Source organism: Tachypleus tridentatus, chromosome 12 (assembly GCF_004210375.1).
Source record: "Tachypleus tridentatus isolate NWPU-2018 chromosome 12, ASM421037v1, whole genome shotgun sequence".
NCBI classification, from domain to species: domain Eukaryota; kingdom Metazoa; phylum Arthropoda; class Merostomata; order Xiphosura; family Limulidae; genus Tachypleus; species Tachypleus tridentatus.
Window position 1 is genome coordinate 89,535,397 of NC_134836.1, and position 72,089 is coordinate 89,607,485.

At 32.4% G+C, this 72,089-nt stretch overlaps 3 protein-coding genes across 5 annotated transcripts; 2 read left to right on the forward strand and 1 right to left on the reverse strand.

Annotated features, from left to right (window-relative positions):
- The first annotated feature begins 4,237 nt into the window (after positions 1-4,237).
- Positions 4,238-40,705, forward strand: LOC143233953 (T-complex protein 1 subunit alpha-like). Its single transcript, XM_076470884.1, has 12 exons — positions 4,238-4,394; positions 9,685-9,770; positions 19,652-19,780; positions 24,778-24,875; positions 25,833-25,943; positions 28,987-29,168; positions 31,252-31,378; positions 34,170-34,345; positions 34,630-34,753; positions 35,424-35,616; positions 37,614-37,777; positions 40,381-40,705. Exons 1-12 carry the CDS (start codon positions 4,322-4,324, stop codon positions 40,559-40,561), a joined length of 1,644 nt encoding a protein of 547 aa, XP_076326999.1. The 5' UTR covers positions 4,238-4,321; the 3' UTR covers positions 40,562-40,705.
- A 4,606-nt stretch (positions 40,706-45,311) lies between these two features.
- Positions 45,312-55,020, forward strand: Lipt1 (Lipoyltransferase 1). Of its 3 annotated transcripts, none has more exons than XM_076470886.1 (5): positions 45,327-46,792; positions 47,321-47,428; positions 50,860-50,988; positions 52,181-52,492; positions 53,689-55,020. In XM_076470886.1, the coding sequence occupies exons 1-5, from the start codon at positions 46,241-46,243 to the stop codon at positions 53,704-53,706; spliced, it is 1,119 nt and encodes a 372-aa protein (XP_076327001.1). In that variant the 5' UTR covers positions 45,327-46,240; the 3' UTR covers positions 53,707-55,020. The 3 variants fall into 3 exon arrangements, with proteins under 3 accessions (XP_076327000.1, XP_076327001.1, XP_076327002.1); XM_076470887.1 differs by having other exon boundaries at positions 45,328-46,792; positions 52,181-52,252; XM_076470885.1 differs by lacking the exon at positions 53,689-55,020 and having other exon boundaries at positions 45,312-46,792; positions 52,181-53,296.
- Positions 55,021-61,115: 6,095 nt separating this feature from the next.
- Positions 61,116-65,240, reverse strand: LOC143233955 (uncharacterized). The gene has a single exon (XM_076470888.1). It carries the CDS (start codon positions 65,057-65,059, stop codon positions 61,823-61,825), a length of 3,237 nt encoding a protein of 1,078 aa, XP_076327003.1. The 5' UTR covers positions 65,060-65,240; the 3' UTR covers positions 61,116-61,822.
- Between the last annotated feature and the right edge of the window lie 6,849 nt (positions 65,241-72,089).

A 72,089-nucleotide genomic window follows, 5' to 3' on the forward strand; every position in this document is an offset into this window, starting at 1 on the left:
AATTGACATCGGGGATGAAACCTATTAACTTTAAGTAAGCAAGCAAAGCCGGGAAAACCAAAGACTGGCAGCACAAAATAAAAATCAATGGCCGATATGGGACTTAGGGTCCTTATGGAGGCAGGGGTATCTGAGGGTCCTACGTCAAGAAGAGGGAAAAGGGATAATTACGGGAAAATACACTTTCAATAACCGGCGTTAATAATGTAAGACTAGACGTGGAGAGGAAGGAAGGGCTATAATGACTGGACTTACTGTTTTAGGAATTTATCGTCGTCTGCAAGAGTATAAGGTGAAGTTTTTTTTTCTTTTAAGTGATTACAGTTTCCTTCAGTATGTCTGCCATTTCTGTTAACTTGACACCCTACACATATTTCCATGATCAATGTTATTTCTATATTATTATTTTACCCTAATTTCTAACTTTTGTGTAATAAGTTTTTGTGTCATTTTACTTTCTAAAATCCAATTTCTATCATTTTAATACTTGTTTCCGTTTTTAAAACTGTTTATAAAACTGCTTCAAGTTTGTTTGTTTTTTTTAATTTCACGCAAAGTTACGTGAGGACTATCTGCGCTAGCCGTCCCTAATTTATTAATGTAAGACTACAGAAAAGGCAGCTAGTTATCACCACCCACAACCAACTCTTTGGCTACTCTTATATTAACGAATAGTGCGATTGACCGTAACATTAGAATGTCTCGCATGGATGAAAGGGTACTCATATTTGGTGGGACAGAGATTCGAACCCACTACTCTCAAATTGCCAATACTCTAGTGGAAAAGATGACAGAAACACGATTATAAGCTATGCGAAATGGGGATATGGTATGTAAACTTACTCCAAAATAGTGATAATTTCAAATTTACGACTATGCAGATTTTCCACGAAAAAATATCTAATTTCTTTTCTCCCAAATAAAGATAATTTTTTCTAGTTAGATAAAGGTTAAAATATATATATTTTAAACTGTTACGTATTTACAAAGAGTATTAATATTAGGTGAGTTGTTTTAGCAATATAAAATAAATTATGTTTGAAACCAATAAAATATAATTAGAAGCCATGTCTCATAGAGCAGGCGTGCACTCTCGAGATATTTTTTGTTATATATGGATTGATGAAGATGTATTTATGTAATTCTTAAGCTTCTGTATTTTGTCATATTTTGACATTAAAATAGGTAGACTCACTGTAACTTAATAGTTTCTTCATCGTAATTTAAACAAACTCGTGTGGTCAAGTTACCATTCTCTTTCGGCTAAGGCACTTGACTCGTAACCCGAGGGTCACGGGTTCAAATTCCCGTTACACCAAACATGCTCGTCCTTTCAGCCGTGGGGATGTTATAAGTTACGGTCAATCCCACTATTCGTTGGTAAAAGAGTAGCCAAAGAGTTGCGGTGGGTAGAAACGACTAGCTGCTTTCCCCCTTGTTTCACACTGTTAAATTAGGGACGGCTAGCGCAGATATCCTTCGTGTAGCTTTAAGCGAAATTCAAAACAAACAAGCAAACCATTCTGTTTTGAGTTTTATTTATCAGTGCAAGGCAATAGCCTATTACGCTTATCCAAGAACTAAGTAGTACGTGAATAAATCAATAATTGTAATTGGGTATTTTTCACTCTGGCTAAAACGCAGAATTGCTTTTTATACGTCAGTGTTTTGATATTATCTTTTACATGTAATCTTATAATATGTTTTAAGCAATAAGTTGGGAGATACTAGTACATTTATTTCTATACATGAAGAGTATTTCAAACTATCAGTACATTTTTATTTTGGATCACTAACACTTCTTGGATTCTCTCCGTTTCCTTAGGAATTGCTATTGTCAGGAGCAGATTAATATGTGGGTCCATGGGGCTCATACTAAGCCCCATAATGTAGAACTTTATGGCTGAAAACAGATAACCAGGTCTTATAATGTGATTTATAACACTAATAGTATGATCAACAAGTGGTTAGTTGAAAACAACATAGCAAGAATAGATAAGTAGCAAAGGTCAGGTTTGGTCACAACAGCTCTCTACCCTATAAAGTCATTCAGGTCTTTAGTGTGAGACTTTAAAAAAAACCAAAAACCCAAACATTCGTGGTCAAGCTCTGTATGTCTACAGACTTATATGTGCCCATGTTTGAGTAGCTTGTTGGGTACGATCTATAATAAGTGCAGACAATGAGTATGTCAAATTTACATTTGCTATTATAAGGCTTTACGTATGGGTCATGTTCTTTACAGCTGGTGTCTGTGACTTGTTGGCGATAAATTTCCACAATACACAACCGGCACACATTCCATTTGTTTTAAAATAATATTAAAATAAGTCTTTGTTCCAAAACGCCACCCATGGATGTTGTTAGACTAAATTACTTACTAGCTTAGAGAATAAGGTTTGCAATACTTTTTTCACTCATTGGTTTCTTATCCAAAAGACCATCCTAGTTGACTTGCTATCTCCACCAAACGAATTGAAGAGCATCTTTGTCTAAGCTGACAATTACAGCCATAATACTACCCTTCCTTGATCATTTAGTGAAGCCAAGTATTAGCATACAGATTCAGCAACATATTTTTTGTCTCTGGACCTGTTAATTTCAGAACAATTCAAGACGTGGTCTAGTCTTCCATTAGCTACTATTGTATACATCTAGAGATAGATCTGCTTTATCTCTACCATGAGCTTGCTTGGTTTTAATGCAGGTTTTTCCCTGGTGGACTTGCAGTACATTCAAGATGCAGTGGCGACGCCAGGATATTTGGGGGTGAGGGTGAAGTAAAAATGTGGAGGCCCGGGCTTCCCAAAATGCCATCAATCTGAAGTATAGATGGTAAATTATAATAATGTAAATACCAAGGTACATTTCAGAAATGTGTGCTATTTTGAACTGAGTTTTCAATGCAGTTTTCATTTGAAACTCATTCTCTGATTAACAATTCATTATTACAAATTAGAAATAATTTGTTTATAAAAATATGCGTGTATGTAAAAGAGGAAGCTTACCTAAATTCCACCCAAGGTAATACATAAGAATAAAGAAAATCAAGATTAGCTTAGACTGAACATTTAATATACCATTAAGAGTAAAGCTACAAATCAAAAGAAATATAACATAAAGACATAGTTTACATAGCAGAAACGAATTATCCCATGTGAAGTTAATACACTCTGAGGAATAGTAAGGTCACTATCAGGCTAACTATCTTTCATCATATTGTGTTTATAGTCAATATTACTTCAAAACAGTGCGCCTGTTCTGGTAATTGGCAGCAAATGTGTCTATAACAGTATCAATATCGAGTTGTTTTGCCCTCCTGAAGTTTACTGATATGACAGCAAGGTTGCTGGTGCGGTTGTTACCACTGCTGTTGCGCAAGTATGTCTTGAGAAGCTTCAGACATGAGAAACTTCTCTCACAGACAGCTGAAGTCACACCCCCCCTTGACGCCGCCACTGTCCATATAGAAAGTTATGCATGATGGAATACCAATGAATGGGTAAGTACTCGGAGTCCAATACTTAGCTAAATGTTATATCCTGATCCTGGGTTCACAGAAAAATGAGGTACAGAGATTCGCTAACGTGTACTGTGAGATTTCACATTGCTTGCGACTGTGCATGCCCTTGCAACTCCCATTTCATCTTAAGGAAAAGCTCTGTTGCTCCATAGATTCTTCATTTTCACTTATGAGTGCTAGTAATAGATTTAATTGATTGGTTCATGTTAAATATTATGCTACACAATGAACTATCTGTGTGTTGCCCGTGATAGGTATTTGAACTTGATTTTTAGCGTCGTAAGCCTGTAAACTTACTGCAAAGTCACTTGTGAGCCGTTTTTTTTGTTTGAGAGTATAGCTATATTCTGTTATGTCCACCATGTTTTCATACCAGGGAACGATATTGCTGTTGATGGAATAAATATATTTTGCAACGATCGTCTCATATAAAAAATAGTAAAAAAAATCATCCTGACAACCGTGTCGTCTAATTCTTATTTTTGTAATTTATAAAAGGTTAGGGTATTAAATTTTTCTACTTATCTACTTACGACGACTTACTCTAATAGACGTATTTAGAATACAGTATTTATAATTTATTGTGAAAAAATGCAAAGACGTAACACAAATCATATCAAATTGCTTTTAGTGTGATTACGTGAGTAAAGAAATGGATGTCTGAGATTTTTACAACTCTGAAGCAATCGAATCGTAATTACTTGTAATAGCGCCATCTCTGAATTGAGAATACCGGCTAATTTTTTAACGTATATAACAGATGTTGAGTTAATTTCCTAGTTGTTTATAGGGTCCAAGATGTCTGTTGTTGAGAGTGTGTTGAGTGTCGGTGGTACGAAAACTTCAGGCGAATCTGTCAGAACTCAAAATGGTGAAATATTTTATTTATCATTATTGTCGAATTTCATATTGTAGTTACGGAAAGATGGCATTACTAATATAACTGAGTTTATTATTAAATTAAACTTTGAGTTTGATTTATCGTGTGAGGTGGGATTTAACTTACAACTTTGATAACGAAGTCGGGAAACCTCTTTCACTTTCAGATTGATAAGTTTAGAGATAGGCGGAATGGGCCATGAAGAAAACTGATGTAATATTGTTTCGATAATGTTTAATTATTATATGATACAAAATTTAGTTTCACATCTAGAAGTAACTGTCTAAATTCAGTCTCGTTCGATGGCAACCAGTATTCTGTGATACTCGTCCTTGGTAGTAACGGAATGATGGCCTTTAAATAAGAAATTATATATAAAAATAGTAAAATTATTCTGGTCTAAAGCTAAAACTGCACAGTTTTATTATTACAAATTAATTTGAGGAAAAAACACCATCCAGTAAATACAGTAAGCTCCTTTGTCTAAAGAAACTTAGTCGTAAAACTAAATAGTGTAATCTATTATGGTAAAGCCTGTAATTGGTATTTTTGAAATATTTTAAACTTGAAAGTTTCTTAAGCCTTAAGGTTTAAGAATAATGCTAATAATAAAAATTTTAATACCCCTATCAGCTGTCTTGAGATACATTTTTACTTCAAGTAGGTTTCTCATCATCATGAAAAGTGCTTATGTAGTATTTAAGTCTTGAGACCTTAAGATTTAGGCATGTTTATCTTGCAAGTTAGTGCAGTTCAGATTTACTGTTTGATAGTCTGCTGAAATTGAGAATATACATCTGTAGTAATAAAAAAATCTTGCTTATTTCTAACTAAATAACACTATTTATTTCACCATTCCTTCTATAATACAAGAAATACTTGTATATAACAAATTTACTATTAGAACAACATCAATTTTAAACAGTAAGTTTCAAGTGATTCATTAGACTGTGAGGTCCAAGGTACATCCTTTTGTTCTCGTAGTTTGACTTGTTGTCTCTCTTTTTTTGTTTTGTTTTTTAAACTGTTGATGTGTAGTATTTTATAAGCCATGAAATATTTTTTTATTGTTTGAATTTATTAAGTATTAAATAGAAGAACAAATCAAAGGATGGTTTTTAGAAATGCATTTTCATATTTCAGAATTTTTATAGTTATTTGAAAAGGTGTTTAATTTTGTTCTTGAAGAGACAAGATATATTTTCTTATATAAAGCTTGCTTTCAAAAACTTGCATGCAACTAGTTGTCTGTTAATTTGGGGAAGAATATAATAATGGACAGAAAATTAGTTGTTTTTTATCATAGGAAGTATGCCATGGTAAATGGTGAAAGGATGTTAGTATTGTGTTTCATCCATGGTAATTTAGAGATAAACTTGACTGATTATAATGCTAAAATATGGGTTTCAATCCTTGCATTGACCACAGTTTGGAGAGCTTACTGTGTAGCTTCACAATTAATCCAAACAGAGTATTATGTTTCTTGAAATACGATTTCGGAAATTTAACAAATGAAAGCAAAATTTTATAAACCTTTGAATAAAATTAAGTAAATATTGAATAAAACTAAAATTGTAATGGGAGGAGAAATGATTAGCTACAAAATTTAATGTGAATACATTTGTGTACACAATAATCAAAGTAAAAGATATTTCAACTTAAACAAAAGCAAGAGAAGTGTTAAAAGTAATAAGTGAAAATTCTGTTTTGACCGAGCATGCAAGTGATACCGATCACATCATTCTGTGGGGTCAAAATGTTGTGTTAGCTCAGCTAAGTGATGTGACAAAAAAAACACAGAATATATATATAAAATATACATTGTCGAAAATACTTGTCTTGAATGAGGGTGAAGGACTGGCAGTTCAGAAAGTATACAGATTATATGACAGTATTTAGGTTTTGCTATTTGTAAGGTTAGTAATATGAGTCACTTGAATAATTGTTCTAGTATAAATGGCTTGTAACCATATTTTGATTTTACACTTATGAGGATGAAGAGATAAACATGTCATGTCTGCTTTGAGACCTTTAATGGTCTTGGAATAAAGTTTTTTTTTAAATTGGGCATTAAAAATGATAATTTTACTAGTAAATGATTAGTTTTTATTACACAAGTGGCTTGAATTATTAACTCTAAATAACAACCTCCCTTGTCATCAGCACGTATAGAAATACACTAAAATTTTGTTTTTATTAATAGCAACAAAGCACTGCTTTAATAGCTTGAGTAACTTGGCCATCTCTGTGCCAAGTATCTTTTCTCAATTATGCTATTAAGTTAGTGCCTGTCTGTATTAAATGTTTGGTCCAAATTGTGAAAACTGAAATGCATTGTTTTGTACTTTTGTTGAAAGTAATTTGTCAAGTATGTATTAATCTTTTCAATTGATTTGAGACATCCTGTTATGTCTTTCAGTACATCTAAATATAATGAAGAGATGTCATTGGCAAACTTTATGAATTTAGTAAGCTTGCCCCTGTGAATATCATTAATGTAAACCTAAAGGTCAGTTACAAAGTACTGACCTTTGTACACAAGTAAAAATGGTCCAGATCAACTGGACATCCCTAATAATAGTGTTTTGTTTTACTCAGCTACCCTACAGTTTAATGAATGACTCCATTTCCTAACCCTGTGATTTTTGTAGCTAATCTTTTGTGCTGTATCTTATGAGAAAGGTTTTGAAAATCTAAGTACACAAAGTTCATAACTTTTTTTCTTTCTCTGAATAGCAATGCTCTCAAAGAAGATAATAGATGAGTAAGAGAGAATTACCTTTTGGTGAACCCGTGTTGGATTTTCATTACAATATATTTCACTAAATGTTTTTGAAAAGTTTATTTTATCAGATCCTAGAATTCTTCCCACTACTGCACTGTATAATTTACAGACCGACATAAGGAACTTTCCAATCATCAGGCATTTATATACTCTTTACTGACCTATCAAAAATAAAAATGCATATGTGATCTTTAAAACATGGGAGAAATGTGTTTGGCCTTGGTGCTTTGTATACTTCTAATTGCAACTTTTCTTCCAACTACCAAGGGATTAATATAGGATAATGTAGGTGTAGGACCCTGACCAGTTGTTAGGTGGTACTATTATAATGCTGATAGTGATAAAACAACTAAAATTTTTACCTACATGTGAGGGTTAGGAACAGTTTTAGTTTTAAAAGCCAAGTAAGTTTGAGTTGGTAATGGGATAAAACATGTTATGGAAGAGAATGTACACATTTAAAACATGCTTTATAGAAAATTGATGTTCATTTATATCACTTAATCAAGATAACTTCTAATTGTTTAGGGAGACATAATTAGGATGTCACTCTTATTATTGAAAGGTTTCATGGAAATACTACTTTAAGGATGACATTTCTTATTGAAACTTCTTTAAGAAAATGAAACTAAATTAAAAAAAAATTAAATTAATTTATTGCATGTCTGAGTATTACCAGTATTAAGCCCCAAATCTGCTTTGCTTGTTAATAAAATTGATCTTTTAAGATTAAATGCTGAGCAGTCTAGCTTATAATAATTAATATCAAAAGAAATGATTATGAGAGTGAATATGTACTGGTCTCATAAGTAAGGATTTATTGTGCCTTTTAAAATCTGTTTCATAGAAATTTAGTTTTTTGTTTACATCATAACCTGGATGCACGTGGAACTCGGGGATTTTATGTAGTATGGTAAATTGATCTCATGTAATCCGTTGAGTTGGTAATAAACCTGAGTAGTTTATTTTTGTGTAACAGCTATTACAATATATGGTACAAAAAGACATGTTTTTATTTTAATGTGATTTTAAAAACATGTTTTAATCAAACAATTAAGACCATTTTATGACTGGATTTGTTTTTGTTTGTTTATGGGTTTGTTTATTTGTAATATGGCTTTGCTGCACATTATGAAAGAACTTAATTGAACAGAAACATAAACTAATTTATGAACATTAAAGTTGTTTAGTCTTAGTATTGATCTTTATCCAAATAAATACAATTTGACATTTGTTTTCTTGTCAGAAAAAGCTACTTTCTTAAAAGAATGTTAAATCTTGTGATAGTAGGCCATTTCTTTTGACTGACGAAAATAATGTGACGATCAGACCTCATTATTGATCATTGGCAAATATAATGTTCTAAAGCCAACTAAAATTAAAAAGTTATGATGAAAACAATGCATTTAATTTGTCTGTCTGCTATGAACTCCAAGATCATTCTAAACCATGACATATTATTTATTTCCCATGTTTATGCTGGCCTTCTCACTTTAAAAAGTTTATTAGTGAAGATATATAAATTTTGCATCATTAAAATAAGTTTACATAAGTTACAGTTTACCATAGACTAACAATAACAGTACATACTATATATATCAAGAAAAAATTTCATTCTGTTTGTTTCAAAACTTCCTTTGAAAAGCTGAAAGTTGGTAAAAATAAAACTTGGTTATTGTATTCAGTTATTTTATTTCTAAAATGAATTAATGAGGACTTTCTTTTTCCAATGCTTTGAAAACTTGTCAAAATCTGGATCTCCTACACTCCAAATATCAAAATACTGAAATTACGTGATGAGAACTAAAGTGGATTACAACAGAAGTATATAACAGTTCATTCAGTTGAACTAATAATGAATTAGAATGCTATTTTGATCCTTCTATAGGAAAATTATCAGAATTAATGAAAAATTGTAGAAACATTTGTACTTTGATTGGAAAACTCAATGCCAGTAGTATGGACTTGAGGGTTCATAGTTTGTATTCTATTGCAGCAAATATTGGGTCTGCAGGAGTGCTCTAACAGTGGCCAAGTAAGAGCTAGCGACAAACATTGGGTCTGCAGGAGTGCACAAATAGTGGCCAATTAAGAGCTAGCGACAAACATTGGGTCTGCAGGAGCGCTCTAACAGTGGCCGAGTAAGAGCTAGCGGCAAGCATTTGGTCTGCAGGAGCGCTCTAACAGTGGCCGAGTAAGAGCTAGCGGCAAGCATTGGGTCTGCAGGAGCGCTCTAACAGTGGCCGAGTAAGAGCTAGCAGTAGGTGCTGGTGGTTTTCTGCATTTTCATTGATTTTTTTTAGTCTTGTACATTTAGTGTGGTAAATATTTTATAAACTGGTGCTTTTTTAAAAATCAATTTATAGCGAATTAAGTTTATCCTAAAATTTATGATTATGGTACTTTACTTATTAGGTAATTTAATCACTTAATGTCTGTAGTTTTAACTGGTATGGATGATTCAATGGTATTACAATATATTTTTGTTTTTTTTAGTGATGGCAGCATGTTCCATATCAAACATAGTAAAGAGCTCACTAGGGCCAGTTGGATTGGACAAAATGCTTGTAGATGATGTAGGGGTAGGATATCTTTCTAATTTAGATTACAACTTTGTTAATTTTATTCATTTAAGGATATTGTTGATCAGTTTAATTTAAGTATCAGTGTATTCCATGTGATTTAAAAATACATATAGTATAAGCTATTCACCTTAAATGAGTTTGTCTGAATTTCTTCTGTTCTTAATTTGTAAAATGAGAAATAGTTATAGAAAAAAAAACATTATTCAAAAGTAGTGGTTAAAAATGTATGAGTTTTCTGAAAAGTAATACAGTGGCAAGGTACCTGGTAGCCAAGGAAACCCTTTCAATTATTAAATACTGGGCAGTTTAACAATTTTAATACTTGGAGAATGAGTAGTAATTAGTTTATGCAATAGATTTGTCTCCAAGCTCAATGAAATGGTTTGAATACTATTGTACTGGAAAAATATTGGTTGTCACTTGTTTGTGTTGATTGTTTGTATAAGGTACTAGGAATGATGCTGAAAACTAAATACTTGGCAGCACGTAATTTCAGGATAATGCACACTGATAAATTTTTAGTCTAATTAATTAATGTATTATATTTGATAATCACTTTTATTGAAATCCTGCTAGTTACTGTTGTTGTTGTAGCCCATAAGTATTAACATTTTTAAACTGTCAAGTGTCTAATCTTTCTGAAAACCTAATCTATAAAACATTTGCAGATTGAAAATAAAGAAAAGTTGGGTATAACAGTTAAGTAATGATAATATAGAATGGGAAAAGTATAACTTAGTTATTATAGTTAATTGTTACAACATTAAATTTGCAGTACATTCAAAGTCTCTTGACAACACACAGTTGTGGGAATAAGATCAGGTTTAGCACAGGTAATAATGATTCATTGTTTAAGACACATTTGTTGAAAAGCAAAATTTCATCATATTCTACAGTTGTTTTTTGCTTAATTTTTAGAACTTTAAAAACAATTAACTTGCTCTTCACTGTTTGCCCCTTAATGTGGATTCATGTACGTGATGAGAGAACCTCCCAGAGAAGGTTCTGTACTTTCAGTTTACCTCCTCTGGTATCTAAACATCCACCTGCATGTTTGCTGTGCATGATGACCTGTGAAGGGGAAGAGAGGATCCTGGTGGTTGAGGGGTCCAACTCCAACACACCACTTTGACCTTGAATTCCTGTAGATGGGCAGTCTTGGGGTGGTTCCTCCAAGATCAATGGGCTAGTCCATTTCGGCCAGATTAAACTGAGTGCCAGCGTAGGATGTCCTCAACAGGTATAGTGGACATTATCTGATACTGGTGTTTGGGTATAGTGCCCACAAAACCCTGGTGTTACTGCAGTGACTTTATATGGCACTGTAGTATGTCCCCTCGTAGGGCTTCATGATGGGTGGGGTCAGTGGGCACCGAAATATTATTTTTTTTATTATTGATAACCATCAAATGGGGGGGGGGAAACATGACAGCATAGAGAAAAATCTGACTACTGGCAAACGACCATGCATTGATGACTCTGTACGATCAAACTGAGAACTTGAATCTGCCCCACAAGTTTTAATTATACATTCTTTAACTGAAAACTCTTAGGGCAGATGTCTCCATTTTTGTTTAGAAGGGCTTGCTGGCTCACCTAAATTGGTAAAATAAATAAATAAAATACACATTTTGGGGACATTTTAGTGCAAACAGCTTCATTACAACATTCCAAACTCCTCTTGGAGTCAAAGGCCATTGGGGATATACCCATTGAGGTTATACCTCATTCTCCTTTGAATTCTTCCAGAGGTGTTATAGTTGAGAAGGATTTAAAGACTATTCCAAAGTCTGAGATCCTTGCAGGTTTCACCAGCCAAGCGCCGAATTTTTACTTGCAGAGACGGGATTATGTAGCTGACAAATGTTCTAATATTTACATTTACAACATCACGTCCTCCTACCACAATCAAGGCAGGATATCTGAATTGTAAGGTACAACCTTATATTCTTAACCATGTTAGATATTTTCGTTGTCAACGATTTGGTTACTTGAGAACATCTTGCCATGGTTCTTTAACATGTGCCCATTGTGCTAGTAAAGACTGATGCTTTTGAATGCCAACTAGAACTGCATTGTGTTAACTGTAATGGTCCACATCCTTCCTATTTTATTTCTTGCCCTAAATGGATGGAAGAGAAAGAAGTACAATGTCTCAAGATAGTTCATAATATTACTTGTCCATAGGCTTGGAAATTACTATTCCCAGTTCCATCTTGGACTTGTGCTGCTGTAATCTATTTCACTACTACAGTAGGAGTTCAGACAGACTTTTCCGTGTTTCCTACAGTATTCTTAACAGTGCGTCTTAATCTAATATCCTCGAAAATCAATGACTTTAATGAATCAGTATCTACTTCTATTTCTGTCCCTACCACATCTTCCAGTCATTGCCCAACTTCACGTTGTTCAAGCCCAGGTGTTTCCATGGGGTCTTTCTCTCTTGACACCCCAAAAATTAAACATCCCATTTGTTCATGTCCTCAATCACTGGAATGTATGTCTACAAACTTTGACCTGCCTACTTGATCCAGAGCAGGTTCACTAGAGAGTGACCGATCCACATCCAGTAAAGAAGAAAAGCGTTGTTGCAAGCAGAAGGTCTCCATACTTTATTCTCCTCCAAAATAAAGAAAAATGGCCATGCTAATCCAATGGAACTGTCGAGGTTTTCAATCAAATGTGAATGACATCAAGGATTTGATTGACTTTTATCATCCCAAATGTCTTTCTTTATTTACAGGAAACATTTTTAAAACCTACTAATACAGTCACAACTCGACAATACTCCTTATACTGAAATGACCAGGTCATGTGTAGGACAAGGACATGAGCGAGTGGAACTGCTGGTTGATCAACATGTGCCTACCTGGTCTTTCTCATTCAGTACGCCCTTGGAGGCTGTAGCCATCTGTATCTCCTAGGGTCGTACCATCACTGTTTGCTCTCTGTACCTTACTCCTGGAAAAAATTATTCCTCAGACCTAGATGCCCTCATTGAGCAGCTGCCAACCCCCTTTTTAATTTTGGGGGATCTTAATGGGCATAATCCACTTGGGGTGGTTCTTGTATTGATGTGAAGGGTCGTGCTATAGAGCACATGTTCCTGAATCACAACCTGTTTCTATTCAATATTGGCTCTCGCACTTATTTTCATGCACCTAGTCAGTCATTTACTGCTATAGATCTTTCTATCTGCTCACCATGGTGTAGTGATAATTTTCCTGTCATTTTAAGAGAGGTTGGTTGTGGTCAGTGCTACCTGACCTGTGTGCCTCAGTGTAAGTTGGACCAGGCCAACTGGCCCTCTTTCACTGCTCTCTCAGAATTTGATTGTGCCATCTTATCTAATTCATCAATAGATGATTGTGTAGCAGCAGTAACTAACTGTATTGTCCAAGCAGCTGCTCAGTGTATCTCCAAAACCTCAACATCTTTGTCATGGCATCCCCACCCTTAGTGGAATTCTGCTTGTTCTATAATACAAAAAGCTCAGAAACGTGCTTGGGATAAATTTCGTAGATATCCCACACTTACAAACTGCATTGCATTTCAGCAAGCCTGTGCACAGGCTTGGCAAGTTAGACATCAAAGCCGGAGGGAATCTTGGATTAAATATACCTCCAGTATTTCTTCAACCACTAGTTCAAAAGTAATATGGGACAAGATCTGGAAGGTGAGTGGATGATATACTTCTGCCCTCTCTCTATCTTAATATTCAATGGCCATGAAGTTGCTGATGCTCAGAGCATTGCCAATACTTTTGGTGAATGTTTCTCTCATGTCTGTAGCTCTTCAAACACATCCCCTTCCTTCTTGCTATTAAAACACAAGTTGAACATCTGCCTCTTTCCTTTTTGACTGATCATCCCTATGACAACAATTGCTCTCTAACACTGGTGGAACTTAAACTTGTGCTTCATTGATCTAGCAATACATCAGTTGGACCTGATGATATACATTATGAGATGCTACACCACCTTTCTCCTGCCTCGCTTACTATTCTCCTGGCTGTCTTCAACTAGATATGGCAGGAGAATGTCTTTCCTGATGCATGATGCCAAGCTATTATACTCCCTGTTCTTAAACCTGGGAAGGATCCAAAGATTCTTTGAATTACCATCCCATTGCTTTGACAAGTTGTCTCAGTTAGACCTAGGAGAGGATGATTAATGCTTGTCTTGTTTGGTTCCTTGAATCAAACAACTTTCTCTCACCCACTCAGTGTGAGTTCCGAAGACAATGCTCCATGATAGACCACTAAATTTGCTTTGAAACATGAGCTTGAGAAGCCTTTTTGAAGCGATAACATCTTGTTTCTGTTTTATTTATTTAGAGAAAGCTTATGCCACAACATGGAGATATGGCATCTTGCGAGACTTTCACTCGTATGGATTGAGTGGCAATTTGCCACTTTTTATTAAGCCTTTTTTTAATGAACTCCCAATTCCAGGTCCATGTGGGTTTTTCCAGGTTTTTCCCACAGGAACTTGAAGTCCCTCAGGACTGTGTTCTGAGTGTCGCACTTTTCATTATAAAGATTAATGCTGTCAGTGAACAGCTACCCCCTACAGTTGCAAATGGTCTTTTCGTTGGTGACTTTCACATTTCATGTCAGTCATCAAATATGAAGTTTATTGAGTGGCAGCTACAAACTGCAATCAGTCATATACTTAAGTGGACCACAGCAAATGGTTTTCACTTTCTCTCACTAAAACTATTTATGCACATTTGTACTGCTAACAGGATATTTATCCAGTTCCAGAACTTCGTATTGGTGATGTTGTACTTCCTGTCATCCCTGAAGTAAAGTTCTTCGGTCTTATATTTGACTGTAAATTAAACTTTTTCCCATATCAAGCAACTTCATGTCAAATGTATAAGGGTCATTCCATGTCAAATCCAAATTTTGGAAAATTTTCCAAGTGACCCCATCAGAATGCCTTGAAAAAATTCACATGTGCTCATATACCCATATAATGAAAAATTGCAAAAAATTAGATATAGTTTCTTATTTACAGCCCTGTAAAATTTAATTAATTTTCCTTTATATTTGGCGATTTCATTTTTGGGCAACTTTGGCTGCTTAAAGCTGCAAGAGTAATGGTGGTAGAAGGCTGGAATTTGCTACACTGACTGAATTAATCTTGCAGAATTCAAAAATGGTCTCAAACCAAGTTTATCTCTCTTAAGATTTTCATAGTGAGGCTGTAAAATCACCTGAAAACCCAAAATTGTTAAAAACATTGGTTTATTTAATAAGCCATAGGTCTAAGACTTAATATGATACAAAGCTGAATTTTGTTTTTAAATTTCCTATAACATATCAGTTGATAAATCAGCAATTGTTATGATTAAAAGTCTATTAGATCTCCTGTAAAAAAATTTAGTTGCATGCAACTTTTTATGATTTTGCTAAAAATAGCCCTACTTCAGGCCACAGTTTGACCATGTCAACAGTTATTCAGCCTTTTCAGATGTTTACCATATATTCATACATCTCTGAATATGATCTACAAAAAAACAGGATGGTGTTCAACCTACTTTTTGAGTTATAATTTTTTTAAAGTATCCTCTGACCATACATTGTTTACTTGAATAAAAAAATCAGTTCAAGTGTGTTGTTGTGTGCAGATATATCCATACAATTTTGAAATAATTTGTGAATTCCATTGAAATATTCTAATTAGCCTTTACCATATATTCTTGCATCTCTGAACATGATCTTCAAAAAATGAAGGTTGTGAAAAATAATAAATTATCAAATGATAAGTGTCTCTGATATGTGCCATTTGGCAAAGGACCACATTCAGGGCATTCAATTCTTTCTTGTCAATCAGGAATCAGTCCTGCAGAATTGTATAAAGTTTGATCTACTTGAGTGCTATGACAAATGCAAAACTGTGGCAGGTATTAGGTCACATCATAGCTTTATTCCCCACTCTACCAACAAATTGTATATGAGAAGGCTATCAGATGATGATGTATACACAGGTAACTGTTGGTAGTAGCAGCTCAAATAGGGTCTAATGATAGCAGTGACAATTATCAGCCAAGGAAATATGTGGCATGTATATACATATGATCATGAATGGTGTGTGGGAAACATAAAAGATAGATCAGATGAACATTCTGATGTGTTGGTGTTGTTTATGAAGAAATCAAGAAACAAACTGTTCTCATGGTATACAACTTCACGTAAAGATGAAAGCTGATTCCTTTCCAACATATTCTTTGTCTAATAAGACATGCAACCATGCAACGCAGTAGTGCTTGCTACTATGTTCTAAGTCAAAGTGAGCTTAACATAATCAAACTTGAATTTCAGAAATTTATTCAAGCTGTCTGAAAAAAGCAATGTTATTTGATGTTGTTAAGGCTAATTTATCACCAAAGCAGTTTTTGAAACATTTCATTGTCATGATTATTGCAGTTTGGTGTGACTAATCTTTCTCAGTTATCCCCTGTTGTAGCACTGTGTTTTTTGTGTCTGATATACCTTTGCATTTATTATATTATGAATCTTAAACTCAGCCATATCTGCATAACTGTAATGCATACACAATATATTTGCATTGCCATGTGATCTAACTAGTCATGCCAATAAACTTGTTCAGAAATGAATTAATTCTTTCTTGTTTCTTACCAACTTCATTATCTAACATTGTGAAAGGCTGGTTAGAATATTTCAGTGGGATTCATAAAATTTTGACAAGTATTTTTCAAAATTGTATAAACATATCTGCACACAGTAAAACACCTAAGTGGAATTTAAAATAAACAATGTATGGTCAGAGGATCCTTTAAAAAAATTATAACTCAAAAAGTAAGTTGAACACCATCCTGATTTTATATGTAGATCATATTCAGAGATGTAAGAATATATGGTAAAAATCTGAAAAGGCTGAATAACTAGTGACACGGTCAAACTGTGGCCTGAAGTAGGGCTATTTTTAGCTTAATCATAAAAAGTTGCATGCAACTAAATTTTTTACAGGAGATCTAATAGACTTTTAATCATAACAATTGCTGATTTATCAACTGATATGTTATAGGAAATTAGAAAAAAAATCAGCTTTGTATGATATTAACTCTTAGAGCTATAGCTTCTTACATAAACCAATGTTTTTTATGATTTTGAATTTTCAGGTGATTTTACAGCTTTACTATGAAAATCCTAAGAGATAAACTTGGTTTGTGACCATTTTTGAATTCTATGGGATTAATTTAGTCAGTGTAGCAAATTTCAGCCTTCTACCACCATTACTCTTGCAGCTTTAAGCAGTCAAAGATGTCCAAAAAATAAGAATAAAAAAAATTATTTGAATTTTACAAGGCTGTAAATCAGAAACTATAAGATATTGATCTAATCTTTGGCAGTTTTTCATTATATGGGTAGATGAGCACATGTGAATTTTTTCAAGGCATTCTGTGGGGGTAACCTGCAGCCCCCTGGATGATTTGACATGGAATGACCTATAAGACCACTGAACATCCTCCATGTCTTCTCTTCCACCTCTTGGGGAGCAGATCAATACTCCCTACTTAAAATTTATTGTGTTTTTATCTGATCCAAACTTGACAATGGGTTTATGGTTCTGCTAGAACCTCAGCTCTAAAAATGTTGGATCCTATCCACCATCAGGGGCTTTAGCTTTGTGCTGGGGCCTTTCGTACTTCTCAAGTCCAACTTCAGGTGACTGACAGTAAGTTTGAACTAAATGCTTCAGTCTTCCTTGGGGGTCTTAATTTTAAACATTTTATGTATTTTTACCTTAATTTCCAAATATCGTTATAGTATACTACATCTTGTTTGGCCTACCTTCACTGTTTGCTTTTATAGGGAAGAAAAATGTTTTGTTAACAAATGGCTTGTGTGAAATTCATTTTGGGTTTGTTTGCTGACAGCAACTTAGGTTTTCACATAAGTTATCGTGTAGACAATATCAAAGGTGTGTAAATGTACTAATGTGTGGATTTAACACTTATCAACTGAAAGAATTGTAAACCAGAATGTTGATGTTCATGTCTTTTCATGCATTCAGCAACTTTTTCCAAATTTGTTTTGTAAATTGGACATTGTCACACAGATTCTTGCAACTGTCTGACCACTTTCTACACCAGTAGCATAATCACTGACCTTACATGATTAAACCTCAATATGGTGTGCTATAAAGACAGGGAAACTTGGATGAAAGTTGTATATGAAGTCCCATATTCAAGTTTGATTTATATCTAAAACCTATAATTTTGGTTCTTGTTTTATCCATCTATCAATATATAGTTGTATTAATATGTAACTTGCATGTTGTTTTTTTTACATATCTTCTAGTATTATATCTTTGAGGAAGAAAATTCAAAATCCTATTAATATTTTCTCAATTTACCAGTTACTACTTCATTTTAACTAATAATTAATATCTGACTACTGCCATCTATTATTACAAGTTAAAATGACATTTTACTGTAAAATTTGAAAACAGTCAAGAAGAAGAATTCTGATTGCTTCAGACTTGAATAAATACAATCAAAACATCAGTTCTTTAACAAATGTTTTCCATATTTGAAAAATATGTCATGATTATTAACTTGTATAGTTACCTAAATCTAATTATTATTATTATATCTGTGTAGTAAATAATTAATTTTTATTTTAAGTTTTGATTGCTAATTTGCTGCCACCTTCAAGAAAGTCCTGAAATAAATTATATCTGATGTAATGGCTGGAAATTAACTTTGGTTTTCTTGCAAGGACTAGGAGGTTTTTTTCACATCAAAAATCTTTCCAATTAGGGCTCCGATCAGTTAATTCATTTGAACTTGCTCAATGGGTATTAAGGTTTGCTGATTTCTAAGTCAGGTTGATTGGTGTTATTAGTTAGAAGAAAGCTTTTATTTTGTGTATGTGTATTGTTCATATTCTATTACTTTACTATTTTTTTCAGTTTGTTTTGTTCTTGAATTATGTGCTAATTCAGAAAGATAATTGTTATAAAGGGTTTTGTATTGATTATGCTCCTGGCTTTTGACTTTTGCTGTTTTTTTGTTTCTCCAGTGTACTGGCAACGACATTGTCAATATATGTTGCAAGTTGGTGAAATATATTGAAGCAACAGAAAGACCCACAAAAGTTAAAATTCTAGAGCATAATAAACAAAAAAAGACTTTAATACCAATCTATTTGTGGATAGGAGGAACAATAACACAATAATGGTTGATACCTGACCATAAGTACAGATATTCAACTATTTAAATTGTGTGCTCGTGTTTAGATTTTACTGAATTTATTTCTTGGATGAAATTTAGTTACCATGTTATTTTATAAGCTGGAAATCTGTTTGCTATATCTATAATCTTCTTTAATTTTAAATCGTATAGTGTCTTCCTGATTTTGTCAGATATGGTTTATAATTGTGCTGTGCTTTCCTTCAAACACTGTATTTGCACTTTCATTTTATTTCTTATTGAATTTTCTTCCTTGTTGCAAACACACTCACTGTGTCTTATTTTGCAGAAACTGAACCCTTGTCGGCTTTAGGTCTAACAAGTTTATTAAGTATTTACGTCTTAATTATAATCTATCATTAAAATAATTTTGAAATTATACCAATGAAATGTTTTCATATATTATATGTATGTAATATTTCACTAAATTAGAAAAAGTAAAAACAAATTGAAAGCAGTACCAGTGTGAAAAATGATTAAAAAGCTCATGTCAAATGAAAGAAAGTTTTTCACTCTCTCATTAAAATTATTAAAAGTATATTTATTTGTGTTTTAAACTGATAATTTTAACCTGGTTGTTATAGAAATTTTTAAGCTAAGTTATTTTTGTGGTGCTAAGTAAGAAAGTGTTTATACGTATATTTAATTACTAGGATGTCACAGTAACAAATGATGGGGCAACTATATTAAAGCTTCTCGAGGTGGAACATCCAGCTGCTAAAGTCCTAGTGGAACTTGCACAACTTCAAGATGAAGAAGTTGGGGATGGAACAACATCTGTGGTGAGCATTTCAAATCAGTTGTGGGCTTGAATTTACTGGAAGTAGTTATTCGTACTTTCTCCTTCTTTAAAGTTAGGTGCTCTCTGGTGATATTGTATGTACAAAACTGGTGAATTTGAATATTAAAATTTATACTACATTGGAATATTTACTTTCTTAAACAGAAGTTGTTGATATTGAGATTTTTGTATGCACCATATTTTTCCTTGAGAGAGGAACTTAATGAGAGAGTAAATCACTGTATTTGTGACTGTAGAAGATATATGAATATTATGCAAAGAAAGTAATATTTAATTTTGATTATAGATGTGCAAATTCACTCATTCAACATGTCTAAATAGCTGGCAGATCAAATAACATTCTTAAATGTTTTTAAAATTATTGTCATGTAAAGATTAAGTACACATCTTTTAGTACGTGGAAATGGTAGGAAAACTGCTAAGTGTCTGTTTTCAACTGAAAGCATAAAATCTTGCCACTGTTTCATTTTAACACAAGGGACAATTTTTGTGGCAACATTCAACAGGAGTTAATACCGTTTAGCTTGGTATTAAACAAAAATTTCGTTGCACTTGTACTTGAGTGTTATTCATTCGTGATACAATTCCATCACACATAAGCCATATTAAACTTCTAATGCAGAATGTGAATATAACCTAAATAATCTAGTCATTAATTTCTATACAAGGCACTGAATTATTTAAGCTAACATTTTTTTTTCTTGACACTATTTGTAATAGTCTGAAAATATCGTATTTGTTTCAAAATTTGCTTTCTACTGTAATTTTGAATAAATATGAAGAAACTAAGTTGTTTTCTTTTTTAATGTATAAATTTATACTTTACAGGTTTACTCATGAATCCATATCGTATTTACCACTTGGCATATTCATTAGAGCTCTAATTCTGACAATTCTATATGTAAAACCATAATATAGATCTTTGTTTATTGGCAAGATGAGATATTTGAAAAGAAATGAAAATTCAAGGTTTCACAAAATTTAGTAATATTACTTGTTATTTATATAACAGCTGTTTCTGACTCATCAAACCTCAGCTGTCCAGGACAAAAACTTTCAAATAGATGGTGTCATCCACACAGAATACATATGAGTAAGGCTTGTGATACAACCCGTATAGTATATAGGTGTCATATGTGTCTTTACATGTTTATTTTCTTAAGTATAAACCTCCATTGCCCTTATTAGAATGAAATGTTTCAAAATTGGCCCTTACCACAACCCTCGATCTGTCTGTCTACCTGTTGTTATAAATCTTAACATACTTGTCATTAGTGGATATAGACAGATACTAACAGCATAAAAGTGTGGGTTTAGTGGGTTTGATTCAAGTATTTTATACACCTATCATTATACTCTCAAGTAAGTGGATACTGCTAAGTTGTTTGCTGTCATTCCTTCTGGGTTTGTTAATACTAACTATCTTTGTAAACAATCCTGCATAAGTACATATTATGTGATCCATACTTAGACATAAGAGGATTGTTTTAATTACACACAAACTAATAGAACAAGTCTGTTTAATTCTGTAAGTATATAATACTAGTTAGCAGGACTGTTAACTGAGTTTTGCAGTATAAATAAAGTAAAATCAACAGTTAGTGAATAACTTCAGAAGGTTTAAATGTAGTTTCTTACTGAATGTTACTGAAGAAAAATAGTGGAGAGAGAAAATTGTTTAAATAACCTGTACTTAGTAAAAGTTTTGTTCTCATAAATTATTTTATTCTAGAACTGGCATCAATAACTAGCTGTTTTTGTTGAAGGAAATAAGCCTGAGGATTCTTATTTGATCTGCTCAAAAGTTTGTGAGGAAAATGGAATAAAATTGTTACTGACATCTGAAGTCAGTGAAAATATATTGTTAGATAAACATACCCTGTTACCTGAGAAACTTATGAGAAACTTATAACAAAGATGTTAATGTATCTCAGAATGGTTGGTATGGGTATTAACACTTACTGAAAAGTAGATAACAATGTTTCAACCTTCCTAGGTCATCAAGTTATTCTCTGCTTTTCAGTAAAACTATTAATATCCATACCAGCTGTTCTGAAATATAATTTTATTTCAAGTGGGTTTCTTGTCATCAAGGAAGGTGTTAATGATATACCTTGTTGTTGTTTTTTCTTCTCACATGAAGAAGGAAAGGTTCCCACCTGTCTGTGTTAAGATTAAGGAAGACTAAATGCCTTTTTTTTTTTTAATGAATCTTAGCAGTACAAGTACTTTAAGACTGAACTGTTCTATAATCTTATATTGTGAAAATATGATGTAAATTTGTTAAAATGGGTTTAACTGCAGTGGTAAAGATTGCAATTGATTGCTGAAAATTTAACTGGACTCTACAGAGAAGACTTCATATGTACCTCAGTATATAGACCAATATTCTACCATTGGATTGTAAATTACATTTTCTAACTTTTTGTTTCCACACTTCACTGGAATTGTTTTTCAGAAAATCATTTAGTTTTATAATCAAACTTGTTTGTTTTACTATAAATTATTTTCTTTGTTTCTCTTTGTATAAATGTATATATTTGGAAATCAAACTGAGACAGTAATGTTTTAAAGTCTTCTACAAGTTTTGGATTTCCTATGACTTTTCCTGAGTGCAAGCTATAGTCACATTAGGTATACACGTGGGATAAAATATATATCGTTTAATCTGTTTGGTGGTGGTTCTTTAAAAGTAACCACCATTTAGTACATTGTAAATGCACAAATTACATTTAAATTTGAAAAATAAACATATGTACAAATTTTTTCAAGTGAATGCTGACGTGCATTTTGAGACATAGAAATAATGTAAAGTATTATAAGTATAAACCATTTTTTGCTTTTATATCTTTAGAGTAAGAATAGGAAGTTTTAATTTGGAAACTGACCATTTCTAAAAACTAACTATTATAGGGACTTGCAAGTTTGAATTTAGGTTTAATATGTACTGAAATGTATGAGTAGCTAATTGAATCAACTTGGAACATATGGTTTGATAAGATTTTGTTAAAATTTGTATTTGTTTTAATACGTGTTATACTAGTCATTTTGCACATTTGTGATGTAATGCAAAAATCCCAATGATTATTCATTTCAGTTTCTTCAAGGACTCAAGAAACAGAACATATTTTTGTTTAGTTAGTTTGTATATTTCAACATAATTATAAAATTGTAACAAGCCTTGTATTACAGCTTTTAAGTTTGTGAAGTTCTTCTGTTTAAGAAAAGAAGAGATCACTTAATTTTTATTTTTTAGTCATGATAAAACTCTACTAGAGTGAATACTTGATTTTTGGTTGTGACATTTGAAATTTTCTGGTAATAGTAAGTGGTATAGCTAGAGAGTACAGTAAACAATAATTAACTTACGTTGGCTATATGTATTGAAACCTGTATGTCTACAAAAGCAAATAGTTTGGTTTTGGAACACTCTAAACTATCAAGAAATGGTAAGAATACTTTTAAACTGATTTGGATTATATTGCATTATATCAGTTTTTGTTGGAGCTTTCATAAGTGACAGTGGTATTTTTAGTTTGTGATAGATACATCACTCTACTTAATTTTGAACTACCACAGGGTAAATGAACAATCAACAGCACCCTATGTGCACCACCCAAAACTGTGGGATTGACTGTAACTTCTAATGCACAAAAAACAACTTAGTGTGGGAAATATTTTGTGAAGTTCAAATTTGAACCTGGCTCCCAAATTCCTTAAATTCAGAGCGTTACCATAGGCTTAATCTGTGGCCTGTTAAAAAAAAAAAAAAAACTTTGTTGAAGTAATATGAGCTTAATAAAATAATTGCAACCTACATAATTTGCTTAGTTATATATCTCTCCAAAGCTGAGAATAGTCTTCATTTTAACAAAAGTCAAATTTTATCAAACTTTTGAACACTCTGGATTTATGATCTTGGTATGTTTGAGAGTTCACGTAATGGAACTTATTTTTGCTTAATAATCCATTACCTTAGAAAACTAGTCATTCAAAAATTCTTAAACAAAAATGGTAATTTCTTAATAGTTCTTTCATGTGATAAGGATCTTGAATATTTTAAACAGATGTTACTACAAGATATAAAAAATGAATTATTCTTATACAGAGTTACTATTTCCTAACAGATAAGCTGTTTACTTGAATTTGTCACTTTGTGACATGCAAGAAAAAAATGAGTAATCAGCAAAACATTAATTTTAAAGAGGAACTGATTTAATATTTTCCTTAGCACCTAATTCCAAGACCTGGTTAAAGCCAACACTAAGTGCTTGTTTATAATATTATGGTGTCTATCAGTAGTGCTTTTAATGTTGCATTACCAGGCTTGGTTAAAAAGAATTTAAACAGGTAACAGTGTTCTGCTGAATTTTCTATATGGAGCATAAAATATTGCTGGATTAACAAGGATATTATCAGAAGGAGAGAATTGTGAATTGAGTCAGAATTGTTGCCACCTGGTACATTTTGCTCCTTGTTTAAGCAGCTCAAGTTTCTGTGAAATAAAGGTTATTAAAGGGGGGTGTTTAACTTGATACTAGGAAATTATTGCAAGACACAGAAATTTTATTGATTGTATTGAGTCATCATTCTTGACTATGTATGAACCTGTTTTTAGAATATTATAAATGTAAGCACTGAGTCTTAGTTTGTTAACTTTATAAATTTTGTACCCTCAGAGGGTACATCTGATAAACTGGAAAATTCATCGAGTTTGACAGTCTCTAGTTTTATTAGTTGTGCTTTAAAGTTAATATAACAAGTGTTTTAAGGTTGCTTAATTTTTAAATTTTTTTGTTTTTTAAGTATTGTAAGAAATGCTTATACAAACTTAACTATTGAAATTGGATCATAAATCTAATGATGTAAATGTGTGGTGTGAAATGTGATTTTAATATTGTGGAAGAAAATTTGTAACACTAAATTATAAAGATTCTTTTTTCTCTTAAAAATACCTTTTTTTTTTTTTTAAATAAGGTTATCATTGCAGCTGAGCTTTTGAAAAATGCTGATGAGTTGGTTAAGTGTAGGATTCATCCTACTTCCATCATTAGTGGCTACCGGCTTGCTTGCAAGTAAGTGGACTGTGCATTATAGGGCTAGGATCATTACCATGCTTAAACTGTTTTATGATGTATTTTATTTGAGTAGCATATTAATCTATGTAGTTATGAGGAGAATGGTAGGAATGTTAATGTTATTATCTACAGATTTTCCCTTGAAATTGGTTTACCCATTGGGAAAATTGTACATAATTTGTCATGAATGTTAAAGAAACTAAACTGTAACTTTTAGGAACCACATTTATCTAAACTTGAAATATTTAGCATCATAAAAATGTGGAATTTTCTTTTAAGTATTTTTATAAACAGTTGAAATTAGAAAAGTTTTCTTTGCTATTAATAAAGCTGCAAAAGAAATATTGAAGTAGTGAATTTTTGTATTGATTTTAGATATCTTCTGTTTATTTTTTATGATACAGCTTTAATCTACTATAAAATTAATTCCACTAAAAAAAAAGGCCTAGAATAAGAGATACTAAAAATGTTTTCTACAAGTGGTAGAAAAATGATTTCCTTATCTAGCCATTACTTTATTATATTTAAAGTACTATTTTTATTATAGAAAAGTCCACTGAGGTCAAAGTTTCAGTTAATGCCTAATAGATGAGTGCAAATTGAGGAGGTAAAGGGCCATGTATGAAGTTTTTAGTTTTTCCTTCTTAGGCTTACTAAGGTTGTAAACATTTCTACAGTGTTATGCAAACAGAAATGGAAGAGAAAAAGAAACTAATTAAGCAGGGGTTTCTATGATGTGATTTGTTCATTTGGAGCTTATACATTTTATTTATTCAATACACAGTTTGCATCATGATATGTGTGGCAAGCCAGTAATTAAGTGTAATGTTTTAAGTGATTGCTAAGTATGTGTAAACTTAGCAGTGAGTTGAGGAACTAAGAAGGATGTAAACATTTTATAGTTGTTACAAAATCAGAACTTTGATAAGAGAATAAGTAAAATGTTTATTTCAGGGAATCTTGTAAATATATACAAGAACATCTTACACTAAATGTGGATGAATTGGGCCAGGAATGTATCGTGAACATAGCCAAAACAGCAATGTCATCAAAACTTATTGGACCGTATCCTCCATATTTTGTTTTGCAACAAAGAAAATAAAACGTACTTATAATATTTAACTTGAGTTAAATACGTATTGATTTAAAGATGGGGTTGATTGTCATTTAATAGGCATGTGATATCTTGGTTAGTAAATTAGAAGACTAAAGCTCAGAACAAAGTTAAAAGTTACAAAAGATTAGCAGGTTGTGGATGGTAAAAAAGCATTTATGGAAATAAAGTCTGAGCTACATAACTAGATGTTTCTCAGCAGGATCCCCAAAAGTGTTTTAAAAGTAAATATCAAAATTTTCAGATATTTCTACTTCTTGCTTTTGAAGCCATGCTGTATTGTTGCCCACATTGCATTTTTTTTTTTTTTTGTGATTAATTGCATGAACACATTTTACTAGTGTTTTCAACAGTAAAATTGCAACATTAAGCATTTCTTATGAAATGTTATCTTCTATTGACTGACAGACAGACTACAATATAGTGGTGCAAGTAGTTAGAATAGATGGCCTTTGGTCTGCCCCACTTTTGGGTAAACTAGTAGTAATTGGGAGGTATTACAGTTCTGGAAAGGCTATAGAGTCACCTTTTGATCTGAGGAAAAAGATGTTTTAATAAAATGAATAATAACAGTATATAACTGCTTAATATACAAAACTGTCATTAAATTGGTGTAGAACTCTAATATTGAGCATGGAAGTACATAGGTGTCGTTATTGACTGGACGGTGGTAAAATATTGTGAAAAAAAAACCTTTTTCACAAGCTTTGTTTAAGTAGCTGGTTGTAAAGTACAGTAATTAAAACAATTAATAATTGACTGTCCTTGTTTAGTAACTGTGAATATAAGTTATACAAAAACATGTTTTCTGTAAATTTGACAATAATCAACACTAGTTTTTCAACACATTAAGTTGTATATAGCTTATAAATGATTTCTTTTTAGTATTAACTTGTTTTTGGTTACCCATTTAATCCATAACAAAATTATCTAAGTTATTTTTAATTTATTTTCATCAAAAGGTATTCATGTTTTTAACTAATTCCTCATTTTCTCTGGACTGACAGAGAACAGGATTAAACATTCTGTAGAATCTGTTTATGTTGGTAATGGTGATTGTGATCAAAATGTTTAAGTATTGTAGCTAATTAATAGTCCTTGTAGACAGGGTGATGCTACTTATTGAAACTCTAGGAAGTTATCAATAAAATAGTTGCTTAGGTTGCACTTTGTATTTCTTGTTAAATAGAAAAAAATTGAGATTAACTATTAAGAACTATTGTGTATTTTACAGTTGTATTAGGGTATATCTAGTTGCAGTGGATTTGATTGTATATGTAATAAATTCATGTATTTTCTGTTATTGTTGATACTGTTGCCTAAGAATTAACTTGTTTTTAATAGCACACGTTTTTTATGTCAAGAGCCAACCCATTTACTAAAGTTTTAATACCCCTAATCTGGAACTTCTTTTTACTTTCTTGTGAAATTTCTATTCCAAAACACCATTTCAGAACAAACAATGGTTTTGTGACATATTGAGAGGTGATAGCATGAAAGTAAGTTTGTTTTTAAGTGAAGTCATAACAAGTTTATTCAGATATTAAGTATTTTGTTGCAGTGCTGTACATTTTTATTTGTATTTTTACTATGTATAAAAATCAAAGTAGGAAACCAAAGCCTTTACAAATACATTAATATTTATACACATTTTTAAGATAGCTCATCTCTTATGTTCTAGTACATTAGCATTCTTATCAAACCAGAGCTAAAAACTGTATGAACATGCAGATGTCCAGTGTATAAAAGTTAATGCAAATAATGAAACATTAAGATACAACCAAGTATAAAGACTTAATGAATACAGTTTCTGTTGTATTTGTTTTTCACATTAACTAACCACCCGGCATAGCCAGGTGGTTAAGGTACTTGACTCGTAATATGAGGGTGGAGGGTTTTAATTCCCGTCATACCAAACATGCTCGCCCTTTCAGCCATGAGGGCATTATAATGTGATGGTCAATCCCACTATTTGGTGGTAAAAGAGTAGCCAAAGAGTTGGCAGTGGGTGGTGATGACTAGCTGCTTTCCCTCTAGTCTTACACTCCTAAATTAGGGACGGCTAGTGCAGATAGCCCTCATGTAGCTTTGTGCAAAATTCAAACCAAACCACATTAACTACTACTATGTCTTATTTGATATTAATATTTTAATTTACCATTAATTATATTAGTATGTGTAAAGTAGATTTTACACACTCATCTAACACTTGTTAGTTTCAAGTGGTGAGGTGGTTTTCCATGTAGGTTCTTCTCTACAACTATTTTTATTTGGCTTAAAATATAATGTTTTTGAGGTTTACTATGTAAGTTGAAAAAAGTTGAAATTTTTTAAAGTGTGAAAAGTAGATTTTTTTTTTTTCACATAAATTTGGTGATTGTAAAATAGTGCTTTACATATACCCTCTAATGGTAATGACGTATGGAAGGACTTCTGATCATACTTTAATTAATTTTGGTAATTCTTTTAGGCATAAGTTTAATTTCTGAGAAATAAAATTAAAATGTGAGACAAGTTGAAAGTTTAATAAAATATGAACTTATCAGTTGAATCAAATGTTAAATTAGAAAACCTTTCCTGTATTGATAAAATTATGTTGACTAAAATGAGTTATTACATTTGGATGCTACAGATGTACAAACGTTTTTATTTCTTTAATAAATTTATCATCCACTGTAAGAATCTAGCCAGTTATAAATACATTTAAGTGGGAAGATTTTTAATTTTTTTTACAATATATATTCTGTATAATCTTATGATAGTTTCATTAATAAGTATTTTGATATCTTATTGTTAAAAAAATTATTATAGTCAATGTAATTTGTCTTTCACTATGGAAACGGAATGGTTTATAAATATTAGTTGACAAAATGTCGTTACTCTGTTAATGAATAATGTAAGATGGGAGGGACATTGTTTAAATTAATATATGCACTTATGATGTTAAGTGTTTTATTTTTGCAGTATTGTCTATCATTCTTAATGTTCACTCAGAGATGCAGACTTTTTTGCTAACATGGTTGTTGATGCAGTATCAGCCATTAAAATCTCAGATGGTAAAGGTGGTTTCAGATATCCAATTAAAGCTGTGAACATTTTGAAAGCTCATGGACGGTGTACAAGAGAAAGCATTTTAGTTCATGGCTATGCTTTAAATTGTACTGTGGCTTCTCAAGGTACTCATGATTTTTACATCGTTTAAGCTTTTATTACTTAAGTAATAGCAATAAACCAGGTTTACTACTTGTTCATTTGGGATAGTGTTAAGAGAATTTTGAGCTTTACATATCTTGGAGGTGACATTGCAAGGTACTAGTCTACCACTAATTAATATTAATGGTTTTCTTGGATCAAAAACAATTATTTTGGTTAAAATGAGGAGCCAGCTGTAAAGTGAATAAGGTCTAAGTACTGAAAAATTCACTTAACCATCTTTAGGGATATGTTCTCTTTAGTGTTGTGTTAGATATTGAATGTTTATAAAACTAAAATTTTAAATGTATGTTTCTAAATGTCTTATTTTTTGTAACATTTTAAATGTTTTTGTGTTAAAAGTCATAATAATATAGCCAGTACTAGTTTCTTTAATGTTTGAATAAACTTGCATTGCATGGGATATGTAACATTCAATGCTGTTCTTTAGTATCCCACTGTTTTGATTTGCAATAAATTATTCAACTGCTGGCCTTAATAATTAAAAGAAACAGATTTTTGTTTTGTTTGCTTCATATAAAGCAATCTTTTTAATTTCTATTTTATTGTTGAATTTATTCTTCAATAGTTTTCACTAGCTTTTTTGCTTTTGTTATAGGGTCTGAGTATTTCTAGTGTTGTAAGCTGTATTTTAATGATCTAATTTGTTTTCTGGCTAGCAAGCATATAACAATATAGGCCTAGAACACCTGATCTGCACAGGTCAGTATATAATAGAAATATCATCCTTAAACTATAAATCAGCTCCAGAGCTAGATTACACCAAATAATGTGGTAAATATTTCCTTCAAAGGAATTTTAGACATTGGTAAGTCTCAAGCTAAATAATATCTGACCTGACTGTAGCTGTTGTAGTAGAAAAGTGGGAAAGTGTGTAGTCTTCAGAATTGTTTATTATGGGCATTCAGAACCAGGATGTAATAAGTCTAAAGTTACTGATAAAAACTGATTCCTTTTTCTGAAAATTGTGAATAAGTTGTTGTTACATAATTTTGAATGCATCTTAAAAATGATTCAATCAAAACGAGTGCTTCAATTAAAATTCTTTCATTAGATACAAAAAAAAAATCCTGTGTAAAGATTTAGCTAACAATTGTTGATTAGGAGGATTTTTAAGACCATTAGTTCATAACTGTATCTGTGATGCTCAGAATAATTAACAGAAGTAAAAGTTACTGTATTATACTTGGTTTTAGACTTATGGTGGACTTTGTTACTGGCTAATTATTCATGAATTTTATTATATACTGAAGAAAAAATAAGTTTTATTTTGACCTAAAGTTTATATTTATGCAAAAAAATGCAGTTTTTTGAGATGTAAGTTTTGTTTTTATTTTTAACCTTGGTAGTTATTTGCTTTTCAGTTAGTGAAATGTTGCTTTATGAAACCTTAAAGGGCATTTTCTTGCATTTTAAGTTTCCAGTTTTATACATCTACTGAAAAACATCACTTTAATTTATATGTGTCTATGGAAATTGTTGTTATTGTATTAAATCTGTAGTCTGATTTTTTTCAATGGGTGTTTTTTTTACAATTATCAAGTGGATTTCAGTTTACAATCTTATGTGAACCATTCGAAACAGAACCTGTTGAGACATACTGAACATTTAATGTAACTGTATTTTTATTAAAACCTTTTTCCATGTTTTTGTTAACAGATATAGCTGTCTACTTGTAAGATAGTCCAATCATGTGTAGGTTTTGAATATTCATGGTTGTATCTTAATTGAATATTGGTTTTGTTGTAGTAAAGAAGCATAATTTATATCAGTTGAGTATAGTTATTAATAAAGATAAATTTTGTTTGACAAATATTTCTTAAAAACAGTGTAACATTCATAAAAATACCCTAAGTGTAGGATCCATATGGGTGCTTGAAAAGCTATACAGTTTATGAATTCTGAAAGTTATGCCTTAAACCTCTTTCTCTCTGCTCAATGAACAAACCTTTCAAGTAGATGAAGGTTCTTACCTTTGTTTCTCAGGTTTAAAATTATTTTTGTTGCTATCAATGTTCTTTATTATAATTTTTTTTTTCATCTTAGCTATGCTTAAGAAGATTACTGGAGCTAAAGTAGCTTGTTTAGATTTTAGCCTTCAGAAGGTGAAGTTGCACCTTGGCATTCAGGTGTTAATAACAGACCCAGAAAAATTAGAAGCTATCAGAAAAAGGTCTGTAGAGCTTAGGTTGTGATTTCATTTTCATTTGTTTTATATCAAAAAATTGAAGAGTTAGTAAAAAAGATTACAAAAGTGTTAATGAAACAAAATATTTTCTTCAAGGCCCTAATTCATCCAAACATTTTCTAACCACTACCTGTAGCCATTGTTTTTTTTTGTTTTATTTTATATCCAGTTTTATTTATGCTGCCTCCAACATCAGAATAAATGCAAGGAAATTACTGCATAGTTGTTTGATTCAGAAAGCAAAAATGTGTATTAAAAGTGAGTGAACAAACACAAGTTTGAATATATGTATATATGTGGCTTTGAAGTCATAAAGTTGCTTGTTTATGGAATATTTACCATGCCATTGGTAATTAAGATATTTTTAACATTTTGACATACCTATAACAAAGGATCATTTGATTCTTCAATATTGTCTGTGCAAATCCACTTTTGAGAAAAAAAAACTTAAAACCTATATTTAATTTTTTGGGGGAATTATGAATCCCCTTATCAAGACCATGTGTGTTGCTAGTCTCCACTACTGCTGCTGAAGCTTTTTTTAAATTCTTGAGTTTGTTTCATTTTGTTGTGTTCAGAGAAATTAGAGGTGTTTAACTTATCACCCCTCTCTCTTCAAGGTAATCTTGTGAATCTAAATAAAATCCTCTTACCTTTCTTTTCTCAAGAAAAAACAAGATAGACATCTTGACTTGTCTTGATGTGATAAACCTGTCATCCCTGGAGTTGTCTCTGAACCTCTTCTAGGTATTCTAAATAGGTATCCTCTTGTAGATCTGTAAGTTAAACTATATGCAGTAGTTCAAATGTTGCATTAAAACAGAAATTTTTATTTAGAAATAATTCTCTGACTTGTAATTAACGTGTCAGTAAGTATACCCTTCAATTCAGTTAGCATTAGCTTTCCTACTTGGAACAAAAGGCTGATTTAATGATTTGATTTGTTTATCCATCATTTGTGATAAGATCCTTATCTTCTATCATGCAAGGCCTAGCACAGCTAGATAGTTTGGCTGCTTGACTCACAATCTGTGGGTTGCAGGTTTGGATTCCCTTCTCACTAAACGTGCTTGCTTTTTCAGCTGTGAGGCTGTTATTATGTGATGTTCAATCCCACTAACGTTGGTAAGAGTATCTTGAGTTTGTGGTAGGTGGTAATGACTAGTTACCTTCCCTCTAATCTTTCATTGCTAAAGTTGATATGGCTAAAGTAGATAGCCCTCATGTAGCTTTGCACAAATTCTAAACAAACCAAAATAGTTGTTCTATTGAGTGGCTTCCCAAGTATATACAAAACAATCGCACTGTTGAGTGCCTTCCCAACTAAATTATAAACCATACCAAAACAATATTGCTTCTAGGATGCATATTTTGTGTATTTATGTTGTCTTGATTGCCACTAGCACAAAATGATTTGTTTATTATTTGTGCCTGCCTTTTGAAATGTATTATAAATTACTTTGTAGTAATAGATTGTGTTTGTAACTAAAACTTTGAACAATAATTATTTCATTTTGATATGCAAAGGAATAATGTAATTGGCTACATTTGATACCATTTGGTTTTGCAGTAATTTCTTTGTTATGGGATATTGATGTTTGAAAGTGGTGTCAAAATAAATGGTATAAAGATATTCAAACAGTTTAGTTTCAAAAAATGACTACATTTTTCATAAAAATGATGCAAAAATAGAAATAAAGGGAAGCTTGAGAGGACAATTCCAATTTAAGTGTTGTCAGTGAATGCATAGATGCTTTCAATACATACACAGATTGCAATGATTCAATTTACTGTTTCTTCAAGTAAACCTGACTTGATCATGCAGTGCTTTTGTGACTTGTAAAGTTAATACCTATTTCATTACATAGATGGCTAACTTTCTGGAAATCAGTATGAGACTGGGCCCACTTGAGAATATTTCTAGAAGCAACACCCACAAATACACCAATTCCATATGTTTCTACTTTCCAAATAACATTCTTAAAAAAAAATTAATAGATCAGTGAGAGAATTTTCTTGTAGAGACTCATGCTGGTTTTGTTATGACATCATATTTTACTAAGATTTTGGAAAGTTTCTTTTGTTAAACTATCTAGAATTATTTTTTTTCTGCAGCACAGGTAAGACTTAACTGGTGTATAATTTGCATGGCAACTGTTATCACCTTCTTTGAAAATAGGTGTAGCACTAGCAGTTCTTCAATCCTTGGATGTCTGCTCACTATCTATTAGTAAATAACAGAATATTAACCTTAGGTTTATTTTGAGGGAGGAAATTTTTAGTGGGTGAGATGAAAACATTCATTCATGAGTATCTTCTTAAACATAGTAAGACTAAGACTTAAGAAATTTATGTATTATGCTTTAATAATTATACTTTTTCTATCCATACACTATAATTCAAGTCCAAATATGACTTGCTTATCACATATTGAAATACGAGTTAAGGGCAAAAGAAGTTTTTTAGCACACATTTGGTTTACTGTAATGTTCAATCATGTAAAATATTATAATTACATGGCATAATATAATGGGTATTAAAAATGATGCATAGAATAAATTTAAATTTTGGAAACATTTTGTATTGATTTGGCAAGATGTTGAGGCATTATAAGAATAGATTGTTATCTCTAAGAGCAGGATTTTGGGTGGGTTTAGGTTTCTCTTTTAAAACTGATTTGTCGTAAGTAAGAGTACCTATTATTTAAGTACAATTGTTTTATATGATTTTACAATAAAGATTACTGCTGATGAAATAATGTTTTGTCATATTTCAGGGAGAGTGATATTACTAAGGAAAGAATAGAAAAGATTTTGGCTGCAGGAGCTAATGTCATTTTAACCTCAGGAGGAATTGATGACTTGTGTTTAAAGTATTTTGTTGAATGTGGAGCCATGGCGGTTCGGAGGGTTAAAAAGATTGATCTGAAGAGAATAGCCAAAGCTACTGGAGGTTTGTTTATATTTTAAGGAATGATGCAGGTCACATAAGAGTAAATACCATTTTATTAACGAGTCAACAGTAAGTTATGCTATAAAAAGGTTGTTCTGAAAACTACAAAGATTGTGTGTGAAGAATTGGTCCTATGCAAGCCATGTTCATTCTTTGTGATTCATAACTTGAAAATAGTGGACCACCCAGAACTTAGAAATATTTTGATTAGGAGAGTAACATTGCTTGAGGTGTATGTAAAATTTTAGAACACTGCAAGCCTGATAGTTTGGTTCTTTTTCTAGCTCAACTGATGCAGTCTCTAGTAAACACAGATAGCGAGGAGAGTTTTGATGCTTCCATGTTGGGAGAAGCTGATGAGGTTGTGCAAGAGAGAATCTGTGATGATGAACTAATTCTGTTGAAAGGGCAAGTTATTTGAGTATAAAAATACTAAGATATTTGATTTTTTTTTTAATGGGCATTCTTGTAATTTAATGAAAATTGCACATATGCAGAAAATGAGAGATATAACCACCAATTGCATAGATAAAGATAAGTGAATAGGATGAGCATGTACTGTTTCATGTCTGAATCGGTGAAATATATCTGATTTAAGAAACAACAAAAAATATGAATATTCTTTAGTTGAAATGAATGTGTGGAATTTCCTTATTTACACTAATTAAGACATGACACTGAATTCAGATTTTAAGTCCACAAACGTCACTTGTAATGACACTAAACACTGTGCATGTGTGTGTGTGTGTGTGGTAAATTAACATTTGGTGAGTGGCAATAAAGTTTCAAGCTTTGGGTAAGTAAATAAAACTGGTTTACTTTAATGCTGTGATGTAAATTTAACGGTCTTTCTATAAAGTCTCAGTTCTGTACTTCTGGAGTGCAATAAATGTTTCTATTCATGTGTGAAAGAAATTTATCTGGCTTAAAGAGTTGTGTATAGTTTCAGGATGTACAATTTATTTTTAAACTATTGCATATAAGAATATTTGTTATCAAATTATCTTTTTTTTGTGAAGTTTACTATTTTATTATATATTTAAATAATTTTTTAGGATGTAATATTTTCTTTCTTTAGCCCAAAAGCTCACACTGCTAGCTCTATTATTTTAAGAGGAGCAAATGATACTTTTGTGGATGAGATGGAGAGATCCATCCATGATTCTTTGTGTGTTGTGAAGCGTGTGATGGAATCAAAGAGCGTTGTTCCCGGTGGTGGAGCTGTTGAGACAGCTTTGTCAATTTTTCTAGAAAATTTTGCTACGTCATTAGTAAGTGAATCATTTCACATATAGTTTATGTAAGTGTAGTAACACCAGTTTTCAAATAATCTGTTAAATCTTGTTAAAACCTTTGTCATTTGAGTAAATGTTGAGGGCTGAAAATTCACTGTTTCAAGTGAATTTATGTAAGAAGTGTTACAGTTAGTTTTCTGCAACAGAATATTTGTAGTTAAATGTGTTATTTTGAATGTTCTATGTAGGTACATTTATATTAAATCTTTGGAAGCAAGTTATTTTATCTTTGTATTATTGCAACTGTTAAATATTTCACCTTGCTTATTTAAAGAATGTTAATAGATTTTTATCAGAATACAACACAAATTACCTTTTTTCTTTTTACAATATTATATTAAGCTTGTATCTTGTAAATTTGTGTGCAAACAAGTATTCTGGATTATGTAAACAACATAGACATGATAAATAGTGTCTTGTGGGCTGCTTCTGTCTGATTTTTGGAGACTATTTTTCACTATACGTAGTTCTTGACACAATTTGGAGCAGTCCATATAAAACTGACTATTCAGCAAGCAAAGCTTTTAATAGTGTACTAACACACATATCATTGGGCTTTTGCTTTACAATCAGTTCCAAAATTAAAGCAACTAATGCCTCAAAGTTAATAGTTATAGTAATATTTTACAAATCGTCTATGTATAGAAGTTCTTCCAGTTAATTAATTTTCTAAGTGTTGTATGGTGCTGCATGACGTAGTTCCCAGTAATTCATAAATTTCAGTCATACAATGAATACTATATGTATTTATACATTTATCATTTGAGTTCCCAAAATATCTTGGAACACTGTTTTTCTTTCTAGATTTCAAAAAGGGGGTAGCTTACCTTCCAGAAGTGTTTGTGCTGCTAGATGTCACAGATTTTGATTAATATTTTCACATTTTAAATGTTCTATATTTTGCAGGTTTTTTAGAAAGCAGGGTTTCAAACAAATATAAATGGATATGGGTGTCAGTGAAGTACATTTAATGAATTGTTCTGATAATCAGAAGGACAGAACCCAAAAATCGGTATTTGTAACTACAAAATATAAAATATCAGTTTCTTTGTGAGAATATGTAGGATAGTTAGGTGGAGTTTATATTCAGTTTTGTTAGAAACTCCCGTGTGTTTCAAGGTACATACTTGTAAGTGGTGAGAAGTCTGGGTTATGTGGATGGCTTTACAACTACCATATGTATAGTTACTTACAATCTTTAAATGTAAGTGAAGGTAAAATGTCTTTTGTTAAAAAAACAATGCCACTGATACAAAGTGATGACATGAATATAATCCAGAGTTTAATCTAGAGATAGAATGACTCAAGCAGTCTGGGTTGATTTTAATAATAGACTCGACAAGCTACCCGGGGACTTCTAACATTAGAGTAAGTTCTGTATTGCCTTCATGTCATCACTTTGTATTGATATATAATTTTTGTAACAAAAGTTTTTTATCTTTACTCTTACATTCAAAAGTCAAATGTGCATGTGATAGCTGTAAAACCACCTTCATAGGCAAGGCTTCTTGCTACTTGTAGATGCACACCTTTGAAACACATGGGAGTTTGTAATAGAACTGTGCTTAAACTTCAAATTACAGCCTCTGAAATAAGAATGCTGGGCCTAGCCTAATCTGTAATCTTCTGATAACAGTTGTTTAATATTGATTTGCCAGTATTAACTTGGTGGTAAGTTGAACAGGTAAAATGAAAAAAACAACTTAGATTCAGATTAGAAGACTTTAACATTTTTAGCTTGTACAACAAAATTACTTTGAAAATATTTCAGTTATTTCAAATACAAAGTGCCAGAAAGACATGTTTTTAGATGAGGTAGAAGATGTCTTGTTAAGCACGGGTTCAAATGATATTGAAACGACTGTTTCATTATAACCCAACACAACACAGTAAATGTAAATAAGCATCCTTTTATGGAAAACAGTATTCTGTTACTTATATTTTATGTATATTAGATGTTTCAAATATTCCAGAGTTCCCGAGAACAGTTAGCAATAGCTGAGTATGCTAAGTCTCTACTAGTGATTCCTAAAACTCTGACTGTTAATGCTGCTAAAGATGCTACAGAACTAGTGGCAAAGCTACGAGCCTATCACAACAGCTGTCAGACAAAACCTGAGCATGCCCACTTAAAATGGTGGGTTCTCCCCTTTTTTTCATCATGATCCTCTTTTAAAACATTTTGAATTAAAATTGTAGATATGTCATACTTTTTTTTTTTTTTCAAACTAAAATTTGATTTCAGAAGTGCAAAAATTTGTTAATTGTTTTCCTGTATACATCTGTAATAACCTTAGTGAACCTAATTTACCTTGAAGTCTGGAAATTACATCTGTGTGTATTAATAATGTGATTATTAAATGTTTCCTCATTCTCAAACTCTGATAAATGCCAAATGTCTTACAGACAAAGGGACCTTTAAGTAATGTTTTCCTTTAAAGCAATAAAACGTTTTGGAACTTTGTAGTAGATTCATTACTTGCACAATGTAACAAAAATTTTGTTCCTGGATAGTATGTTTTATTTCTTAATTGCTTATGGTGTGAAATTACAGAAAATAGCCATTATTCCCTTCAAACTTTGCTTTTGTGACCTGGATAATGAAATTTAAAAGTTAACATTTTCTATGTAAAAACAGGCAAATTTGCACATTTTCATTTACATAAGGTGTGAATTAAACAACATATGAATCAAGAATTACATGTATTTATACTAAAGTTATACAAAAATGTTAAGAAATGAGTAGTGTTTTCGAGATTTGTGACTGTAATGTAAATAACGTTCATGTATCAACCTAAGGCTCAGCATGGCCAGGTGGGTTAAGGTGTTCGACTCTTATTCAGAGGGTCACAGGTTTGAATCCCGATCGCACACCAAACATGCTCGCCCTTTCAGATGTGGGGGTGTAGTAATGTGTCAGTCAATTCCACTATTTGTCAGTAAAAGTGTAGCCCAAGAGTTGGTGGTGGGTGGTGGTGACCAGCTGCCTACCCTATTGTCTAAATTAGGTACAGCTAGCACAAATAGCTCTCAAGTAGCTTTGTGCAAAATTCGAGAACAAACAAACACGTATCAGCCCCCAAATATAGTCTCCCATCATGTTTTTGTTATACACACCCAGGTCACAAAAGCAAAGCTTGAAGAGAAAAATAAGTCTTTTCCATTTACTTTAGGCATAAGCAATTGGGAAATAACACTTTCTGCCCAGGAACAGGGAAAAGTAAAAATTTTGTTATGTAGTGTTATCACAAATAGAGTAAAACATCTTTGTATATTGCTACAGAATAAAGCTTTTTGTTGTTGTTGTTTTTTGTTTTCTTTACAAATTTTTACCTGAAATCTTTATGTATTTCAGCTCTTCTTTCTGTATAAATTTAAACAAGAGGGAATCCTCAATAGCTGCAGCACTTAATTTTTTTGGACAGGATTAGAGGAAATTAATCTAAGATTTTTTTTCCCCTCTTTATTTGCTATATTATGCACCAGCAACACAAAGTATGGGGTGCAGATATGTGCAGTTTTATTTTATTACTCATCAGGGTCTCTACCAGCCTACCCTTAAATTGATAATCTTCTAGGCAGAATTAAATTAACTTAACCTGTGAAGACCTTGAATGTAATCAAATACATCAGTGAAAAGGGTTTTGCTTCTTGAGTCTGAAAGTTTAATTACATCTTAGACCATTTGAGGTGATGGAGATATGACCTAAAAGTGTGTACCTGAAAAAAACTGAACTATTCTATGAACAGGTTAATCGGGACATACTTGGGAATTATGTTTGGACATCATTCAAAGTTTTGAAATGTCTGTTTGCACTGTGTGTAAAGTATTTTGGTGGTTTGTTTTTTGTTTGACTTTTCTTTTACACACTTGGGAGATTTTACTATATACCAATAAAACATTCTGCAAAATAAACTATAACAAAGTTTTTATAATGGACAGTGCTGGTCTGATATCCCCCAAACCAGACAAGTTTCAGCATTTGTAAACTTCCTAATTTCAGAAAACCCAAATTTTTTGTATAACAAAAAACACATTCTGCATGTATTAGTCAATTACAACTTAAGTGGAAAGATTAGTCAAAAACGAATTTTTTTTTTATTTGTGCATGACAAGATTGTACTACATCTTGAGACAGTGTTTGATTTAAAAGTCAGTAAAAGGACATAAACTGCAAGTAACCAATGTCACTTACCCTTTGTAACTGTATTGATTAAATTGTTTTTATTCTAAAATCTGAAGCCAATTAAAAACAAAGATTCAGTCTTTATTTTTGTTTCTCATTGAACACTAATGAAATTAAATGGATTGAGACTTTTCACTTTCATCACCTATCAAGACTGACATCTGTTGAATATGACTGTGTGTTGTAGTTTAGTTTACATGTATAAATATTTCAGACAATGCAATATTGCTGTATATTTTCCTTAAATGTAAATCTAAAGAACTTAAGTATGCACGTATGTGTTTTGTGATGTCTTGTATATAGTAGTTATGAGAAACTTGCTGCTCGTGTTTATAGACACTTGAACTACTAGCTCTGAGTAAATAAAATTTAAATATTACTTTAACTTTTCTTGGATATTTCTAGGTAAAATATAAACCACATAGGAATTCTGAACTTTGTACTCTAACTGTTTAGTTAGATTGCTCTGAATACTTTCATGTAACTTTTGAGTGAAAAGATGTCATAACTTTCACTAGTTTCAAGCATATTTCTCATCTACTTTTCTCAAAAGGGTTGGTCTTAACCTGTCTGAGGGTACAGTCTGTGACAATAGAAAAGCTGGAGTCCTAGAACCTGCTATTTCCAAGATCAAGTCACTGAAGTTTGCAACGGAAGCTGCTATTACTATTCTTCGTATTGATGATCTAATTAAGCTTCATCCGGAGAAGAAACGTAATAGGGACATGGATTAAATGTACAACTAGCCTAGAAAAATAGTGTTAAAAGTGTAAATGTGCCATTTAAAGCCTTTGTTATACCTTTTTAAGTGCATTGAGTGATTAACGTAATAACTATCCTTGTATGTTTAACAAATAAAGGTTCTGTCAGAGAGACGATGCAAGTTCTTGTTTCTGTAATACTAGTCGGTTCTTACAATTTGAACATGTATATTATTTTTTTTAATTAAAATTTTTCTTTCTGGTTATGCTGATTGATAAATTGAATTCTTTTTAGGAGCTCTTGATTGAAATTAATTTGTTTAACTTCTTCAAAATAACTAATTTTTATGTTTATGGTGTAAAAAAAAACTGACACTGAAATTTAACGATAGTTTTTTGTTGTTGTTTTTTTATTAGAAATAAACTTCTATGTCAAGATGTAAAATAATTAACGTCCATAATCAGTTTTTGGTACATCGCTAATGGCAGCTGACGTATTACAAATACACAGGTGCTTAAGAAGTTTAGATTTATAGGGAATATAAACGGCATATCTTTTAAAATTCAACAAACATATTACTAGTGTTAGTTGTGCATATTTCAGGAAATAACCATGATGGCACAGTATACTGAGAATTTATATGTGCGAAGCTGTTAATAGCATACAATTTGAATAATAAATAAATTAAGAATAAATTGTGCATTTTTCTCTTGGGTCTAGACTTTGGAACATTCTGTATTTGTTGTGGTATGAAGTTGACATAGCCAATGACTAAAAAAACTGAACGTGTTAAATTATAGCTTTTTAAATATTATAAAAACAACAACAAACAGTATTTCGGAAATATTCTGGAAAGTTTTGTATGGAAGCTTCTATTTTAATAATTAAGAATTTTACACGTTTATCACAATTACTTACAAGGAAAAGGTGTACAGAATTTAGTAAACTTCATTAGGGCAGTTTTACTAATGTGAATGTATACTCCACACTGAGCTGAAAATGGTAAATTATATATTGTGTTTTATGGCAGCGTCATAGCCAGGTATGAAATCGTGGGTATGACCAAAGCTATGATGGAAGGTAGGAGGTACTCGTAACCTCAGAGCGAAGTTATAGGAAGTTAAAAACAAAAGTGCTTTATAATACGTACGTGGGCGTGGGAACCGTTGTGTGATCTCAGATATGGTAGGCCTGATTGAGAAGAAGACACCATGGCTTACTCAGTCCCACCCATGGTTAAATAACTACCTTTCATAACAAACTTTTATGACGTGTTTTAATTGTAATTATATTTCAATTTTGTATTCAATTCGTGTGTATAATGATTTCCACCACCACCACTACCTATTATTGTGTTTGGAGATACTGAAAAGTACGTTACACTTGGAAACCTAAATCATCTGTTATTGAAAATTATACAGACAACTTTTATTGCCAATAACAACTTCGAAGTAAACGGCATTACTTTATATTTTATAAAATTGCTTTCAGTGATGTTTGGTATCTATTTAACAAGCAACGTAAATCTTTTCACCTAGAGATAATGAGCCTAGCGTGACCTAACAAATATGACACTTAAACTGCATCAACACAACTATGGGGTCTTTATAATGTGACAGTTGATTCTACTATTTGCAGATTAGTAGTCTTTCTTCTAGTTTACCACTTCAAAATTCACCTTTTGAGAATCTTGGGCATCTGATTAATTTTTTTTTTATCATTTGTTTCGAAATTTCACGCAAAGCTACTCCAAGGCTATCTACGCTAGCCGTCCCTAATTTTAACAGTGTAAGACCAGAAGGAAGGCAACCAGTCATCACCGGCAACTCTTGCGCTACTCTTTTACCAACGAAGAGTGGGATTGACCGTCACATTATAAAGTCCCCACGGCTGAAAAGGCGAGTATGTTTGGTGTGATGGAGATTCAAACCCGCGACCCACGGATTACGAGTCGAGTGCCTTAACCACCTGGCCATGCCAGGCCAACTGTTTGTGTTGAAAGTGTGACACCATACATACTGCTTTCAGCTTTGAAAGTCTGGCATGACTTTAAAAGTTTGAGTATTTTTGTTTATTATTTTATTTAAACATTTTCTATTCCATAGGGAAAAAATGTAATACCCCAAGAAATATGAAATAATCCAGTATTTCCAAGAATACTTCTGGGTACAAGAATAGACATTTTTTTACATAAATTATCAGTTTTAAAAGAACGTGAAAATAGTTATGTCCATGTTCGAAAAATTACCAGCTGTGCCCACATTAGAATATTGGGCAGTTCTTGTGAACAGAACACAATGTGTTCTGAATTTTTGTAATAAACAATCTTTAACTAGTTATCAATGCATAAACTGTCATATGTATCTAAATAATAGAGCTGTTTAATGTAATTGTTTCATCTGTTTTTCGCAAATTTTAGTTTAAAGTTCTAACTTTAGGGAGACGTAATTGGATATGGTTCAGAGAAGAACTAATATGATGGTTATCTTATAGAGATAAGCTAAGATCTCTTTACCGAGTTATTACCGTTTGTTTTTTTAAAATTTCGCGCAAAGCTACTCGAGGGCTATCTTCGCTGGCCGTCCCTAATTTAGCAGTGTAAGACTAGAGGGAAGGCAGCTAGTCCTCACCACCCACTGCCAACTCTTGGACTATTCTTTTACCAACGAATAGTGGGATTGACCATAACATAATAACGCCTCCAAGGCTGAAAGGGCGAGCATGTTTGGCGCGGCAGGGATGCGAACCCGCGACCCTCAGATTACGAGACGCACGCCTTAACCCACCTGGCCATGCCGGGCCAGTTATCATCGGTACTAATGGAAGCTGGCACTTCATAGGTCTTTTAGAAAGGAAGTTGACGATTTCATAAAAATTATTGGATGGATATAATTTCTTTCTGTTCTCAAGAGTGGGAGTACAAGGACAACCATGAAGTATCAAATGGCTCGTTTTTTATATTCTATATACCTAAATGAACGGCTCTAACATATAATTGTACTCATAATCCCGAATTCGCAACTCAACCAGGCAAATATCTCTAAATCGTATAATTCAATTTTCATATGCTCAGACTTGATAGAACTACTTTCAGTTTTTTGATAGTTATAAACAGTATAGTTAAGGCTTAGGCTTGAATAATCCAAAACCATCACACAAACTAAAACTTATTTTGAAATAACATTCAGAGATTTTGTCAATGTTCTATTTTGACCTTCTTTTTCTGTGTATTCTTGGCTAGAGACTTGTATATTTCAGCACAAATAATCAGAAATACCAAAACAATTTTGAAAATGCGTGTTGAGTAATAACTACTTCCAATATAAAGTAGTGGTGAAATAGCATATATCAAAAATTCATTCAAACATTTCCGTTCGTGGTTATGAGGTCATTTTACAGCATGACTATGCAGGAACACATTCTGCAAAAATGATTTAGAACAAAACCAGAGGTTTAAATTGGTAAATCCTGCCTCACCCTCCATATTCTCTTTAGGTTGTCCCTTCAGATTTCTATTTATTTAGATCTATGCAGCTCTTTCTCACCGATAAAACCTTTCCAGAAGTATTAATGGCATTAAAATTGCTCTCTTGTAATTATTCTTCTCAAAGTGAGCTTCCAAACTGGAAGATTGATTGAAAGATGTCGCATTGTGATTAATAATAATGAAAATTACGTAACTGAAATATTTCTGCTGTATAAGGATAGAAACGGTGTTATTTTCCGAACTTCTAACATCATATTTTAAAATTTAATTTGTATATTAATATTAATACAGTTTTCAACTCTATAGCCTATTCTGACACTGTGTGCAAAAGTAATTTTGGATATGCGGTTTTCCAGAAATCCAAGTAAATCTGGAAGTAATCGCCAAAAAATTCTGTTGAAAATGGCAAACATTTTCTTAACAAGTTTTTGTTTATTTTCTTGTAATTAAACATAAAACTACACAATAGACTAAATATGTTCTGTTTATCACGGGTATTGAATCCGTTTTTTAGCGTTGTAAGTTGGTACACATACTTCTGTACAATCGTTATATTTTAATAGAGAAACAAATTTTACCTAATTTTAAAAGTCAATTCTTAACAATTCAGTGAATTTTTTATATTAAAGAAGTAATTGGTGATGATTCACATTGTTGCTGCCTCCAGTAACATAGCGATATGTCTGCGGACTCACAACACTATAAATCGCGTTTTGATACCCATGTTGCGCAGAGCATAGATAGCCCATTGCGTAACTTCAAACAATCAAACACACATATATATTGTTGCTATTAAATCTCAAATCATTATTGGTTCCTACAATAAATATCACATACACGATGGTGTGGTAATAAGTTACTTAACAATTTATTAAATGAATACAGTGAAAAGTACACTAGATAAATAATCGCGGTTTATATGTGTTTTGTGCATAATAGTTAAGTTTTTAAAAAATACTTTTCTTCAGGTACATAATAATTACAACTGAATATTGAATAATATGGAATGTATTTGATCATATTATAATGTGATAATCTAAAAAGAAAAAAATCAACAGTGAATTTGATATCATAAGAAATTCCTAAATTCCTGGATCGTAAATAGATAAATCATTTAAATGAAAAGGCTTTCTTCTAGTTTCTCAGACTTACAGTGTTCAACTCCATGGTTTGAATCCACTTAGTGGATAGAAAGCAAGTAGCTCCTTCTGGAGTGTACGCTAAAAGCCAACAACTAGAGTACAATACAATTCTGCCTTTTATATTGGGATGCTTAAATTTTTAAATATTTCACGAGATAAAGAGCAGAGTCGCTTTTGGCACAAACTGAAGGGCAATAGAATTCCTGTGCTTCTTTATTATAAATACTTTTATTATAATATTAAAAAATAATGACATATAGAAACAGTATTTTAACCAATTTGAATTGTATGGTGTTTATGAATATTTTTCACAAGTAAAATTAATTTTAGAAAACGTCACTAGGTCGACATAAAGACAAATTAAAATTTAGTCTGCTTTAAAAATGTGATTGCTAGGCTTATCAGTTTTAAAAAATTCTCCTAAGTTTTAATAATTTGGATCTTTTACAGTTACATTTTATGCTATTTTACATTTTTAATTTGATTTAGTTAGTTTGTTCTATAAAAATTCTTTAGTCTGATATTCGTTAATTTTAGTAATTTCTGTTACACGTTGTTATTAGTATCCACTATTAATAGTAATAGCATTATTAGTACTGTAAAAGAAATAATGTTGTACTTTTTTGTTTATAAATATAATATTTAATTTAAATCCATTGGGCTATGTGAATTTAGTCCTTTTATCAGTAATACTGGCCTGTCTGTATAAACAGTATGATGGTACTGTTAATATTAGTATTAACTAGTAATACGGTAAATTTTTAGGTTGTGGGTAATTTAATCTTTTGACACTTAAATAGCTTATTTTTTAGATAGCTTTAACGAAGCTAGTTTTTTGACCATTTGTTTTAAAGCAACAAAAAACGTAGTAGTAGTGGCAACTCTATTAATGTATTAAAACAAAAGTTTTAATAGTTACTTGTATTGTAATAGCAGTAATAAAGAATTAAAAAAAGAACAAAAAAAAAAGAAATACCACACAAAACAAAGTTTATAACAAAACTAAATATTTCTGTCTTGGGCATAAAATCTGCAACAATATTGTTATCTACCAGTATTGATACCAACTTTAGACCTAAGCTATGTTTATTTTAATTTCACTTCAGTCTGTTCAGAAGTTATATAAAACTGTATATACTGGCTCACCTTATAAGCTATATAGGGCCATGAGAAGAATGACTTCTAGTAACAATAATTTTAGGTTAAAATTATCTAATCATAATAATGATGGTTTGTCACCATATCAAGTAATCTTTTCAAAATCAAACAACATTTTTACCAACCTTGCACTAGAAGACTGGTTTTATCAAAATATAGATTTTTCAGTAATTGGTGGCTTATTGCTTATGTGGCATAATGAACGAGCAGTAGTAATTGGCCGCCATCAAAATCCATGGGCTGAATGCAGTATTAGTACCTGTGAGAGAAATAGAGTTGCCATAGCAAGAAGAAATAGTGGTGGTGGCACTGTTTATCATGATATGGGGAATTTAAACTGTTCCTTTTTGTCATCAAGATCCAAGTACAACAGGAAAACTAACTTAGGTATCATATGTTCAGCTTTAAGAAAAACATGGAACCTAGATGTATGCATTTCTCACAGAGAAGATATACTTTTAAACAAGGATTTTAAAGTATCCTCTTTTAGGTTGAATTAGAAGTTGTGTTCTTGGTTGACAAATATTTTATTGTTTTAGACATCAAATAAATGTTACATAAGATATTTTACAATGTAATATACCTATTTCTACAATAGATCTTTTGTTTATTGATGTAGCTGCAGGGTGATTCTTTGATAACACTTATTACCATGAAACAAGAATATTAAGAAAATTATTTTGATATTTGGTTACAAATTTTGCTTCCACTATAACAATAGTAGTGATTAAAACAACACTTCTAAACCTATAACCTAATCATAAGATTTTAACATGAATTTCCTAGAAAAAAGATACATGTGTTTGATAACTTTATTGTAATTAGATATTCTTTACAGAATTTCATAAAATTAATTGTATTTATAAAAACTAATGTTGATTTCAGTTTTGTTATTTTGTTTAGGGGAATGTTATCCATTCTTAAGTTATCCCCTTAGATAATGTTATTCAGACAAATGCAAGTAACAGTTCTTTTATACTTGAAACCTTTACTTAGTTTAACAGATATCAGGCACAGCTTCTAAGCTTGGAAGGAATAATTCGTATCATCACTGTACAATCCTTGTAAATGTTAACAGGACACTTCTGCATTGTGTTCTTAACAAAGATACGGTCAGTTAAGTTTCCTTTAGTGTTTTAGAACCAAATTTTGTTATCAATGTTTTCTTATCTGTAGCCTTGTAATTTTTCCACTTGGAGACCTTTCATGTATATTTTGAAGAATTAAGTTATTTTACTAGTAGACTCTAGAGAAAATGTGCTCGAGTGTTTAAATAATTTTCGTCAATACTTTTTAAACAACACTTCATTTTCTTAACTTGTCTTTCCACTTTTCCTATTGTATCTGTATTTTATCTACAATAACTAAAATAGTCCTTTACATTGAAATATAACATGGTTCACTGACATTTATTGGAAAATTACAATATTTTTTGTTAAAATTTCTGTAGATAGTTCAAATATATGATTACAAATATTTTTTGTCAAAATTTCTGTAGATAGTTCAAATATATGATTACAATATTTTTTGTTAAAATTTCTGTAGATAGTTCAAATATATGATTACAATATTTTTTGTTAAAATTTCTGTAGATAGTTCAAATATATGATTACAATATTTTTTGTTAAAATTTCTGTAGATATGATTACAAATATATGATTACAATATTTTTTGTTAAAATTTCTGTAGATGGTTCAAATATATGATTACAAATATTTTTTGTTAAAATTTCTGTAGATATGATTACAAATATATGATTACAATATTTTTTGTTAAAATTTCTGTAGATAGTTCAAATATATGATTACAAATATTTTTTGTTAAAATTTCTGTAGATATGATTACAATATTTTTGTTAAAATTTCTGTAGATAGTTCAAATATATGATTACAATATTTTTTGTTAAAATTCTGTAGATAGTTCAAATATATGATTACAATATTTTTGTTAAAATTTCTGTAGATAGTTCAAATATATGTTTACAATATTTTTTGTTAAAATTTCTGTAGATAGTTCAAATATATGATTACAAATATTTTTTGTTAAAATTTCTGTAGATATGATTACAATATTTTTGTTAAAATTTCTGTAGATAGTTCAAATATATGATTACAATATTTTTTGTTAAAATTTCTGTAGATAGTTCAAATATATGATTACAATATTTTTTGTTAAAATTTCTGTAGATAGTTCAAATATATGATTACAAATATTTTTTGTTAAAATTTCTGTAGATATGATTACAAATATATGATTACAATATTTTTTGTTAAAATTTCTGTAGATAGTTCAAATATATGATTACAAATATTTTTTGTTAAAATTTCTGTAGATAGTTCAAATATATGATTACAAATATTTTTTGTTAAAATTTCTGTAGATATGATTACAAATATATGATTACAATATTTTTTGTTAAAATTTCTGTAGATAGTTCAAATATATGATTACAAATATTTTTTGTTAAAATTTCTGTAGATAGTTCAAATATATGATTACAAATATTTTTTGTTAAAATTTCTGTAGATAGTTCAAATATATGATTACAAATATTTTTTTGTTAAAATTTCTGTAGATAGTTCAAATATATGATTACAAATATTTTTTTGTTAAAATTTCTGTAGATAGTTCAAATGTATGATTACAAATATTTTTGTTACTCCACACCAAATGTTTAATCCTCAAATGGTCAACTTGAGACCACATATTGCATGTGTTAATTTTTTTTTTTTTCGTATTACTCCATTCACTGTAAAGAACTGACCACAATACTTTGGTGAAAGAACTAATTTGCTATATAAAATGCATGGGAAATACCAGAAGTTGTTAGTAGGACTAATTACAGTATTAAAGCTGTTTTTATTTAAATTTTTTTGTAACTTATTTGTTGTTAGGGACTGACACCCATAAAATTATGAACCATAAAAGTTTGGTATATAAATAATTTTAAAATGCATTTATAACATCATTTGGATGGTCTGTATGGACACCTTAAGCAATAATTGTCACCAAATAAACTTGTAACAACCTTTTGAAGTATGCCTATTCCAAATGCATCATTCTATATTATGTCCACTCATTAAAAATTTCAAAGCCCTTCTAACTTTAAGAAACAAAAGAAATTCCACATAATTAACAACTAAAATGTAGTAGTTTTAAAGAACTATTTTATAAAATGCAGATAAATATGTAATACTCATCTTCTAAATATTATTCTTTAAAGGTATAAAAAGATTATAAACTAAAAAGGCATGGCATGGCCAGGTGGTTAAGGTGCTCAACTTGTAAACTGAGGATTATGAGTTTGAATCCCTGTCACACTGATCATGCTTGCCCTTTCAGCTGAAAGGGCAATATAATGTGATGGTCAATCCCACTATTCATTGGTAAAAGAGTAGCCCAAGAGTTGGCAGTGGGTGGTGATGACTAGTTGCCTTCTCTCTAGTCTTACACTGCTAAATTAGGGACAGCTAGTGTTGGTAGCCCTCAGGTAACTTTGCAGGAAATTCAAAACAAACAAACAGTAAACTAAAGAATATTTTTTTTGACTTGTGGGATGTTATAGAGGATAAACTGTTTCTTAATAGTGAAGTTGTTTTGAAAGTATTTAACCGTAGAATTATATATATGGATCCATATTGATTGTGAAAGAGTGCCATGTCAGGTTTTTATGGGAAGTGGGTGGAGGCAACTTTTATTAGATGTCCAGGGAGTTAACTCCATGGTTGGTATTGGATTTTTTTAAAGATTAATATGTAAAACCAGTCTATTTACAGAGCATTTGCTGTGATTATTTCATATCTTATTTAATAAATATTCAAATAGTAAAAGCTAAACATTATATATTTATACCTGAATTAAATGTGTGTGTTATTAAGTACCAGGGGGGTGGGGGGGACTTTCCAAACTAAATGATGCCCTTAGGGCTCTTTCAGCAGTTCATCAGTGGGACAGAGGTAACTCTTATGATTCACAATGCTAAAATGAAGGGCTTCAGTCCCCCTTGGTGAACTCAGCAGATAGCCAGCCCAATGTGGCTTTGCTATAATAAAACACACACACACTTTCAGCTTTTTCTAACATGTTAAACTGTTTATGCAACATGTTTGTGGGCCTATGACTTTGTTGGTAACAGGTATCTACTAAATTACAAATGATATTTGTAAAACAAATGCCAACATTGCAAGTAATCTCCCTATTTATATTTAATGCCCCCTTTGAATTATTACAAAATGAATGACTCAGAATTAACTTCTTGTGTTGTATTTAAGTTTGTGACATTTTAAGATATCTTGAACTAACAGTTTTCCACAATCAAGATAGCTGAATATGACAGATTGTTTGGAAAGTAATATGTTGGCATATCATGATAACATGATTTATAAAACTTACACTGTATTGAGAACTTTATTTTGTATAAACTTGATTCCAATATTAAAGAAATATTTATGGTTAATGTTGCCTCTTTTTCATGTATAGTATACTGATATATTTTTACATCATTAAGATATTTTGAATTAACCTGTTTTTTATTCAACTGTAGTATGGGATAGAAAGCAAAGCAACAGAAAGTGTCAAAGCAAATGTAATAAATCTGACAGAAGTTTGTTCTCAAGTGTCAGTGGAACACCTCGTAGATGCAATAGCAAGAGAATATCAGGATTTTTATCGCGTGAGTTTTTCTCTTTTTATATAAATCTGACAAAAGTCTGTCCTGAAGTGTCAGTGGAATATCTTGTAGATGCAGTAGCAAGAGAATATCAGGATTTTTTATCATCTGAGTTTTTGTCTTTTTGTATAAATGTGACACAAGTCTGTCCTGAAGTGTCAGTGGAACATCTTGTAGATGCAGTAGCAAGAGAATATCAGGATTTTTACCACGTGAGTTTTTGTCTTTTTATATAAATGTGACACAAGTCTGTCCTGAAGTGTCAGTGGAACATCTTATAGATGCAGTAGCAAGAGAATATCAGGATTTTTACCACGTGAGTTTTTGTCTTTTTATATAAATTTGACAGAAGTCTGTCCTGAAGTGTCAGTGGAACATCTTGTAGATGCAGTAGCAAGAGAATATTAGGATTTTTACCACGTGAGCTTTTGTCTTTTTATATAAATCTGACAAAAGTCTGTCCTGAAGTGTCAGTGGAACACCTTGTAGATGCAGTAGCAAGAGAATATCAGGATTTTTATCACTTGAGTTTTTTTCCTTTTTTATATATGTACATAAAAGTTTAAAATACACTTTACTTTCTAAAGTTGTTATATCAGAATGATTTAATATATACAATCAATGAACTACTTACTATGATCCACTGAATGTATTATGTAGTAAACATTTTACACTTTTGCAAATTTGTTTCCTGTTGGGACAGTGGTAAGTTTTTTGGATGTACAATGCTAAAGTCAGGGCTTCAATTCCTCTCAGTAGACACAGCAGGTAGCACAATGTGGCTTTGCTATAACTAAACACACTCCTTTTAATAAATTTTGAAAATGTAACAATATGTTCATTATCTTCTGATCACTAAATAGTGACTAACACAGCTATAATAAGGAAATTTAAAATCTCAATAAAAGGTTTTTATATCCCATTGTGTACTCTTGTAGTTTCATTATAAAACTATGCACTTACATTTCTAATATATGCCATCTACAAAATGTTTTTATTTCTATTTTTAAGTTTGCAGAAAATTTAGTTTTCAAGCTAAAGTTGTAAGTGAAACTTGAAAGTATGTTATAATTGTTATAAGGGAACATTTTGAAATTATTTTTTATATAATCATCTAAGAAAACCATTTTTATCATGAATACCAAAGTATGGGAGCACTGATTTTAAGAATATAATTTGGAACATTTTTTTGTAGGTTCCAGTTTCCAAAATGTGCTTGCTTAGTCTTCATCCATCAGAAAGTAGTTTTCCAGGTTTGTTTGATAAGGTAAACTACCTTAGCAGCTGGAAATGGATTTTTGGGTGGACTCCATTGTTTAAAATTCACAAACAGTATCATTTACCAACAGATATTGCAAATGGTACCTTAGCAAGACCTGCTGGTCATACCTGTGGAGTACAGTGTGAGCTATCATTAACCAAGGAAACCAGTCTTCCAGTGCAACTCAAAGTCACACTAACTATTTATAAAGGTCTAATACAGAAAATATTGTTGAATCCTCAGCTAGTAAGTGATGAACTGTTCCATCAACTTAATGAATTATTATGTGGAACTCCACTTATAGTGACAGAGGTTTTTTCTGTCTCAGAGGAATGGAGAAAGTGTGCAGGCACTTGTGATGATACACAGAATGTGGAGTTCATTGTTGTTTGTACAAAGAATTTGGTGATAAGTGCTTGCTTCTGATAGCTACGAAAGTTAGTTTTCAAGTGATAAGAAGCAAGGCTAGGCATTAAAATGTGTTGTGAGCCTGTTTATCAAATAAACCAAGTTCCAAAATAATTGTTTTTTTTTCTTTAGGGAAAAGATTATATTTACTGTTTCTTAAAATGAATTTTTTGTAGAAAAAACTCCTGAAATAATAATGTGGAAGTACTATGAACTGAAATGGCTTTTATGTTGTTTTGTCTAGATTAAAATTATAATAAATTCCTATATAGAAGAAGAAGCAGATGGCCATTTACTTATTTAAAAAAGTTCCTCTAGTCACACAAAGGAAAAAAAGCCCTTCACATCCATGTATCTAATTGTCAATACCTTAAAGTAATGGAATGCAACAAATTATTTTTTGTTTAAAATTCACCTGAAAAACATGATCAAAACTTATTACTTAAATTGTTATTTCTAATGTAAGCTTTTCGTTACTGAGGTAGACTTTCCAGTTGTAAATCCATTAGTCCAGTAAACATGTAAACTTTGTGTAATCCAGAGAAATAAGTTAGAATCTTAAAGCTGCTTTTCATGAGTCATACATGATTAAAAAGTGTTATTCTAGTACCTCAACTTTGCACCAGTGTATATAAAACCCTTTTTTGATGTGGAGGCTTGAACTGTACAAATTACTTTAATTGAGAATTTGCTGAAAATGATAGACACTATGATTCTGTAGGCACTTCATAACAGGTAAACATTTTAATGGAAATGTTTAGGAATATATCAATTATTTTCAGTTGTATAAATAAAAAAACTAAGATATTCAAATAATTCTGATTTAAAGTAATTTACAAAGAAACATTTACATTAAATTAATAACAATGAAGTGCTATAGTTTATCAGAAAACTAAAACCTATTATGATGTGAATGTATTAAATCATTGTATGGATGCTGTTATTGTAAAGTGTATTTTTAGTTTAGAAAATTTAGGTTAGCTGTAATTCTGATTTTTTTTCTTTTTTACAACACCTTTATTTCTTCCATACAGAAAGCAGGTACCTTTTGAAGTTTATTACCCAAGTAGTTATCAATATCAACATCAACATACAAACACAACCTTATACCGAGATAGAGGCAATCAAAACAAGAAAGATGAGAAACTATTTTTGATGGAACAGTATTGGATAATTGAAAATGCAGAGGAAGTACATTGAACATGTCAGCAAAAGTATCAAACTCTTCTGGCAATTTACAGACTGAGAGACAAAAATGAAAGCTCCTGGATACATCATATAGGAGAAGACAATTAACAGTGACTACTGAATAGAACAAAACATTAATTAAATAATGTTTTTTTCCCAGTATACCAAGAAAACAAGCCTCTCTGATTCTGCAGAATTAAGATATTAGTAAAAGATAGGTATTTCAAATGTTAAGGAGTCTGTGTTTTAGGCCATACATTCCATGTTTAGTACATGGTTTGATTGAAGATGACCTGGATTGTTAGTTGTAGTTTGGTGAATTTTATTCATGTAAGTTAACCAAACCCCCATTTACTGCAACACAATGTTTGGTCCAAAGAAGCCACATTCTGTTCGTCTGGACATGTAAATAGGAATAATTCTGTCTACTAAGACAGCATTAATCTTCATGTGGTCATTGAACAGCAACTGAAACAACCTGACATTAACGTGTGGGGAGAGGTTTCAACTTTGGAAGTCTTTGGCCCCTATTTCTTTCATGGAACTCTACCAGGACAGCCATACCTTGAAATGTACTGTTGTCCTGCCCTATCTGCAACAGTGTGCTGATTTTGAACTGTACCTCCAACAGGAAATAGCAGAACCTCATGTTGCTTTTGGGGGTGCATAATTTTATTTGTGAGACTTTTCCAAATCTAGTATGGAATGGCCCTCTCAACCCACTACCTTAACTCCCATGGATTTCTTCCTGTGAGGGTGATGAAATACTTTGTGTATGCTAAAGATCCACATACTGCACAAGAAATCAGGGAGAATGTAACTTGGGCATTTACAAACATAAATAAATGAAGACATATCCATGTGACTCTTTGTGAAATACTGATTATCAGTTAACACTGATAACTGACAGTTTAAACACTTAAGTTGAAGATAGGTGTGTTAACACTGATAATTGACAGTTTGAACACTTAAGTTGAAGACTAACATACCAATGTGTTCAGTTCGTGTCGTAAGTTAACAGGAGTCGCTTATTTTATGTCATTGTGTTTCAATTTTCTTTGTATTAATAAAAGTTTGCAATTGTGTAGTGACTTTTGTCTCACCCTCTATACACTAGATGTACTATGATAGTCCCTGAAATTGTTCTGTTTTAAGAGCAAATAAAAACAAAGTAAAAGTGAATGCTTTTATTTCTTGCTTTTGAACTTCATGTCATGCTGTGTTATAGTCTACTTGTGCATAATTCTTCTCGTGATTCACGACATGCACACGTTTTACTGACGTCACGAAAGTACATATTGCAACGTTAAGCATCGTAATTTTAGTGTCTGTTGGCTAACTGTCAACGACATATATTGTATACTAGCACGAGTGGTCAAAATAGGTGACCCCTTCTTCGGGCACTTTTCGAGGAAATAAAAACTATTCACTGTAGCACCCCACGTTCAAGTTGGTGCAGTGGTTTGTCTCAAAGTCTAGAATTCAAATCCAAGCCGAATGAGGGTTTTTCTAACTTTTAGTTATTAGCTCGTCATGTTTAAAGCCAGATGTTATAATATAATAAAAAAAGAATAACGTGATAATTTACGTTAGAGATTTGAATGTTTATGTTAGGAATCTTAATCATTTGTTAACATTTAGTTACAACAACCGAGTGTTACAATCGTTATAACGGTTGATTATCATGTGGAAGACACGTATTCAAATAGCAGTCGAGTCTGGAATTTTATATTTATTTCATTGTTATGTTTACAACTGTATTTATATTTGGGGAAATACTAATACAGTTTTAAATTAAATCAGGTATAACTTCATATTAAATAATGAGCACTAGTAATTGAAAGTGTCGAAGATAATTTAAATATTTTTTCAACCCAGTAGATAGCGCTACATTGCATTATTATTGATAGTTTTCACCTTCAGTAAGATATTTTTAAAAATGTAGCTAAAAGTTTATAAGCATTAAAACAAGTTATACCTTCATGCATTTGGCATTCACAATAAAATTCGTTGTCTCTGTAATGACAATAAACTGCAGGGTTAAGACATTTGACTATCTAGGAATAACATATCTACGAGAACCAGTTTTTTTTCGCATGGTTCAATATGTAAGAGACCCGGCAGGTGGTTAAGGCACTAGTCTCACAATATGACGGTCGCGGGTTCGAATCCCCTTCACACCAAACATGTCGCCCTTTCAGCCGTTGGGGCGTCATAATGTTACGGTTAATCCCACTATTCAGTGACAAAAGAGTGGCCCAAGATTTAGCGGTGGGTGGGGATGACTACCTCTATTCTTACACTGCTAAATTAGGGATGGCTAGCTTTGCGCGAAATTCAAAACAAACTAATATGTAAGGCTTTACCAAGAAGCAGATTTAAGCATAAACATTTTAAAATTCTAACCAATGACCACTTACAGGAGATAACCAAATATACTCTTCAAAAAAAGAAACGCAAAAGGCAAAATTTGAGACATATGGTTAACAAGTTTATTCCGGGTAGTTCTGTATGACATGTGTGAAACTTTGCACATTCACTGCTGAACATCCAAAGTCTGCAAAGGCGAAGTCCACGCTCACTAGTTGAAGTTTAACGTCAATAACGAGTATGCCCCCCCGTGAGCATCAACAACTGATTGGTATCTCCTGCCCATGGAAGCGATGAGATGACGAATCACATCCTGTGGAATGGCTGTCCACTCAGCCTGCAAAGCTGAGGTAGAGTCTGCGGTTGAGGTTGTCGCCGTCGCAGACGTCGGTCCAACTCGTCCCAGAGATGTTCGATGGGGTTTAAATCTGGTGATCTGGAGGGCCAGAGAAGAACGTTGATGTTGTGGTGTCTCAAGAAGACAGTGGTGAGTCGGGCTGTGTGAGGACGGGCGTTGTCATGTTGAAAAACGCCGTTGACGTTCACCATGATGGGTTGCACATGGGGCCTAAGAATCTCGTCGACGGTTGCGTACGGTCTGATCGGAAATCCTACGCAGCCCTGGTATGGTTGAGGCAGTAGACGTCGCAGTGGTGGTCCTATCCCGAAGGTGACGTAACCGGATGTAGCGATCTTGTGCGGGCGTGGTCACACGAGGTCTGCCAGATCGTGGACGGTCACAAGTTAATCCATATTGTTGGTGATGATTCCATAGCCTTGTGATGGTGCTTGGGTGGACATTCACAGCTCTGGCAACATCTGATCGAGATTCGCCTGCTTCCAAGCGACCAATGGCGTTGTTGCGTTGTGCTTCAGTCAGTCTTGGCGTAACTGTATTGCGTGTCGGTGGCTTAACACTGAGCTATGGAAACCCAGAACCCGTCACTTTTATAGGGATTTTGCACATGTTGCACTTGCAGATCTCTCAAACAAATTTATTGGACACAAATGCGTTTTGGCGAAAAATCCGATGTTTTCCTCCGTTTTGAAAGTGCACAACTTTTATTGTCATTTTGGTCTGACAATCAGTGCCTTAACACGTGTAACATCACATACTCTGAGCTTGTAACGTTATTACATATATTTCTCTTTAAAATAACAAAAATATCCCTTTTGCGTTTTTTTTTCTTTTCTTTTCAGGCCTGGCATGGCCAAGCGCGTAAGGCGTGCGACTTGTAATCCAAGTATCGCGGATTCGCGCTAAACATGCTCGCCCTCCCAGCCGTGGGGGCGTATAATGTTACTATCAATCCCACTATTCGTTGGTAAAAGAGTAGCCCAATAGTTAGCGGTGGGTGGTGATGATTAGCTGCCTTCCCTCTAGTCTTACACTGCTAAATTAGGACGGCTAGCATAGATAGCCCTCGAGTAGCTTTGTGCGAAATTCCAAACAACAGCGTTTCTTTTTTTGAAGAGTATATGTGAAAAACAAGTTTTCGTGAAATATTAGGAAAAGGGATAAACATTTTTTTCTGAATATATTATCACTGTAATATATTTAATTTTTAGAAGATATGTTCATAAAACATTTACTTGGATTTAATTTTTAAAATAGGGAGATAGTATGACATGAAATGTTTAGTTACATTATTGAGAAATCGGTAATTTCGATTGTTCTAATAATAAACAAGTATGGATTATTGTTTTTTACCTTTGACAGTAGAAAAAATCTTTCAAACACACAGTTTTTGTGGGCATGCACATACCAAAGGATGGAAGTTATTAGAAACCTATGATGTATAACAATAGTGTAGTATTCAAATTAATTTTATGAAAAGTTATTACGATTTTATTTTTTCTCGAGAGAAAAACTGGACGTCAAACATTCGTTTTTACTAATTAACATCAAGTCATGACAAAATATGTGAAGAAAAAAAAGGATCGAAGGTTAGCCAGTTTTTCTATACAGCTCTTTCGCATCTCTCAGATCACAGCGTCGCATAACACGATAGAAGGCACATTTGTTGTTATTTTTCATATCAGACGTAAGTACCTGATGGACATGCTAGTTTACTGATCAAGTTATTGACGTTAGTGCAAGATCTCTACCAGCCGAAAGGTCTCATCGGCAATGTATTTAGTAGGTAATGTGGTTGACTCCTTCCCATATTTGTTACTTTATTCTGTGAATTTTTTATCTTCAGCCGATTAGCAAGCAAGAGATATTTACAAAAAATAACTTACTACCAGTCGCAATTTCACCAATTTTCCATAACACCTCGTGTATTGCATAAAGTTACAATGACAATTTTTGATGTTTTATAATTAATTCGGACAACTACCATGTACTGTATTTGTCTTTTCAACCTAAGCCTAAGTCTATAAGAAATCAAACCTATTTAGTGACGAACGTCTGCTCTCTCCTGGAAGTGGTTCTTTTAAAATAAAACTACGGTTGGTTATAGAAATTCAGTGAGTCAATACACTGTTTATTTTATCATTTTTTGTTTAACTTCGGCTTACAAGAATAACCAATATCAAAATATTTACTAAATTTGATCGGGTAATATAACTTAATAAATTGTACGCGAAAAACCATGTTGCCAAGTATGATGTAACCGCCTCTTGTTGAAGGTGCTTTATTGTCGAATTAAGTAAATAAAACATTTTTAAATAATTAATTAAACGTAATAATAACGTTGATTCATCATTCATAAAGGTGTCGATACAGTTCTCTCAATTTCAGTACTCATTATATATAAAAAATATACATAAACACGTTTTGCTTTCAGTTTTTATTCACAAGATATGGGAAATATTCGGATATATCAATAAACCATTCTTATGTTATTTGAACAGGATACAAAGGGCGTCGCTAGCTAATTTTTACCTATGAACTTAACTATTGCTTCAAAGGCACTCACCTCCTGCCAATAAAAAATGATATGACACTACTCTACACGCTAATGGAAATGGTTCTTACATTAATTCTACTCTCCAATAAAATTCATAGACGCCACACCGTCAGTCACTTAAGTGTACATATTAGTTCATAACTAGGCCTTCTTTACTTTAAAATAAACGAAAAAGAAATTCACAAAGTCGTAAAAAAAAAGAAAAAGACATGTTTATTATCTTGGTGATACTTCGTAAAGCACTTTATTTTGAACTAGAACTTGATTAAATAAACATTAACGGACAAATATTAATTAAATCTTTAAACGAAGAGTTAATATATTGGTGGCAATTTCTAAAACACTGTAAAATGTTTCTAATGTTGTTCTTACAAAAACATTTTGTAATCAAATTAAGATCAGAAATTTAAAAAAAAAATGTTGCAAATGTGATATGTAACATGTATTATATCAAACAATAAAACTATTTATCAAAATCATTCTCCTATTAATGACACTTCTTGTGAAAAACATTTAAATTCAATTATTTAGAATTCTTAATAACCCTAAGTAAGTTTCATCAGAGCCATGCTATACTTAAAAATTCCATTAATTAAATTCAGAAATTTTCAAACATTTTTCATACAAAAGAAAAACGAAAAACAATAAATAAAGGTAGTTGGAGAATGACTCGCATTTTATCGTATGTAAAATGACTGAAAAAACAAAACAAAACAGTTTAGCCTGACTGAAGCTCTATTTTGTCCAAACCAAAAGTTGTAGGATCTATTTCTGAATAATCATTTGATTTTCTCTTGAAAAATTGATTTATTTAGGAATACTAAAAGACTTAATAAAGCATGATGTATTATAAGTGAATATTGCTAATACTGGATTCCAAAAATAGAAATACATGAAAGGAATGTATAGCAAGGATATTAACAACTGTACTTGTCAACATAATATTTAGGACACTAACCACCATTATTTAACATCACGTCAACATAACACACAGGAAATTAACCACTGTATTTATCGTCTTGTCAACATAGTACGCAGCCCAGTACAGTGTATTAAAAACATTTGAGATAAAATTCAATGAATTTTCAAAATATTGCTTGAATTTATTCTAGATCTTACTACTACTTTTAAAGGCTTCTTGTTTCATGGGTTTAATTGCTCTTCAGAAAGTTATATTCCCCACTCTATTGCAAGGATTTGAAAGCTATGAAGCGTTCTTCATAGCATTTTAATTTCTTAGTACTTTCAATGGGATTCTACTGTATGAAAATCAAGATTTATGGGTTTTACTGGCCAGTAAAATGTCAACAAATCTAAAGTGCTTCTTAAATGCTCGCCTTTCTTGTTATTGTAACAAGTCAAGCTGTAACTGTTTTGTGAGTAAAAAGGGATTTTCTATGCACAGTAAATTGCGAAGATTTTCACAATAATGTTGGAATATTCCTAGACTTGCGCTGCTGAGCCGAGGCCAGTATACCACTCGTGACTTTTGACCCAGATAATTATTGTTAACATATATTCAGATGTAAAGAACTTTTCAAAAAGAAAGTTGACTACAATTATTATTATACAAATAATCTGAACAGCAAAGATATTTCAAATATACAACATAATACATTCAATTTGCACTCATTCTCATCTACGCTATTAAATTCTTCTAACATAATCTAACTAGTCACATAAAAGGCATTATTTCAAGAAAATTAAATTTGATAATTTTGGCCACACCTCAGTATGAATAAAGTACGAGGTATAATTGATTACGATTTAAAGCATTACACTATAGCACCTATATAATCGGAGTTAAGGGATAAAGTAAAAAAAATAAATCACTTTAAATTTTTATTTGTAGCGTGTGTTATTCTTAGTATTACGTATAACCACTAGATGACAGCACAAACATAAATGTTTAAAACAAATTTTTATAATGATGGAAAACTGATTTCACAACGTTAAATTGTTTTCGACTGATTTATATGAGGCTGCAATTACTCTAGCTATCGAACCGTAAGATAAACAATATATCAGTGAAGGTTTAGGAAAGTTAAAATTATCTTCATTTTGATTTTTTGCTCTTTGTTTTTGTTGTTCCCCTACTAGAATTTAAAGTACTTGAAGATCAGTCAGGGATTGACTAGGAACAGCACTCTATGTTATTATTATTATTATTTGTATAACATCTTTGACAGGTCGTTTTGTCTTTGTATGCTAGCCTATCTTCTATTAACACACATCACAGTTTTACACAATTAAATAATATGGCATTATATATTGGTTAATTATTATGTAAACTAAAAATTAGAACAAAACAAGTGCTTAATACTACATTGAACAAATGTATTTTATGAAGTCAGCTCATAGGCCTTATTTTCAAGACGTTTTTACGAATATTGTTGACACGTTGATAATTCAAACATGTTAATCGTAGCCTAGACGGGTCACAGTAAATTAGCACAGACATTTATTGAATACAACTCACAAATGAACTCATATAAAAGAACAAAAGTTTAGATTATACACCAAGCTGCTCTTTTGTCAACATTAATTAAAGTCCACAAAAACAACAGTACACGTAGTAGAAAAGTGAGGTAGTTGTATATGGAAGTTTTGATATAAAGTCATAGTGCAGTAAAAGACCATATTTGTATATATATATTATATATATTTCACAATAATACCACCACTTTTATAAATTTCACTCATGAGCAGACCGAGCAATGTGTAGAAAAAACGAAACTTTGTCCTTGTTCTGTTGGCCACACATGTTGCACGTAAAGGGGTCTTGGTAGCCATGATAACCCATGTGTACGGTGTACATAACACAGTCTTGGAAGGCCATATCGCAGTAGCTACAAGTGTAAGCATCTTGCCATCTGGACTTTATTTCTTCACTTCTGGAGCTGGGCCTTTCGGTTTCATTTTCCTCAGAAGATTGAAGAGTTTGAAGGGGTGGACATAGGGATCTCTCTGGGATGCTACTAGTCATAGCAAAGTTATGATACGGAAAACTGAAGTAGGGACCAGGCGAGGTTATCACATTTCTGTTGTGCGTTGCATTTAGTCCATTACATCCAAAGAATAAAGACGACATCTGCCGAGGATACGAAATGGGCTGATTGATCACCCTGGCAATTTCCAAAGGCTTGACTGAAATTGGCCTATTTATTCCAACCACTTCTGATAAAGTGGTGATTTTAGAAACTGGTCGAACAGACTCTATTAGAGATGACGTCTTCTCTTCTGATATTTGTTTGGATTGAAGGTTTTTTGGATGAAGTGGTGGAGGAGAATCGTTACCATTGTACGGTTTGTAGGTAGGTACTGAGATCACATTTATGTTATCTGAGGGATTCCGTGAAATGGATTCTTTTGATATCCAAGCTGTCAGACATTTGTCATCTTCTATGCCGTCATCCATGTCCATTTCCTGTTTGGAACAGTACTTCTCCTCAATAGTAAATTGGAAGCGTTCTAACTTTACAGCCTTCCCTTTTCTGCGATTACGAGGAGTAGGAGATGGAATCTGTAACTGAGTGGAGGTGGGAAGATTCGTTGTATTAAGAGATTCATTAGATGAAGTTGTTTGGGAAAGATCTTGAGGAGAAGAATGGGATGGGGGCTGCAAAGAGCTCCTCTGTTGTGCACTTGAATGAGGAGAAACTAGCTGTGAATTAACAGTCTGGGAAATAGCTGAATGTGGAGTAGGTAAGCAAGACAAGTAGCCAGGTACCGGGAAAGATTGGGCATGTGTGTAAACAGTTTGTGTTTGTGACAAAGTGGAATAAAATGTTGAATTCGAAGTATCTGGGAAAGAGCTGGTTTGCTGAAGTTTTGTAGAACTATTATAACTGCTCAAATCCAGAGGAAAGTGAATATCTGGTTTAAACACAGAAGGTTCGTTTGGAAAGAGGAATGTTCCAGAAGGCAGCTGAGCCTGCTGGATAGGAGTAGTTACTAACTGACCATTCTGTTGATTGGTCAATATGGAAGAAGCGGAAGTGGGACTGTTATTTACCCGAGACAGAGGGGAAGGCACCTTTGATTTGCTGATTTCAGAAGAGAACACTGGCATTGAAATAATCTTAGTCAAGTCTTCTGCTAAAGGATTTGAAACACAAAGTGTTTTTTTCCCGAGTTTTTTGCTATTTTCGTAACTTGGTTTATGATCGTCTTTCTGGAGTTCTCGGTCACTTTTAATATCTTCTGCACTCTGCATTCCATTTATCTTATGCTGAGCCTGTATTTGCTTCAGGGTTTCTGAAGTAATACCATACAGTTTGCACAGGTCTTCGTTCTCCATAGCTATGTGCAAAAGCATGTGTTTGCTAAATAAGTCTTTAACTTCTGTAGTGAAATCACACATGTTACACTTCCAGTTACTTGAACTAGCCTCACAGGGGCTAGGCCATTTAATTTCTGATTTGGTAGCTGATGTTGGAGATGACCCATTTGGGTGTGGTAATGTTTTGTGCAATGAAGGTGAACATATAAATAGTTTTGTATTAGGGCCAGTCATAACTTGAGGAGGATACATAAATGGAAGACCCAGGGAAGAAGGCATTACTGTAGGCATGCTAGGGTAAGTGACAGTTGATTGTGCTATAGAAGGCGGCATATAAGCAGTGGAGAACACTGGGCTCTGATGCGATGATGGAGGATATTGCTGGTCATCTGTTTTCTGTTTCTTCGACCTTGGTCCTCGACGGGTTCCATATACATCTATGACTGGATAAGGATTCGGAGTTCCATCAATATTCAGAACTGTAGCAGGTTTATGTATGTATTTCCGCAAGTGAAGCTTAAGACTGTGGCAATACTTGGTTGCATAGGAACAATCGGCACACTTATACTGGTAGATGTTGGAGTGGGATTTCATGTGGCTGCTTAGCATGGATTTGTTTACACAGCTGTAGTTGCACTTTGAGCACTTAAAAGGTTTGGAACCAAAGTGGTTCCGGAGATGATATTCCAGATGATGCTTGTACTCAGTTACAAAAGGACACTTGGGACAGTTAAGGAGTTTCTCGGTTTTGATATGTGATTTACTATGTTCCCAGAAGAGGGTCTTTGTTACAGAAACGAAGTTACATTGTTTGCAACGATAATGGCGAACTTTTCCAGATGGTATCCTAGAGGGATTGTTTGAACCTAAATCACTGAGGCTTTCTTCCTTTCTTGGGACTCGCTTTCCATTCCAATTACCCTGTGAGACTTCTGAGTGAAGATCGTTTACATGAAACTTAAGGCTGCCCTCGGTCTTACAAATATAATCACAAAATGGGCATTTATAATCAAAGTGGGTGTTCAAGTGACAATTAAAGTGAAATTTGGAGGCTGCGGAATAGCTACACAAATGACATTGGTACACTTCTCCAGGTACCCCATCTTTACCCAAAGAGGAGAGAGTCCCAGTGACCCCATCTTTGCCCAAGGAGGAGGAAGCCCCAGTGACCCCATCCTTACATAAGGAGGAGGGAGTCCCATCTTCGCTGCCATTGACAGGAGCTGAGATATTGGTTGGTGTAAGGGTAACTGTAGAGAAGTCAAGTTTCGAGACAAGCAAGGTGTTCTTCTCTAGCACATTCTGAAGCTGACCCAATGGATCTGAGTGCTCATCTTCGTTTCTGATGTCGTTAGATTCGTTACTGAAGGAGTTTCCGTCAGTCTCCTCTTCGTAAGATAAATAATCTCCATCGTAGCCATCATGATGTCTTTCTCTGTCATCGCTGTTATCTGCTTCTGTAAATTCTTTGGATAAAGTTGGTGAGATCACACCAAAACCGCCGTCTGGTGGAGTGACTGGAGACTGTTTTTCTTGATTTAGGTATTTTTTTTGCTTTTCGCTCTCAGAGTGACATCTGTCTTCTTGAAACTCTCTGTTATACGCTGTATTTGACTTCAGCGGCTCTTCCAGCTGAGATGGAGCTGCCATCAACGTTTCGAATGAAATGGCATAAATGGTCTAATAGTCAATGAGGATTAAATCAAAGTTTACGACATACCTTTTCATTGTTGAACGAAGTGTCCAGCTGCTACACCCTGACATGTTCACATTAATTTTAATCACTCTTAGTTTTGTTGGTTGTTTCTTCTACACTTGTATTCATTTTCAAACTATTTTTTTTAAAAAGACAAGGCAAGAAAACCTAAAATAAATAAATAAATAAATTGCTTCAGGAAATGAATGAATATTAAACTTAAAAAACTACAACTCAAAAGTAATATAATATCAGCTAACGTATATAAAAAGTCGTTATTTTCGTTTAATACATGTGAGTCATATTCACCTGTTATGTTATATATCTATACTGTAAATTAGTTTATGATTTAGTAAAAACGCGATTACTGATTCGTACACAACTTTATAATTGGTCTTTTTACTTCGATTCCTTAATACGACTAAAGAGAAATTACACACAAAAAAATAAGTTAAGCCTAAGTCAAACCTGTACTGCTGATAAACCACAGTTATTTACGAAAACTTGTGCGTACAAAAACTAAGTGTCACAAGAAAACAGTTTAAGATTCACTTAAAAAACACATTAGATAACTCTCTCTATATATATATATTCTATATTTGAACCATAAGCGTTCATCACAAAAGTTCAATTGCGACAGTAAGAAGGTTTCTCACTTTGGACTTTCTTGAAATTATGGAAATCTTCGAAAAAGCTACAACCTCAAACAACCACGCTATCAATGTCTGTAGCGACTTAGGTCTTACATTTTAAGTTTGTTTGCATGAAAAGTCGTTAAACTCTTGTTTATTCTGGCTACGGTAAACATGAGCCTGGACAAAGGCCACCACGTGCTTGCCCACCTACTGGTCTCAGCTAAGGGCAGACAGGCCACTGTTTCTAAAGGTCTTACGTCTTGCACTAGATCGATAAAAGCTAGAAAATTTGATGAAAACAGCTTAATTTCATTCGAAGTGTTTGTTTATGATTCCTTACGTAAATAGTTTACTAATTCTGTAAGAATCTGGACTTTCTTTAGTGAAGAAACAACATTATCCAAATATTTTTGTAATGTTGAAATTTGAAAGATAATAGATACATTCAGCAAACGTAAAAGTAGTTAAGTGTTAGCCAAAACAAAAATGGTTATAATCTCTGTATGTCAATGAACAACAACAACAAAAAATCATTTATGTTTCACATTAATTTTAATGTGGCAGAAATCTCGTTAAAACTGATTGAAAAATGAACGTAAGATTTATAGCTCCATTGTAAATGTTTTACATACCTGGATAACAATAACTAAAAAAGATAACCTTAAGGTTTATTTCGACATTCCAAACTAACAGTGAAATATTGCCAGAGAAATTAATGTAAACAAGAGTTGCTGTTAAGGCGTTTACTATCAGTCTTGAACCAGATGTGGTCTGTTATTTAGCATCCCAATCTGAAGGTCCACGATTTACCTCCCGTTACTACAAAATCGCAACCTGCACTTTAGAACCACGGCTGTGTTATAAGAATGATAGTTAAACTTCATATCGATTATAAGAGCCCAGTAATTGGCAATAGGAGATGCTTACTCGCTTGCTGTCTTTTCACTAGTCTATCAGTTTAAGACTGGTGACGGCTAGCGCTGATACTCTTTGTGTAATCTAAAATTACCAAAATCTACTAGCTTTTATGAAAACTCAAAGTGAATCAGTTGGCAGTTCGTCTGTCATCATATTTCGAATTCGAATACAGAAAACACTTTATGAAGTTCATTCACTACAGCTGTTAGATATACCTATACTTCTTCTAGTTCAGGGTAATACCGCATACAAACGTTATGTGAAAGGCGATATTAATTAAATTTAAATATATTAAGTACAACTACACAATCAAGTTTTGAGGTGTTATCACGGAGAGAAGCTGTGTTAGCGAGTGTTGCACGGAACTGTGATGTTTTGATATGGGTTACAAAAACAAATTTAACGAACTTTCTTTATGTTCTGTAAATTATATATATAAAAACGGCTGGTATGAGTACAGAAAGCACTATGTAGAGGAGCGAACAGCGTTTCGACCTTCTTCGGTCATCGTCATGGTTCACAAAGAAAGAAAGAGGTAACTGACCGATAGCTGACCACATGTTTGAAGGGGTTTGTGTAACTGAGTGTAGAAATGTAGAGGGCGTGCTTAGATGCTGGATATATTTATTATAGGTATAAAGGTATTCCTTTGTATTGGTTTATTTTGGGCTTGAGTTGTATAAATAAGGCTTCTTTAATTTTGCGTTTGTTTATGTTTATTTCTTTATTTAGTATTTGGGTGTTTTCTATGGTTATGTTGTGTTTATTTGATTTGCAGTGTTTGAAAACGTGTGAAGGTGACATTTTGCGTTGTTAAAGAAGGAACTGACATATTCTCCACAACTAGACCTAACGAGATGGATTTTCGTAAGTTTTATGTTGTTGATTTTTGTCATACTTTTTTCTGTAGATCATACTTTTCAGTTGAGTCATATATTACAGTACAACAAACTCAGATGTTTCTGAAAATTACTGCATTAAGAATGCAGAATAGTATTTTCAAATATCTCTAATCAGAGAAGACATAAATCTTTACATCGGCTCTATCAAGAGACTCATAATAATACACTAGCCCCATATGGTGATTGATCTTAATCTTTAAACAGTTGCCTCAAATCTTCATCTTATTCATAATGAAAGCATTACAGTCTAGCCCCATTATTATGTTTTACTGACGAAAACCCAACAAGTTTTTGATTAACTAAAGCGAACCACAGTTTGAAACTGAAAGTCCGTCTTTACTGTGCTTCACAAGAAATAAGCATTAAATATTTCTCTCTTAAATTCATGAGAGACTATCTACTCTTAAAAGACGGAATACTTGAAGTTATACGTTAAATTTGTTAATATACTTAGATATAAAAATGGACTTCAACTAATGATTACTGTTTATAATTAAATAACACAAAAATATAGAAATCTGCTTTCATAGCTCTCAGCAAATATTATAACAATTACAACGCCGTTAAAGTTTGATGAAACGAATCTTTAGAATTATCAAAATACACCTGCTTTTGATTATTTCCCAATGTTACTGCTCGAAAGGTTAGAATATACATCAGTTATAAAAAAACAGCAACTGATGTATATAACAAAAACTCTAAATACAGTTTCACCAGCGCATGCGTAATTAACCACCCAGTCTCTCCCTCTCTTTTTTTTTTTTTTTTCCAAGTGCTCTGAAGTGTTCCTAAAACAGCTCTGGCGATATTAGAGCCACTTTGAAGAATTTGCTTACCAAGTTCTAAGATAGAGGGGAGGTTTAAAACCTGTTTCATTATAACCCAAATTGTGGTTGAGGTAGATAAGAAACAGAAAACGTTGCGTTACTTCTTTAATATTAAATAAATAATAAAAAAGCGAATTCGCCAAACTTGAATTACAACTGAAGAGTTCTTTACAAGCTAGGTAGCACATTAGACAAAACCTGTTCCAACCATCATACTAGGCAAAACACGTCCCATACATCCTTCTTACCAAAGTACCTTCCATTTATTGAACGAAACGGTTGTCACGTGTCTGGACATTTTCACTACTACACTTTTATTAGTTAATGGTCGACTATCCTAGCTCTAGCCATTTGATGGTGCAAAATTTAGCATATTCTAATTAAATAGCTCAGTCTGGATGACTAGGAAAATGTACCAATTAAAGATCTCAAATTATTGTCTGACCAAGTTTTGTCACGTGATTACAAAATTAAGGGAACTTCCTGTTTTTGTAAAGAACATAAATTTTGTACTTGTGTCAACACGTGCTTACCAGCCAAAGTGCAATGATGAGCTCCATTATACTGTACTCCGCATCTAATTGAAATGGCATTTCTTTTGTACCATGTGCTAACTTAGACTTATGTTGTTTTGTGCTGTAATAAATAGCCTAATACTCCATTTTATACCCTTCTCGTACTTTGGTGGCCATAGTAATGACAACCTTTACTGATGAAAAATTACATATGAAACTGATCCACAGCTACAACTATGAATGCAACGGTTTATATAATGACACTTCAATACGAGTATGAACTTAAGGGTCCGTATAAGAGTTATGAATTTATATTCGGAGGACTTCAGATTATTGTAGTTTTAAAGGACAGCCGAACAATGGAGTGCTCTTAACTATACGCTTCCTAAGTAGAGATTACGTTAAGTAAAAGACTTTGAACGTCAACAAAATGTATGCGTGACGTCACCAGGATCTACAGCAGCCATTTTGAAGGTAAGTTGCTAGACGTAAGATCATTTTTTTTAAAAAAAAAAAACTGTTGGGTATGAATAGATTTGTTTGGAGTCAGTCACAAAGCTACACATTGAGTTATCTGTGCTCTGCTCACCACGGGTATCAAAACCCAGGTTCTAGCATTGTAAGTCTGCGGACATACCGCTACGTCACTGGGGGTCACTTGTCAGTTGAACCAAACTAATAAAGCAAAGTTTACGGAAATATATACATATGTATTTATCAGATGTCTATTGTTAATACTAAGTTATGTTTCATGATACCATAACATTGTCCAAGGCACAAACATTGGTATGTTAATATTTATAACGATAATTTTCGCAATATTATTTCGTATATTCTACAATTTCGTTTTCAAGTTTTTAATTTTCTACTCTAAAATGAAATCATAGAATGTCTCCAGTTTTTTTTAAATATATTTTTTTCTTTTAAATCACAAGCCTGGAATAAAAGCCATTGGATTAGAAAAAAAAAAAAAAAAAAGCAGTAAAACAGAATTGCAAGCAGGTGTGTTATTTGGGAAGGCAATAGGAGGTACCTCCCCCCTTTTCCAGGTTCGGGGCAGTATTTGTGAGACATTTCTAGCTAGGCTAGATTAACACATATACCTAAGTTACAACACCGTAGTACAAGGTCCTGTAATGTGTGTGTGGGGTCGAGGTCAATTTTCTTTGCCCTCAAGATTTTTCGTGAAATAACGCTCCTACTTGCGAGCCCCTTCCCCCAGTGGTACAGTGAAATATCTGCGGTTTTGCAACCCTAAAACCTGTTTGAAACCCGTGGTGGCCATAGCACAGAGCTCCTTGTGTAACTTGGTTATTAGCTTCAAACAAACACAATTTCTCCCTATTTGCAATTATTTCTAAAATTATATCGCTTAATTTCTCCATCGGAAATAAACAGCTAGCTTAATATACATTGTAAAATGTATTTTATGTGTATAAAGTGTGTGAGTTTCTTATAGCAAAGCCACATCTGTATCCACAGAGGGGAATTGATCCCCTGATTTTAGCGTTGTAAATTCGTAGACTTATCGCTGTCCTAGGGGACTATGTGTATATATTTTAGCATAGTAGGAAAGCAGTCACCTTCCCACAACTGTTTGCAAGCAATGAAGGGGGATACATATGTGAGAATGGCAAACCGAGGTTGAGACTGGTAGACGTTGTATCCCCACCGCAATGTGGGTTCTACTTCCGCAGTCACCTCCAAAACCACATTTATATCCCAAATTATAGCCCGTACCTTGGGGAACTTTTCGATTTGTGCATTATTTTTATTTTTGTTTATAACAAACTACAATTAGTCAGAGGTTTGGATTTATTATTTTTAACGCAGTCCTTCGTTTTGATCTTGTTTTATTTTACCTGACTGTTGAGTTTTAAAATTCTTTCTCTCCCCCTCTCTCTCTTTATATATATATATATATGTAAATACAATTTATTATTTTAACTCAAAAACAAGCCGAAACAAAAATAAACAAAAAACGCTGCATCAGTTGAAAAGATCCCAGGGTACAAGCTACTGATAATAGGTGTATTCCCACCGCTATGTGGGTCCGACATTCTAAGTCACCTCCAAAACCTTGAGTACATTTTATAATCCCATATTGTAGCGTGTATCCTGGGATCTTTACAATTGATCCAGCGTTGTTTGTTTAATTTGTTTTTGTTTCGGCTTGATTTTGATTTAAAATAATAAATTATATAATTAGTCAGAGATTTGTATTTGTACATGTATAATGCCGTATTAGGAATATAATATAAGCCGATAACATTTTTGAGGCACATTTGTAATAATTTCAGAGACCTATATTATTGTTACCTAAAATTAAAGCTTTCTAAAATTGAAAAAAATCTATACCAAATGTTCATAATAACACCATTATTGTTATTGTAAAAACAGGGCGAAGAAACTGAAAAAAACAACAAAAACAAAATTCTTATTACTAGTGACTGAAAATTGTCCGGAGTTAAATGTTGTGTTTTAGTTATCTTTTGAACACAGAATAGAACTCTACAGGTTTATACTACACACTTTTTAACTCGTAATGAAAATCAACGAAGAGATTACGTATGTTAAAAACAAACAAAAACTGAATGGATAAGAAACTGTTAATATAATCTTCAAACTAACCTCTTTAGTTGAATGCGATACATGTGCATATAAATTATTAGTTAATATTGGGCTGATGCTAAGATTACGACAGGGTTAAAGTCATCAAAAAATATTGTATTTATTTGTTACTAAGAGCCATATTTTAAAAGTGCATCACAACTCCACCCTTTATGTAGTTAAGTTGGTACTTTGAACTTTATAATAGACTGAGGCCGAAATTTGGTGTACTCGGGTGGTTCCTGGCCCGTTACTGAAAAAAGAAAAAACGCTCTGCAGGTTGGGGACGAGGGTGCACTATAAGAGTGACATCAAAATCATACTATTTAATTTTAAAAAAGTTGTTTAAAGTTGCTGTTGACTAGCTGTACCCCTCTATCCTACCAGTTTATAATTAGGGAAAACGCTAAGCGCTGATAGTCCTCAAGTAGGTAGCTTTGTGAGAAAAATTCTGAAGAAAAAACGCAAAACGAACAAACTTTTTGTATAGCTCAATTTTATGATACTTCTCTCTGTTTTCTTTTATAAGTTATTTTTGTACGTCTCCTGTAATGGGAAAAATGGAGTTCAACAGTTG

Coding starts and splice junctions, on each gene's coding strand:
- LOC143233953 (XM_076470884.1), top strand. CDS start 4,322: ATGTCTGTTGTTGAGAGTGTGTTGAGTGTCGGTGGTACGAAAACTTCA. Junction 9,771..19,651: donor TGCTTGTAGATGATGTAGGG/GTAGGATATCTT, acceptor TTTAATTACTAG/GATGTCACAGTAACAAATGA. Junction 19,781..24,777: donor GGGATGGAACAACATCTGTG/GTGAGCATTTCA, acceptor TTTTTAAATAAG/GTTATCATTGCAGCTGAGCT.
- Lipt1 (XM_076470885.1), top strand. CDS start 46,241: ATGTTTATTTTAATTTCACTTCAGTCTGTTCAGAAGTTATATAAAACT. Junction 47,429..50,859: donor GTGTTCTTAACAAAGATACG/GTCAGTTAAGTT, acceptor ATTCAACTGTAG/TATGGGATAGAAAGCAAAGC. Junction 50,989..52,180: donor AATATCAGGATTTTTATCGC/GTGAGTTTTTCT, acceptor ATTTTTTTGTAG/GTTCCAGTTTCCAAAATGTG.
- LOC143233955 (XM_076470888.1), bottom strand. CDS start 65,059: ATGGCAGCTCCATCTCAGCTGGAAGAGCCGCTGAAGTCAAATACAGCG.